Raw genomic sequence first — 72,089 nt, forward strand, 5'->3', positions numbered from 1 at the left:
TAGGTTTATATACTTATTATCATGTTTTATGATTGTCAAAACAGATTCCATAACATATACATTACAGATTATGCATAAATTGCTAAAATAGCTTTCTGTTGACTTTTTAACCGCACGTTTGACTCGACATTTGACATAGTTAGAGTGGTGATCAGTGGGAACCCTTTTAGAGGTTTATTACCCGCATAATTACCAACAAATAACCATTCTTGATTCGACAATTCACTGAATCATTTGTGAGTTATCGCTAAGTCGACCGTTAGTTACGACGGATCGACTTTTAAGCTAAAACTAAGTTAAAGCTCAAATGGGAAAGGAGTGGAACACTTACTGAGGTCCTATGCACCAAGTGTGACCACTTGAGAGGAAGTTGGAGCTCCAGAAATGACCAAATGATGCAGATGATGGGGTGTGAACTTATGGTTGCAACTTAGGCTTTATATAGTGGTTTCAAGCACCACAATTTATTGACAACAAAGTCTAGCACACACCACAACTGATCAACACTTGTCCTTAGTGTTAGGGGTCGTTTAGGGGTCATTTGGAGGTGTTTAAATGCAGATCATGGCTCTTGGAAGGCTGAACAGCCAAGTTAAGCATGTTTCTGCATCTGGGCGCCTGACGCGGCCCGCATGGGGGAACCAGGCACTTTGTACGCGGGTCGCCTGAAGTTTACTAACCAGACGCGTTTAAGAGGAGGCTCGCGGCCCGCCTCAACTTACCTTGAAACCTTACGCGGGTCGCGTTAGGTTATGTTTTCAGGATTTTTAAATCCTTTGTAATCATGATCAGAATCTTGCCAAATCTTTCGCAATGATTACCGAATCTTTGTAATTAATAACCTGACCTTTCGGAACCGAAGGGGTAACTTTGCGAATTGGCCCTCGGTTATTTACGATTAAGGGTCTCGCGTTATTTATGTGAATTATTAAGTCCCCGGTTTATTTATTAATTATATTGGAAAGCCTTAACTTTCACTGTTGACGCTTTTAACCCTTCTTCTACGAATTCGATCGTAACTTTCTCGTTTCATATCGAAACTTCACGAAATTCATATATATTATTTTAGTGAGGGTATAATACCGTTACAAAGTCTTTGGAATGTTAAAGGGTCACTCAGAGGTATTATTAAACATGTTGACACAGTTAACCCCTGTAGTTTGTAATCTCTCACTTTCTTCCGCGTTTTGTTTTTGTACGATCTATAGTTTATTCGTTTGAAGGTTTAAGCATTATTTAGGGATACTATACAGTATATTTACCCTTGTTGACATTTATAACCCTCGAATTTATATACTTTCAAGGTTTGTCAGAATTAGTCCTTTATTTATTATAGATGCCACGTGTAAACAAATGACACGTGTTAACACATCATTGGACACAAAAATTCGAGGTGTTACAATTGTGCACATTACTACTGTTTTTATCACATTAGGTGGGCAAACCTAAAATTAAGTGATATACGTCATTCATTGGGGCAGCCAATGGTGATATGACCACAGTCATAGATCCGGTCGAGTGACAAATACTGTGGGTAGTTGGTAGATAATAAACATATGTAAAAACTCTTAATACTGTGAATAATAACAAATGTGTCGTTTTTCAGTAAATAGAATGATTCACTCAGTATTTCCCGCTGACAAAACCTTTTTTAAACATGTTTCAGGTGATCTATTATAATTCAGGAAAAGTGCTGGGGAGCATTTCAAGCTTAAGATAGTGGCTCAATATAAAATATGTTTTGAAATAAAGATTTATCAGTAAAATCTTATGTATTGTAAATTATCGGGGTTTTATCCTGGATTGTGAAATAAAATAACCGGGAAAAGTTTTTAGCTTTAAAACGATCCTGACGATAAAATTCCGCTGCTAAAATCACATAAATAAATATCACGGGATTTCTGTCCCGCGGCTCCTGAAACGGGTCAAACCGGGTCGGGGGCCGTGACATCAATAGACACACCACATCAACTATTTATGCACTGACGAGTGTACGCCTACACTCCGCGCTTAGGTCGTGGCCATTTCATAAAATGCTGCCAGGGATATCTGGGACATGGTCATTAAACCCCCAAAGGCGTTTAAGTAAACAAAACTGTTTAAACGAGCCGATCAAATTATTCAATTAACCACCAAACGATGGAAGATTTGATGCCCGATCAAGCGGTATTTTATATACCGTAACCCAAGCCCGTATAACGGAAAATAAGTTAAAAGTATTTACCTGAGCAAGTATAAATCCTTAATCGAATAATGCAACTATCTTTTACTGGTCTCATATTCTGGAGCGAAGGTTTAAAATAACCTATTAGAATCCTAACGGGTCTTTAATTTAGCCGTAGCTTAGACCGGTCAGTTTCAAAGGATAATTACGGTTTAATCGCGTGAATGGCGAAAACCGGGAATGGAATGTGATTTGGACCCAACAAGTTTGAAGACTTGTTTTATATGGGTACAATAACCACACTCTGGATTTTGAGGTCAAAAAAGTAAGGTTTGACCCGTTTCGGCTAGTTTATGTAAACTAGTTACGTAAACCGAACCGTGCGCGCAAAAGGCGCAACGTTAACCGTAAGAGTCCTACACAGGTTTCCTAAGTTAATATGCTTTAAAGAGGTTGCGGTATCAGTAGGATACCTTCCATAATGCCCGTAACGAGTTTAAATCCATTTTATGCCCCGTAGGGGTATTTCGGTCATTTTAAAGATTATAAAAGAGGTTTCTGAGTTCTACAGGAAATCTGAATTTTCCGAACAGTTTATAAAGTTCAAAATACTCTATTTATTATTTAAAATCAGTAGCAATTGGAATCGGGTCAAAAGACCATGTAGAACTCAAGTTATGTCCGAAAAGGGTATATTCGGTAATTACCGAACCGATGCCATAACCGCAGGTTATGAGCAGGATAAAAATCTTTAAAAATCCCAAAATATTATTTTACATCAGTGTGTAAAAGGTTTGGTGTCAAAAACTGGGTTTAGATAGGCGTTATGCTAATTGCGCCATTTAATTACAAAAGTTTCCGTAATTGCGCTATTTAGCATAACTCCTATTCTGGACCTCGGATTGACGTGAAATTTTAGGGACATGCTTAGAAATCAGTAACTAAGGTTATGGTCCTTTCACATGTCCGAAATTCTCGTTTTAAATTAAAAGGGGCGTTACGGTCAACTTTCAAGCATTTAACGGAAAGGTGTAAAAGACTCGGACAAACAATGAACCGGTCACAGAGGGTTATACCATCATGTAACCTGGTCCTAAGAGAGTCCTAAGGCATATCTAAAACATACTTTAACGGGTCAGAACTGAAGTCAAAGCAAAAGTCAAAGTTTTGCGACTTTCGGCTCCGAACCGGGTCAAAATAGTACATGGTCGGATCAAACAAGTTTAGACTAGTTAATATACTTATTATCATGTTTTATGAGTGTTAAAACAGGTTACACACCATCTACATTACTGATTATGAATAAAATCATAAAATAGCATTCTGTTGACTTTTTCTAAGCAAGTTTGACTCGACGTTCGGACTAGTTAGAGTGGGAATCAGAGGGTGCCCTTTTAGGGGTTTAAAGCCCACATGATTACCAACATATAACTACCTTTGATTCGACAAACCACTGGACCATTTGTGATTTATCGTAAAGTCAATCGTTAATTACGACGGATTGACTTTTAAGCTAAAACTATGGAAAACTAAGCCACAAAGGGTTAGGCATACTTACAGAAGCTTGGTGCATGACCAGAGATGTTAGAAGAATGCTTTTGAGCTTCAGGAATGATCAAGAAAGTAGGTTTCAGGTGTGTTGAACAATGGTGCACTACATTGCCTTTTATAGTGAAAAATGGTGCACAAGATCATTACAACTCAACCTATAATTGCTTATGGATGATCAGCAGCTATCCCTGAGTGTTAGGGGACATGTAGGGGGCGCCCATGCTTCAATTAATGCATCCAAGGTCGGTCACAAGCTCAAACAATGAATCTGTGATTGTTTCTGCATCTGGCACCTTGACGCGGCCTGCATCAAGGATCAGGTTAGGCTCATGCGGGCCGCCTGAATCCATATGTCAGGAACCGGATCTTCATATGGCTCGCGGACCGCATTAGCTTCATGCTTTCTTTAACGTGGCCCGCCTGAGGTCTGTAAATCAAGATTTTCAAATCTTTTGCCATGATTAGCCTGACCTTTCGGTTTCGAAAGGGTAACATTGCGTTTTGGGCCTTGTTTATTTACGAATAAGGGTCTCGCGACTTTTACCCGCATTGTTAAGTCCCCGGTTAGTTTAATTACTATCCGAAAAGCCTTATCTTTCATTGTTGATGCCTTTAACCCCTCGCATACGAAATTGATCATAACTTTCTCGTTTTAAAACGGAACTTTGCGAAATTTATATCGTACATTCTAGTGAGCGTAATTTACTGTTACAAAGTCTCGGGTTCGTCAAAGGGTCACTCAGAGGTATAAATTAAACATGTTGACACCTTTAACCCCTGTAGTTGTAATTTCTCACCTTCTTCCGCACTTCGCCCCGTACGATCCATGATTCATTCGTTTGAAGGTACGAGCATCATTTAGGGTTACTGTACAGTATATTTATCCCTCGTTGACATTTTTAACCCTCGAATTTATATACTTTCAAGGTTTGTCAACTTTAGTCCTTTTTTAGTATTTAATACCACGTGTAAACTCATGACACGTGTCAACACATTATTGGACACAAAATTTCGAGGTGTTACATCCTCACCCCCTTAAAATAAATCTCGACCCGAGATTTACTGAAACAAATAAGGGTATTTTTCTTTCATCGTGGATTCAACCTCCCACGTGAATTCGGGACCTCTACGGGCATCCCATTTGACCTTTACAATAGGTACATGCTTCCTTCGAAGCTTCTTTACCTGTCGATCTTCAATCGACAAAGGTTTTTCCACAAATTTTAAGCTCTCATCTATGTGCACATCTGTATGTGGTATTACCAGTGATTCATCAGTGAAGCACTTCTTTAGATTGCAGATGTGGAACACATTGTGAATTCCACTGAGCTCCTCCGGTAAGTTTAACTTGTAGGCAACCGATCCGACACGTTCGATTACTTCGAATGGTCCAATATACCTCGGGCTCAATTTGCCTTTCTTACCGAATCGCATCACTCCCTTCCAGGGTGATACTTTTAGCAACACTTTATCACCTACTTCGAAGTGAAAATATTTACGCTTTGGATCTGCGTAACTTTTCTGCCTATCTCGGGCAGCCTTGAGACGGTCTCGAATCTGGACAATCTTGTCCGTCGTTTCGAAGACTATCTCTGGTCCTGTTAATTGGACATCTCCAACTTCCGCCCAACAAACGGGCGATCTACACTTTCTACCGTATAATGCCTCGAAGGGCGCAGCCTTAATGCTGGTATGGTAGCTATTGTTGTAGGAGAATTCGATTAATGGTAGGTTCTTATCCCAACTACCACCCAAATCGATCGCACATGCACGTAGCATGTCTTACAACGTCTGAATAGTACGCTCACTCTGACCGTCTGTCTGAGGATGGTAAGCCATACTGAAATTCAAACGTATGCCCAAAGATTGCTGGAAACTTTTCCAAAAATGTGATGTGTATCTAGTATCTCTGTCAGAGATAATAGACACAGGTATGCCATGTAAGGCTACAATCTTATCAACGTATAACTGGGCCAACATGTCGGAGCTATAAGTCTCCTTGATGGGTAAGAAATGTGCTGACTTAGTCAGTCTATCAACTATAACCCATATTGATCATTTCCTTTCCTCGTCTTGGGTAACTTGGTAATAAAATCCATAGTTACCATTTCCCACTTCCATTCGGGAAGTTCAGGCTGTTGTAGCAAACCTGACGGTTTCTGATGCTCGGCCTTAACTTGCGCACATGTCAAGCATTTAGCTACGTGAGTGGCTACAGACTTTTTCAAGCCTATCCACCAATAATTTTCCTTTAGATCCTGGTACATCTTATCAGCTCCAGGATGAACGGAATATTTGGAACTATGGGCTTCCTGGAGGATAACATCTCGTAGTCCTCCATAAATTGGAACCCATATTCATCCATTCAATCTTAGAATTCCATCCTTGCCAAGAGATAACTGCTCCTCAGTTACTCCTAGCTTTTCGTTAGGGTAGTTAGCTTCCAACACAGCTTCCCTCTGTGCAGCTAACAACCTTTCAATCAAACTGTTCTTCACTTCAATGCTCTTGGCATTGATTCGGATGGGTTTTACCCTTTCCTTTCTACTCAAGGCATCAGCGACTACATTCGCCTTGCCGGGATGGTATCTGATTTCACAATCATAATCATTTAAAGTATCCATCCAACGGCGCTGCCTCATGTTTAAATCCTTCTGATCAAAGAGATGTTGAAGGCTCTTATGATCAGAATAGATCACAAACTTGATACCATACAGATAATGCCTCCATAGTTTTAGTGCGAACACAACGGGACCCAACTCCAAGTCATGGGTGGTGTAATTCTTTTCATGCACCTTTAACTGTCTTGAAGCATAGGCAATAACCTTGCCTTTCTGCATAAGCACACATCCCATGCCAGTGTGTGATGCGTCGCATTAAACTACGAACTCTTCGGTACCTTCAGGCAATGTCAGTACAGGAGCGTTGCTCAACTTTTTCTTCAGAATATCAAAGGATTCTTGCTGCTTAGGTCCCCAGTCAAACTTTACTTTCTTCTTGGTCAAGGAAGTTAGGGGCGCAGCAATCCTTGAAAAATTTTCAATGAAGCGCCTGTAATATCCTGCTAACCCCAGGAAACTACGAATCTCTGTAGGCGTCTTCGGCTCTTGCCAATTCATGACAGCTTCCACTTTAGCGGGATCCACTTGGATACCACACTCGCTGACAATATGTCCAAGGAATTGGACTTCTCGAAGCCAGACTTCACACTTAGAGAATTTGGCATAGAGTTTCTTATGATGCAGGAGTTTGAGAATACAGCGAAGGTGTTTCTCATGGTCAGCTTGATTCTTTGAGTAGATAAGAATATCGTCGATGAAAACGATGACGAATTTGTCTAAGTGCGGCTTGCAAACGCGATTCATGAGATCCATGAATGCGGCCGGTGCATTAGTGAGCCCAAAAGGCATCACTAGGAACTCATAATGTCCATAACGAGTCCTAAATGCGGTTTTATGTACGTCTTCATCTCTAACCTTCAGTTGGTGGTAGTCTGACCTTAAGTCAATCTTCGAGAAATAACTTGCCCCTTGTAACTGATCGAACAAATCGTCGATCCTCGGCAAAGGATATTTATTCTTTATCGTGACTTTATTAAGCTCGCGATAATCGATGCACAGACGCATCGATCCATCCTTCTTTTTGACAAACAAAACAGGTGCTCCCAAGGAGACGAACTGGGTTTGATGAAACCTTTAGCTAGCAGTTCATCCAGTTGTGTCCTTAACTCCTTCATTTCGGTTGGTGCTAACCTGTAAGGTGCTCTAGCAACAGGTGCTGCTCCAGGGATGATATCAATCCTGAATTCCACTTGCCTATCTGGTGGCAAACCAGGTAGATCTTCAGGGAAAACTTCTGGGTATTCAGAAATGACGGGGATGTCTTCTATCTTCGGTTTAGGCTCATCAATAATCACTTGTGCCATGTAGATGACACAACCCTTCTTTAAACACTTTGAAGCCTTGAGCATAGTCACTTGCTCAGGCAATCCATACTGGGTATCTCCCTGAATGGTAAGCGATTCACCAGACGGAGTCTTTATCACCACTTGCTTTCTGTTGCAGACGATTTGGGCCTGGTTGTGAGATAACCAGTCCATACCCAATACTATGTCAAAACCGGCCAATTTAAAGGGAAGTAGAGACAGAGGAAAAGAGTGGTTCTTAATGGATATCACACATCCATCTAATACAGTGGAGACGGTTTCTATGGTGCCATCTGCTAACTCTACCTCATAGTTTATACTCAAGGTTTTGATAGGCATATTCAGCAATTTGCAAAATTTATGATCTACGAAAGACTTATCAGCGCCTGAATCAAAAAGTACTCTTGCAAAGATTTACAAGGAAAGTACCTGTGATCACGTTATCGTCTTGCACAGCTTCTTTCGCATCCATCCTGAAGACTCTTGCATTGGTCTTCTTGGCCTCTTCAGGCTTCTTGGCGTATTTAGGGCAGCTGGTTTTAATGTGCCCCTTCTCATTGCAACTGTAGCAGGTTGCATCCTTCAGCTTTTTGCAATCCAAGGTCTTGTGGTCCTTGGACTTGCATATCCCGCAAGCAAATGGTTTTGACTGAGTCTGCGAGTTCGATTCGAGTCTGCACTTTCCAAAGTGTTGTTTCTTGCAAATCTTGCACTTGGGCTTCTCACCAGACTGATGCCCATCCTTCCTTGACTCAGACCCTTTCTTGTTATCACCGTTTCCACGGTGCTTCTTGCTCGACCTTCGTGAATTATCATCTTCATGTTTTCTCTTCTCAGCTTCTTTGTTCCTCAGCGATCTTTTTCTGACCGCATCCAGAGTGAGGGACAAAGATATGTCAGCTACAGATCTAAAGGTAGCTGGCCGAGAGGCCTTTACGCTTGCCTTTATCTCGGGGGCTAAACCACCGATAAAACGAGCTATTCTCTTTGGTTCCGGGGTTACCAGATACGGAACCAACCGGGACATTGTGTTGAAGCTCGTGAGGTAAGCTTGACAGTCAAGGTTTGTCATAACCAACGATAGGAAGTCGGACTCGATCTTTTCAACCTCGTGTTGAGGGCAGTAATTTTCCTTGATGAGGGCAATAAATTCCTCCCACGTCATGTTATACAAAATAGCCTTCCCCGAGGCCTGAACCAAAGATCTCCACCAAGCTAGGGCCTCACCCTTGAATGATTGTGAAACAAACTTCACCACGTCTCTCTCTGCGCAACCACTAATGTCCACGACTTTGTCCATTTCGTCTAACCAAGTCATACAATCTACCGCGCCCTTCTCCCCAGTGAAATCTCGGGGTTTGCAAGATACGAAATACTTATAGGTGCAACCCCTGGCGCGAGATGCATCAGTAAACACTTTTTCCTTAGGACGGACACTATTTTCATTGGATGAGTGCTTATCATCGTCCTTCTTAGGCTTAGACGGAGTCGAGCGTGGTTTGCTGTGAGATTTTGAGTGGGTTTTTGGCTTTGAGTGTGGTGTAGATAAGGTTCTGCTCCGGGACTCGGTGTATTCTTCATACTGTCGATCCAAGGCTGCCTTAACAGCGCCGTCGACTAGAGCTTTCAATTCAGCGCCCGTTAAATGAATCTGGGCATTATCATTTTCATCTTCTTTCGAATGACTATTCACTTCATTTGGATCAGCCATTGTAACTTGAATCTGCTACAGAAGATAATGACAAAGTTTTATTTAGGAGTTTATTATGGAATTGTCTTTTATGGCAATTCATTAACCATGGTAAACATAGACCATATCTGGTTAATTTGTTACTCACTTTTATTTAGGATTTGAACATAATTTATCCTAATTACAAACAATATTGTTAGTGGCATAAAAGCCTAGTCACAAGGACGTTTTTATAATATAAGCCGGGATTACAGAGAATCAAGGCATGAAGGTTTGAACCGTAGTCCTTTTACTTCTTCTGACAGGGAGTCATAGACTACAACTGTCTTTTGTCTTATATGACAATAAATATGGCCCGTAGGCATTACATCCCTAATGGATGTTTAATAGGTTTGGCCTGTAGGCACTACATCGCTAATGGATGTTTAATAAATGATCATCTTCATTGACGGTTTAACCCATGATTTACAAATCATTAATTTGGGCTTTGGAATCCTTAGAAGGATTCTCATATAAGATTGACGCGTGTGATTTTAACGAATCACAGTTGCCAAGAACGTTAACATGTTTACAGAGGTTAACAGGGAATCTGAATCTTTTAATCAGGTCTTACCATCTCGGCCGGGTCTTATAATGACACCTGGCTAGGTTTCACCATTAAGATTCTTTATTTAGGTAGATTAATTTAAAAGGAATGATTTTTTATTTATTTCATATAATAATAATAGCAAAAATGATATTTATAACTTAACATTCCATTAATCGTAATAATGATTACACGCTGCCCTAAACGGGACTTTTTAAATACATAAATACCTACGCAGAGGTTTATAGAAAACAAGTCCACGCAGGGACCAAATACATACATAGATGTCCGCGCAGGGACTAAAAGATAAATGTCCACGCAGGGACTAGGCTGTAATAGTAAATACAACAGTACATAAGGAGACTAATGATCTCATTTCTTCCTTCCTTTTAGTAGGTTTGCTAGGCCTCTAAGGAATCCACAATTACTTTTACGTTCTTGCTCAAAGTCTCGTTCCACTCGGTTTAGACGGTGGAGGATTTCTTCTTGCTCCGGTGGAGAAAAACGTGGCTGCTGCGACGGTTGCTGAACCGGAGGTCTAGAAGGTGCTGGATACCCATGAGCTGAGTAATCTGGTCTCCAAGAGGTTCCATGGAGGGCATTATAATTAGCCGCTACCATGTATGGATCGGCATCATAGTTATAGTTGTAGTGCGTGTGAGTCGGCTGCTCAAACGGGTTGTACGCGGTGGAACCGCTGTACGCTGGTATCGGATTGTCATATCCGAATGGTGGTGGAGGTGGTGCAACTGGTGCAGAATTCACCTCTGCAGGGTGACCCGAAGGTTCCCCTAACTGTGGTTCTTCAGGCACTGGCGGAAAGTGACTTGCACTCGAGTGGCGAGGGGTGCTGAAATGGAATTCCCCTCCTCGGGTGGACATCCGCGCGCCTGATCTCCTATGCCTTGGCGGGTCTGGAGGTGCTTGCTGAACTGGTGGCGGAGGAGGAGGTGGCGTAACTGCCACGAAACGCGAATCCTCGGAAGGATCCTGTTGCTGTTGCTGCTCATGAGGCGAGAAGTGATGAGAAGGTGTGAAGTACCAATCACATTGGTCAAACCTCGCCTGATAACTGTCGGGACCTTGATAGGGTGTTCCATGAAAGGATGACCCATCAGAGATCTCGATAGGATGGTTGGGAGTACCTCTTGCAGGTTCTATGGGATCCGTGTCTTCATCCATATCTACCGCATTATCTTCGGAGAAATGGTCTTCAGGTCCTAATGGGTTATAACCTATTGGTTCTTGGACATAATCAGCCGGATTAAATCGGCCTTGAAAGAAAGGAGTAGGATCACCATAGGAACGGTGCGATGCAGATCGCTGGAGAGGTATAAACGAAGGTTGAGGGTTATTGGGTTCATTTTCTGAGTTTGGTCCAAAAGAGTGACGGTATGAAGGTGTTGAACTGTGCGAGGTAGAATGTCTTGCAGGTTCAAAGAGGTTTCTTCTACGTCTCTGAGGTTCTTCGCTCCTCGTGCTGGAAGGAGCTCGCATGTTTGAAGGTCCGGCCTCATGATCATTGTGAGTAGTGATCGGCCCTTTGCCTCTTCCTCCTCTTCCTCTTCTAATTGCTGGTGGCATATTTCCTGCTTAACAAATCTTTAAATCACAATAAACAATAAAAGACAAACTGGAATAACAATTCGAATTTGTCCTATGTTCTTGTCTAGACTCGAATATGTGCAATTGTGTCATTGAGATTAAACACAAAAGACTAGTGTTTAATTCACTCAACGTTGGCTCTGATACCAACCTGTCACACCCCGATTTCCACGTGTCTCACCGGTGGGCCCGGTGGGGGATTACCGTGACGTAGTTGGCAACAATATAGTCAAACCACACAATATATGAATGCACAAGGCACAAACTCTTTATAACTTGGGAGAATTATTTAAATTTATAATCTTGTGAACGAATTACATGTTCCTTATGCGTTCAGTAGCCCGGACGTACCGGGTTAATGATCAATAGACACACCACATCAACTATTTATGCACTGACAAGTGTACGCCTACACTCCGCACTTAGGTCGTGGCCATTTCGTAAAATGCTGCCAGGGATATCCGGGACATGGTCATTAACCCCACAAAGCGTTTAAGTAAACAAAACTGTTTAAACGAGCCGATCAAATTATTCAATTAACCACCAAACGATGGAAGATTTGATGCCCGATCAAGCGGTATTTTATATACCGTAACCCAAGCCCGTATAACGGAAAATAAGTTAAAAGTATTTACCTGAGCAAGTATAAATCCTTAATCGACTAATGCAACTATCTTTTACTGGTCTCCTATTCTGGAACGAAGGTTTAAAATAACCTATTAGAATCCTAACGGGTCTTTAATTTAGCCGTAGCTTAGACCGGTCAGTTTCAAAGGATAATTACGGTTTAATCGCGTGAAAGGCGAAAACCGGGAATGGAATGTGATTTGGACCCAACAAGTTTGAAGACTTGTTTTATATGGGTACAATAACCACACTCTGGATTTTGAGGTCAAAACAATAAGGTTTGACCCGTTTCGGCTAGTTTATGTAAACTAGTTACGTAAACCGAACCGTGCGCGCAAAAGGCGCAACGGTAACCGTAAGAGTCCTACACAGGTTTCCTAAGTCAATATGCTTTAAAGAGGTTGCGGTATCAGTAGGATGCCTTCCATAATGCCCGTAACGAGTTTAAATCCTTTTTATGCCCCGTAGGGGTATTTCGGTCATTTTAAAGATTATAAAAGAGGTTTCTGAGTTCTACAGGAAATCTGAGTTTTCTGAACAGTTTATAAAGTTCAAAATACTCTATTTATTATTTAAAATCAGTAGCAACTGGAATCGGGTCAAAAGACCTTGTAGAACTCAAGTTATGTCCGAAAAGGGTATATTCGGTAATTACCGAACCGATGCCATAACCGCAGGTTATGAGCAGGTTAAAAATAATTAAAAATCTTTTAAAATCCCAAAATATTATTTTACATCAGTGTGTAAAAGGTTTGGTGTCGAAATCTGGGTTTAGATAGGCGTTATGCTAATTGCGCCATTTAATTACAAAAGTTTCCGTAATTGCGCTATTTAGCATAACTCCTATTCTGGACCTCGGATTGACATGAAATTTTAGGGACATGCTTAGAAATTAGTAACTAAGGTTATGGTCCTTTCACATGTCTGAAATTCTCGTTTTAAATTAAAAAGGGCGTTACGGTCAACTTTCAAGCATTTAACGGAAAGGTGTAAAAGACTCGGACAAACAACGAACCGGTCACAGAGGGTTATACCATCATGTAACCTGGTCCTAAGAGAGTCCTAAGGCATATCTAAAACATACTTTAACGGGTCAGAACTGAAGTCAAAGCAAAAGTCAAAGTTTTGCGACTTTCGGCTCCGAACCGGGTCAAAATAGTACATGGTCGGATCAAACAAGTTTAGACTAGTTAATATACTTATTATCATGTTTTATGAGTGTTAAAACAAGTTACACACCATCTACATTACTGATTATGCATAAAATCGTAAAATAGCATTCTGTTGACTTTTTCTAAGCAAGTTTGACTCGACGTTCGGACTAGTTAGAGTGGGAATCAGAGGGTGCCCTTTTAGGGGTTTAAAGCCCACATGATTACCAACATATAACTACCTTTGATTCGACAAACCACTGGACCATTTGTGATTTATCGTAAAGTCAATCGTTAATTACGACGGATTGACTTTTAAGCTAAAACTATGGAAAACTAAGCCACAAAGGGTTAGGCATACTTACAGAAGCTTGGTGCACGACCAGAGATGTTAGAAGAATGCTTTTGAGCTTCAGGAATGATCAAGAAAGCAGGTTTGAGGTGTGTTGAACAATGGTGCACTACATTGCCTTTTATAGTGAAAAATGGTGCACAAGATCATTACAACTCAACCTATAATTGCTTATGGATGATCAGCAGCTGTCCCTGAGTGTTAGGGGACATGTAGGGGGCGCCCATGCTTCAATTAATGCATCCAAGGTCGGTCACAAGCTCAAACAGTGAATCTGTGATGTTTTCTGCATCTGGCACCTTGACGCGGCCCGCATCAAGGATCAGGTTAGGCTCATGCGGGCCGCCTGAATCCTTATGTCAGGAACCGGATCTTCATATGGCTCGCGGCCCGCATTAGCTTCATGCTTTCTTTAACGCGGCCCGCCTGAGGTCCGTAAATCAAGATTTTCAAATCTTTTGCCATGATTAGCCTGACCTTTCGGTTTCGAAGGGGTAACTTTGCGTTTTGGGCCTTGTTTATTTACGAATAAGGGTCTCGCGACTTTTACCCGCATTTAAGTCCCCGGTTAGTTTAATTACTATCCGAAAAGCCTTATCTTTCATTGTTGACGCCTTTAACCCCTCGCATACGAAATTGATCATAACTTTCTCGTTTTAAAACGGAACTTTGCGAAATTTATATCGTACATTCTAGTGAGCGTAATTTACTATTACAAAGTCTCGGGTTCGTCAAAGGGTCACTCAGAGGTATAAATTAAACATGTTGACACCTTTAACCCCTGTAGTTTGTAATTTCTCACCTTCTTCCGCATTTCGCCCCGTAGGATCCATGATTCATTCGTTTGAAGGTATGAGCATCATTTAGGGTTATTGTACAGTATATTTATCCCTCATCTTTCGTGTATAATCCTGCATAATCTCGAATGTTCTCAGTTCCGGTACGTAGACCAAATAAGACAATGCAAGCAAAAGTTCCTAGATTGACATTTTTAACCCTCGAATTTATATACTTTCAAGGTTTGTCAACTTTAGTCCTTTATTTAGTATTTAATACCACGTGTAAACTCATGACACGTGTCAACACATTATTGGACACAAAATTTCGAGGTGTTACATCCATGTTCACGTTTCGTCTTCCCAGGCCACCACTCCGGGTATCCAACAAGTTCAAAACATTCTCTTTTAATGTGTGCATTCTTTCCACAGTATGTGCATATATCGGTTCTAGTAATCACCATTGCAATTTATAGACTATATTTCTTTCCTTCTTTCTTAATTGTGCTTTTACCTTGGTCAAAGCCAAAAAAAAAAGGAAAATCCGCCTTTATCTCCTTCAAAAGGAAAAGGAAAAGGAACCTGCAACTTCGTAAATAACTTTGATCAAAAAATGAGATCTGCCTCTTATCTAAATCCAGCGACAACCGTCGCTTCCACCGGATCTTTCTTCGTCAACAAACGGATTCCACAAAACAGGATGATTCAACAGCGGCTAGGGTTTGTCTCGTTTCTTTGTAGAGATTTCAGAAGGTATGTTTGGTTTTTTTTTTGTGTTTTGGTAGATGATGAACCTTGCTCTGATACCATGAGAAAATTGGTATCAAGTTATTTGGGTTTTCATTTATTTGATGTCTGTCACGATAACAAGCAGGCTATGTTTATAGCCACAAAAGAAAAACAAAGGCAGCAATTAAGGAACAACTAATTAAAGGCAATGACAGCTAATTTCTTTACTTATTTATTTTATCCTTTGTATTTGATCCTAACCCAACTACTACTTTAATGAACTGCGATATTGGCACCCATGTGCGCGTGGTTGATCAGTGTCATTTGTCGGGTTTTGCCTTTTTAGTTTTCAGACGTTGTGTCGATATTAATTAATTAATTCATTGTTAGACTATACAGAATATGGAATAGGAGTTTGATAGAGTGATGTTATTCAACATCTGGCTGTCGTGTGGTGAAAAAAAAAGGAGTGTAAGTGGCGTGGTTAGTGGTGTTTATATAAAAAAAGTTAAAAAAAATAAACAATAACCAATTAAAACTAACCAAAATCTACAAACCAACGAAAACCCTCCACATCATCAAACCCAAAGTGCCTCACGCTGGTGGAGAAGCTAGGGATGTTCATCGAATCGAATAACGAATTTTTGAATTATTTGAATCGAATTTTTTGAATATTTATTTTTTTTACCTAAATTCGTATTCGATTCGATTAGTATATAAAACTCGAATTCGTATCAAATTCGAACCAAATTCGAATAAATTCGATTTAATTCAGATTCACCCTAAACAATATATTATTTTACTTTCATTTTCTAAAACTACTACAAACTAATATAATTTCCCTTTAATATAATAATCTGCAAAATTAATTAACTATCAAGATGTCAAAACACCCAAATTTAGAAAATGTGTTGTTATAAGTTAGGTAAAAATTTAGAAATAAGGACTTGCGTAGTGGGGCGGTATGCCCGGTCATGGCGCCGGCAAAACGCCCGGCACACCAAAATGTGGGGCGCTATCAAAGGAAAAAGGGGGTGTGGCGCGATTAATTTAGCGGCGTGATGAATTGGAATTTTTAATTTTTGACCGTTAATCAACGGTCATATTCTTTAAAAAAATTCAATTTTTTTATTTTCACACTATAAATAACTCCCAACTCTTCCATTTTTTTAACAAATCATACTCAAATATTCTCTCCTTCTCTATATATTTTTTAAAAAGTTTTGAAGCTACTCCCACCCTATTAAAAAAATGGGTTCCCCATCGGAAGACTCGTTCACCGATATTTACCGAAGATTTTTTTTCACTCGAAGAAGACGCAGATGAGGAAGAAGCGGTTACGAGTGCATGTACTTTTGTGATACAAGCATTTGAGCACGTTCGGCCTACTCCCCCTCCACGACCCATCTTGCGGCGCACCTATATCTTGCGAGATCGTGAAGCCGCGAACGAGCGTTTGATGAAAGACTATTTTGATGCGACACCGGTTCACGGACCCAATGTTTTTAGACGATGTTTTCGGATGAGCCAAAGGTTATTTTTGCGCATTAATAATGATTTGGAAAATAAGTATGATTTCTTTAAGCAAAGAATGGACACGCTAGGATATTTAGGCTTCACCTCAATTCAAAAGGTCACATCCGCGTTACGCATATTATCATACGGAAACACGTACGACATCAACGACGAGTACTTGAAGATGGCGGAGAAAACAACCCGAGATTGCTTGGAACATTTTTGCTATGGTATTTTTTATTGACTTTTATTTATTTACTTACTTTTATATATTTATTTTTTAGTAGCTTACTAGTAAAACTTTTATATATTAAATTATATTTTAGGTATATGCCAGTTATATGGAAAACGTTATTTGAGAAATCCCACTTGGAACGAATTTCAACAAATATATGAGGTGCATCTAGAAAAGCATGGAATACCCGACATGATTGGTAGCTTGGATTGTCGTCAATGGCGTTGGTATAATTGTCCAACCGCATGGCGAGGTCAACATACACAAGGTGATCAAAAAGGGCCAACTTTGGTATTACAAGCTGTTGCGTCATACGACCTTTGGGTTTGGTCGGCCTTCTTTGGTGTAGCCGGGTGTTTTAACGATATTAATACGTTAGAGGCTTCACCATTATAAGAGAGCTACATTTCTGGAACTATACCAAAGGCCGGTTTTCATGCGAACAGGAACGACTACGAGCATGGCTACTATTTGGGCGATGGTATATACCCGGAGTATTCGATTATTGTTAAAACATTTTCTGAAACGTTCGATGAGAAAAGAAAGTATTTTAAAAAATTACAAGAGTCTTCAAGAAAGGATATCGAGAGGTGTTTTGGGGTTCTACAGCAACGATGGCATTTTATCAGAAATCCTTGTCGCATGTGGCATAAGGATAGAATACGAATGACCATGTATGCTTGCATCATTTTGCATAATATGATCACTGAGGATGATGGAAGAGCGATATGCCGAAACTATATTCCGGAAGATTTAGTCGAAGGAACCCAAGCAACAATGGAATAGAGACTCGCAAATGCTCAAGTATTGCGATCTAAGGAAATACATAACACGTTGAAGGCGGATTTGGTTGAGCATGCTTGGGCGATTCGCCCAATTCGATACAACAGTGACGACGAAGAAGATTCCGAGGAAGAAGAGGTTGAGGAATTCGAAGACGGGAACTTTGAAGACGTAGGTTTGGATGCTGGAGAAAACGAAGAGGAAGAAGGAGAGAACGAAAATGAAGCCGAAGAATAAATATATTTTTTTAGGTGTAATGTTTTTTTTCTTTAACGTTTTATTTTATTTTAATGTATTGTTTTTTATTTAATGCAATGATTTTTAATTTTATAAAACTTAGAAATTAATTAAAAAAAGAAAATTAAATTAATTGAGTAATGATGACAAAGGGGCTTTATGACTACGACCTCAACTTGCATAACGCCCCATAAAGTCCCTTGGTGATGTGGCATGCCACATGTCGCATAACGCCCCCAAAAGGGCCTTATGACTACGGATGGCCTAAGTACTATGAGCTATTTATCAGTAGGTTTAGGTTTGGTAATGTTATGAATAATAAACTTATCACTTATGGGTGTAGTTCATACTTGCCCAAGTTTAGAAGTTATATGTGCGTATATATATATACATATTAGCCAAACGCTCGCGCGATGCGGCGGAAGTGACACATTGCATTGCGATACTCGTTTTTTTGTAGTTTTCTTATTCATATAATATTTAATGTAGCACCATTATGGTAGATATACATCAAAAGCGAAGTTATCGGGTAATCTATTTCATTGTGTTGTGCATGGTTCAGTTGGTTCGGTTATTATCCTTAATCGAAACCAAAGTCATTGGTTAGTCTATTTTATTAACAATCGGTTTTCAGTTAATCATTTCAGTTTATTAGGTTAGATTGACGGTTTTTTGTTTGGTTTGTTTAATTTCAGGTAATTGCAAAAACCAAATTTAGGCTAAAACTTTTGCTTAGAAATATATCAAATTGGGGTATAAATACATGAAATGAAAGTATAAATATACGAAATATATGAACCGAATGTATAAAAGCTAAAAATATATGAAAATATGAATGATTCGGTTCGCTTCAGCTAATTTTGGTTAAACAAGAGTACAGAAAAATTGATAATCGGTTTTTGGTTATTTCGGTTTTAGTTAATTCCGTTTTTGGTTGATTTCGGGTCGGTTTCGTATGTTTTCGACTTGGTTTAGGTTAACGATTTAGTTATTACTCACTGATAACTGGTTTTGGTTAATAACCGATAGGTGCGCACGTTATGTGGCCGGAAACACATACATTGCCAAGGTGTCCATTCGGTTAGTTAGATTATTATCCTCAACCGAAATCGAGGTCATCGATTAGTCTATTTTATTAACCAGTCCGTTTTCAGTTAATCGGTTTGTTTATTCAGTTAGATTGATGGTTTTTTATTTAATCTATTTAATTTCAGTTCATAACCAAAACCAAACTTGGGATAAAACTTTTGATTAGATCTACATGAAATTTAAGTATAAATAAATGAAATGGATGTAGAGGTACATGAAATGGATGTATAAATACATAAAATGGGGGGTATAAATTTGAAATACATGAACTGAAGGTATAAAAGTTAGAAATATATGAATGGTTCGGTTCCGTTAATTTTGATTAATTGAGGGTACAAAAATCGATAACCGTTTTTGGTTAATGCGGGTTTCGGTTAATGTGTTTCCAGTTAATTCAGTTTTTGGTTGATTTCAGTTCGGTTCAGTTATTACTCACCCTTAGACACTGTTAATCACGTAACATATCAATTTTTTAATTTAAAAAATTATACCAATACTATACTCAAATTAAAGAGAATAAAATACTCATTTATATGGTGTAATTTGAAATATATATATATATATATATATATATATATATATATATATATATATATATATTAATGTACCAAAAAGTTACGACCATCTAAAAACCGTAGGGTGGGGGGGTTAGTTTTTTATAAGGGGATAATGTGTAACTAGTAACTAATTATCTATAATTTTGTTAAAGATGGGGGGTTAAAGTGTAATCTAGATGAGAGAATTAAATTGATAGTATTTCTGGGATAATAAATAAGTACGTTAGCCTTTAATCACTTGTACACTAAGACATCTTCTACTTATATCTTTTAATCCACACGTCAATGCTGACAAAGACAACTATAGAAACGCACACGTCAGTGCTGACAAAGTCAACTATAAAAACGTCGACAAAAATGAGTAGGTCATCACATTACTTTTGGATTTTTAAAAAATATTATAGTTTATAATATGATAAGAATACGTAAAAAAAATTATATGTTTATTGTGGAGGGGGAAAGTGTAACTAATTGCCCATAATTATGTTAAAACTCAGTAATTTAAGTGTAATAAGACGAGGGGCTAAAATATAATTATTGTTTAAAAGAACAATTTACCCTCATTTTAGAGGTGTATTTATAAATTAAGAGAGAAAAAATTCTTATTTTTTAGGTATTTTAAAATGTCACTCACACATGTATTATAATATAGTATAGATATTAAAAAGTATATATAAATTGAATTCGAATTATATTAAAAAATTATACATAACCGAATTGAAATTCATAAATTCGTATTCGATTACTGGATTCGAATACAAATCAACTCGAATTCGGATCTTATTAATCGAATTCGAATCGAGTCGCATTTTGAATTTTTCGAATTCAAATCGAATCCTGAATACCCCTAGGAGAAGCTCTCGTCCTCATGACCATGCCGCCCTCCACGTCATGTCCGGGATTGTGTTCCCGACGTGGAGGAGCTCCACACCATTTTTTACACCCACTCCGTGTGATCTTTAAGGGTATTTTTGAGTAAATTTATTTGATAAACTTAATGTTTGTTTAGTTTTGGAGAAGTCTGTTTGCTTTTCAATATTCAATGGAGAAGTTTGTTTGCATTTCTATCTTTAGTGTTATCTTAACTAAAAATATAATTTAGATAGTCAAAATCCTTTATTTCTTCTCCTTTGGTACATAAAACTCATAGTTGTATAATTGTGTTATTGACAGGGGCGGACCCATTTGGATCTGTGGGTGGGCGGGCGCACCCCATAAACTTTCAGTTTTATAAGTATATTAATGTATTGCAAAATACATCTTTATATCATGTATAGTTTGTATAATTTATCGTTATTTATAGCTTAGTTTTATTTAGAATTACGTGATATTGATTAGTTTTGCGTTTTCCAGGTTTCGATACATGAAGTTGCTGAAAAAGGAGCAAAAACGAGCTGAAATGCTGAAACATTGCATCCTGGAACAAGTCAAAAAGAGTTAGAATAGTTCTTGGAAGTTTTTGGGATGTAAAGCTTAATTTTGGGCGAGACATTCTGTGAAAATATGCTCGTGGAATCGCGCCACGGGTAGGGGAACATATCAGTCGCGTAGCGCCAATGATTATGAGGAAATCCTGAATTTTGACTTGCTCGTGTCGCGCCACCGAGAAGACTGGACCCCGTCGCGCCGCGCGACGGGGTTAACTGGCGAAATTTAATTGTTAAATGTTAGGGTTTGGTATAAAAGCTAAAGTTAATCATCATTATTAAGTTAGTTACGAATCAAGAAAACCCTAGGTGACTTTTGGAGCAGATGTCGTGTATTTCGGAGTGCTTTAGCTTGCGGGAATCATACGGTTGAAGCTTGGAGCGTGGAAACGAAGATTGTTCGGATTTTATCTCCCAGTTTTCTTTAATTTCATGTTTTCAATACTTTTCCAATGAATTCTTGTTTTGAACTGGATTTGTTTATTTTAGACAACATGTTTCTTGGCTAAAAACTTTGTTACTACCTAGGCAAGATGATAGTTTGATAAAAGTTTGGATTTTTAACGGTTATTATTTGTTTGTTATGGATTGATTTTTTAAAGTAAAGTGTTCTAGAATTTCTGATTTCGTGCGTATGCGTATTTACTTTTGATTGTTGATTACTTGCTGTTTCACATAGATTTTGGTGAATGTATTTCACATAATAAATTTGTGTTGATTATTTGCATCCTTGCGGGTTCGGGTGATCTTTGGGTAAATTGGCCAATAGCCTTAGAAACAGTAATTAAAATACAGTTAGAATTAAATATTCTACTTAACTTGTCGCTAAGAGGCTCGAGTTAGTTATTAGGTCTCAGTGCAATATATAGCTAAGATAGATTTTGAGAGAAGTCGGTTTTAGTTCCCTAATTGCATTTGTGTCTAGTAAACCAAGTTAGAACCTAGAATTGCCTTAGATTATCGCGCTGAGAGGTAGATAGCCAAATTAGGGCACTTTTAGAGTCGTTAGAGGACTGAGAGGAAGTCTAACAGTCGGTGTTCATAACAGCCTTGTAGGGTTTCCTAGGTTTCTTCCTGAGAAGGGTCGGGAAGTCTTAGCTTGAAATACCTTAGGGTTTAGTATTTTACAATCCCGACTCCATACAACAATAATACCGTTGGAAATTCATTCATAGTTAAACTGGATTCAAGCCTAGGTAGTCGTTAATCTCATCTGAATCAAACCTTAGTTCTTATTCGTGTCTTAGTCTAGTTTTATTTCAATTTCAATTTTAGGATTTTAGTAAAACCCCCCTTAAAACACAACAATTGTTAAGTCGTATCAGCGTCTAGTCTAAATAAAGTCGTTAACGTGATTAATTAGAGTCCTTGTGGGTTCGACATCCGGATTTACTTTTCTTTGCTAGAGTCGACCGGTTCACTTGCCGGTGAGTAGTTTAGTCAAGTTAGAGAGTCTAAATTTTTATTACTTGAGTCTTAATTTAGGGTTATTTTAGTTTATTTAGTTGAACTACTTTTTCCACATCAAGTTTTTGGCGCCGTTGCCGGGGACGCTTGGCAATTGCGTTAACCACTTTGTTTGGATTTCAACTGATATCGTTACATGATTTTTGTGTGTTTGTGAGTCCTAAGAGTCCAAGTAATTTTAGTGTCGTTTTCATATTTTTCGAGTCTTTTGTTGGAGTCGTCTTACTTGTTTGTCCTTGGTTTTGCAGTTCATGCCCCACACGCGTTCGTAGGGACCAGTGAAGCCGCCAATCGACAAGTCTTCCTGCTCCACACCAAATTTTCAGGTTCGAAAATCTTCAACTTCATCTTCAGCCCCTTCTGACTCTACACTACAATCTAAACCACCGAACTACGACTTCACCCCTAAGTCATCACCCCACAACTCCCCACCTCCCTCCCAACATCCTAGTCCACCACCAGTTCACCAAATGGCCAAAAACCAAACTGTCCACCAGCGTTCCACCGCGGGTTTTAACGCAAATTCACCCATCACCATCCCTGAGATCACCAATGACAAGTCTTGGCAAATTCCTTCATACATCATGACCGCCATTAACAACTCTTGTCAGTTCCATGGTCGTGATGATGAGGATGCGCCTGCACATATCAACCGCCTTACCCGTCTGTGTAGCACCTTCAGCATCGAAGGTGTTAATCTTGATGCCCGCTATCTCCAAGTCTTCCTTTTTTCGCTTGCTGGCCGCGCAACCACATGGCTCGATTCGCAGCCAGCAGGCACTTATACTACTTGGGCTGGACTTAGATATGCCTTCCTTGCTAAGTATTTCCCACCTGTAGAGGCTTCTCGCCTTCGAGATCAGATCCATTCCTTTAGAATGGAGCCTGACGAACCATATCACTTAGCATGGGAGAGGTTTCAAACTTTACTTTCACGTTGTTCCCAACATGGGCTGTCGGATTGGGCTTTAGTAGAAAAGTTTTACGATGGTCTCACACCTGAGTGCAAGGCCCGATTCGACACATCTGCAGGAGGCCATCTAATGGGAAAGAAAACTGTGGCTGACTGCAATGATCTCTTTGAGAGCTTCGCTCATGCTGATATAGATCATAGTGCTACCAGCAGGAATTCCAATCCTGTGATTACTTCCTCATCTTTTCGAGGATTAAACCAAGTCGTTTCAAACTCAAAGGTAGTATCTCAACTCGACTATATCACCAAGGAGTTGCTAGAAATTAAGAAGAAGGTCGATAGGTGTGAAGTTTGTAGAGGTGGTCAAGACACTGTAGATTGCCCAACACTCACCCTAGAACAGGTAGAGTACATAGCAGGTCAAAATAGGGGTCCAACTAACCCGTTCAACAATAGTAACTCTAATTGGCGTGCTAACAATTATCGCTCTTCAGGTAACCCCCTGGTTTTCCATCAGGTCAATATCAAAGCAGGGGGCCAGGTTTCTATTCTATTGGGGGGTCGGGTCAAACAGGTCAATTTGCTAGTTCAGGTTCAGGTGCACAGTTCAGAGGTGAGGGGTCAAACCAAGAGGTTTAACCTAGGAATGAGGGGTCAAATAGTAGTCTATCTAGGATAGAGGACCTTCTTACCCAGCTAGTGGTCAAGGATCAGGCTACCCAACGTACCTTAGAAGAACATGCTACTTTCCTAAAGAATAACCATTCAAATTTCCTAGATCTTCAAAGGCAAGTTGGGGATATCGCACGCCAGTTGCAAGAACGACCTCCCGGTCAATTTTCGGGAAACCCAAAGCCCAATCCATCTGGAACTTTGAAGGCAATTTCGACCCGTAGTGGACGGGTTTTAGGAGAGGTAGTGAGACCCGAGAATGTTGAGATAGAAGATGAGGAACCCGTAGATGAAGAGGTTCAAATGGAGGCACTCGGTAAAGTGCAATCTAGGTTCATCCCAGCAAGTACCACACACATCGGGGGTACTTCAAGTGAGAAGAGTGTAGAAAAAAGGCCCATTCAAGTTGTTCCATCACCCAATGTTGATATTTCCCGTGCTCCATTTCCTTCCCGTCTCAAAAACCAAACCTATTCCAAGGAGTACGGGAAATTCTTAGAGATCTTTAAACAACTTAGGATCAACCTTCCTTTCATAGAAGCCCTTCAATCAATGCCTAAATATGCAAAATTCTTAAAGGATCTTCTAAAATGCAATGATAGGTTAGGAGAGGTTTCTAACATTCCCCTTAGTGGGGGATGTTCCGCTGTAGTCTTGAACAAGGTCCCGGAAAAATTCACGGATCTGGGCCTTTTTACCATCCCGTGCTTGTTTGGGAGTGATACCGAGTGTAGGGCCCTAGCCGATCTAGGAGCGGGTATAAACCTAATGCCATATTCCATGTATGAGAGGTTAGGTCTAGGAGAGTTGTCCCCTACATGCATGTCTTTATCTCTAGCCGATAGATCCGTAAAGTATCCACGTGGTATAATTGAAAACCTTCTAGTCAAAGTGGATAAATTCGTCTTTCCCGTAGACTTTGTCGTTCTCGATATGGAAGCCTACGAGAAGGTTCCTATCATTCTAGGACGCCCATTCTTGTGTACCGCCAAGGCTATCATCGATGTCTTTGACGGGAAAATTACACTTCAAGTCGGTGAGGAGAGAGTTACTTTCGAGATATCACGCTCCATGGAACACCCTAGTGGTTCCGATGACCTTAGTAGTCCTTGTAATTCGGTCTATTTCATAGAGTCTTTCTTATCTTGTGTCGACCATTGCTTTGACTATATTAGTGGAGCCGATCTAGTTGAGAGTAAGATAGATGAGGTAGTTGAGAAGGTAGAGGAGGTTGTGAGTGAGAGTGAGGAAGTAGAAGAGAACGAGTGGGTCCCCGAAGTGCTAGAATTGAGTGAGGTCAAAAGTGAGTCCGAGAGTACACCATTAGAGAACCCCCCCCCCATTAGAACTCAAAGTTCTCCCGTCCCACTTAGAGTACGCTTTCTTAGGTGAGGGTTCCGAATTTCCCGTCATTATTTCGTCTAAGTTAGAGGAGGGAGAAAAGGGTAGGTTGTTAGAGGTGTTGAGAGAAAATAGGGAAGCCATTGCATGGCGTCTTTCGGATATCAAGGGCATAAGCCCCGCCTATTGTACCCGCCGGATACTCATGGAAGATGAATATAAGCCGGTGGTGCAACCTCAACGGCGCCTAAATCCGAACATGCAAGAGGTTGTTAAGAAGGAAGTGCTTAAGTTGTTAGATGCCGGGGTGATATACCCTATTTCCGATTCACCATGCGTTAGCCCGACCCAAGTCGTCCCAAAGAAGGGTGGGATGACGGTGATCATGAATGAAAAGAACGAATTAATCCCTTCTCGTACCGTTACCAGTTGGCGTGTATGCATAGACTACCGAAAGTTAAATGACGCACTCGGAAAGACCATTTCCCCTTGCCATTCATTGACCAAATGTTGGAGCGTCTAGCGGGTCAACAATTCTATTGTTTTCTCGATGGATTTTCGGGTTATTTTCAGATCCCCATCGCCCCGGAGGATCAAGATAAAACGACGTTCACATGCCCTTACGGCACTTATGCGTATCGCCGCATGCCTTTCGGGTTATGCAATGCTCCGGCTACATTTCAAAGATGCATGGTTGCTATATTCCAAGACATGCTTGAGACTTCTATGGAGGTTTTCATGGATGACTTCTCGGTTTATGGCACCACTTTCGACCAATGTCTTCTAAATCTCGATAGGATGTTTAAGAGGTGCATAGAAACAAATCTTATGTTGAATTGGGAGAAGTGTCACTTTATGGTGACGGAGGGGATTGTCCTAGGTCATAAGGTATCTAGAGAGGGAATAGACGTGGATAGGGCCAAGATAGATACCATAAGTAGATTGCCTCCACCTACTAGTGTCAAGTCCGTTAGAAGCTTCTTAGGTCATGCGGGCTTTTATAGGCGTTTCATAAAGGATTTTTCCAAAATTACACGCCCCATGACCCGACTTTTAGAGAAGGATGTACCTTTCGTCTTCGACGAAGAGTGCATCAAGGCGTTTGATTTCTTGAAGAAGAAACTCGTTAATGCCCCTATACTTGTCTCACCCAATTGGAGCTTGCCTTTCGAGCTCATGTGCGATGCAAGTGATTATGCCGTAGGTGCGGTCTTAGGTCAAAGAGTCGATAAACACTTTCATCCAATCTACTACGCGAGCAAAACTTTAAATGATGCTCAAGAGAACTATACCACCACAGAAAAGAGCTCTTAGCTGTAGTGTTTGCGTTTGATAAGTTTCGCTCATACCTTGTGCTTTCCAAAACCACCGTGTTCACCGACCACGCCGCTTTGCGATTTCTATTCCAAAAGAAAGACGCGAAGCCGCGTCTCATTAGATGGATTCTTTTGCTCTCCGAGTTCGATATAGAAATTAAGGATAAAAAAGGAGCGAAAAACGTGGCCGCCGACCATTTATCACGTTTAGAGGATCCTAAGAGAGAGGAAGTTCGTGAGGATTCCATAGGAGATACTTTTCCTCATGAAACCATAGACTTTGTTAGTGCCGAGGTAGAGGGTTTGCCATGGTTCACGGATTTGGCAAATTTTTTAGCGACCGGAGATCTTGTGAGGGGTATGTCATATCAACAAAAGAAAAAGCTTCTTAGGGATGCTAGGAAGTATATTTGGGATGGCCCGTACCTATTTAGGATAGGTGGAGATAGAGTGCTTAGAAGGTGTGTTTCAAAAGAGGATGGGTTAAACATCCTTAGTCATGTGCACGAAGGTTTAACGGGAGGCCATCACGGGCCAAATGTGACGGCACAAAAGGTTTTCGATAGTGGCTTCTATTGGCCAACGGTAGTAAAGGATGCCTTAGAGTTTGTTAGGACATGTGACCGTTGCCAACGCACCGGCAACATCTCATCCAAGGATGAAATGCCCCAAAATCCCATCCAAGTTCTTGAAATCTTTGACGTTTGGGGCATTGATTTCATGGGACCTTTCCCCTCATCGAGTGGGAATAGGTACATCCTCGTGGCCATTGACTACGTCTCAAAGTGGGTGGAAGCTCAAGCTTTACCTACTAATGATGCCCGAGTGGTGGTGAGATTCCTTAAAAAGTTATTCACACGTTTTTGAGTTCCTAAAGCTATAATAAGTGACCGTGGTACGCATTTTTGCAACTCCGCCATGGAAAAGGCACTTGCACGCTACGGTGTCACTCATCGTCTTTCCACCGCATACCACCCACAAACTAGTAGTCAAGTAGAGAATGCTAACCGAGGGGTGAAGAGAATCTTAGAGAAAACGGTAGGGAAAAGTAGAAAGGATTGGTCGGAAAAGCTCGACGATGCTTTGTGGGCGTTCCGCACCGCCTACAAAACACCGTTAGGAACGACACCCTTCATGATTGTGTATGGAAAAGCTTGCCATCTTCCCGTAGAGTTAGAGCATAGAGCTTTGTGGGCTTTGAAAACCGTTAACCTCGACCTTACCAAAGCCGCAAGAAGGAGGTTCTTCCAAATTCATGAGTTGGAAGCTTTGAGGGATGCCGCCTATGAACGATCTTGGAGTATCAAGGAAAAAACTAAGGCGTTGCATGATAGGAGGTTGCGAGGATTGAAGGAGTTTAAGGTAGGTGATAAAGTGCTCCTATTCAATTCAAGGTTGAAATTGATAGCGGGGAAGTTAAAATCAAGATGGAGTGGACCATATGTGGTAAAGGAGGTGTTTCCATACGGTACCGTTGAGTTATTTGATGAAGTTGATAAAGGAGTGTGGAAGGTAAACGGTCATCGCTTGAAACATTACTTGGGAGGTCCCATTGATACTACCGATGAGGAAGAAATTCCTCTAGAGGACCCACCCACCTTCACCGAGCAGTGAGTTGCAAAAGCCTCGTTTGTAGAGTATGTACCGGTTGTAAATTTCTTTATTTGTCGTTTTTCTCGTAGTTTTTCGTATTTGTGTCTTGTGTGTTTGAGAAAATTTGCAGGAAACGTACCTTTGAAGAGCTGAAAATGCGAAGAAAAAGTCATTCCAGGTAAATCCCATACTTAGAAAAAATTTGAGATTGTTTGGGGAAGGTTTGGTAAAAGTTAGAAAATTTTCTAAGTCCCAAAACTCTTAATTTTACGAAACCTTCTGTTGAAATTAGTCCGTCGCGTCGCGCCACCACCAAGACATCACTTGGTGGCGCAGCGCCACCATGGGGGTCACTAAAAACTTCTTTTTGAACCTTTTAAACCTTGTAAACCCCCAGAAAGTTGAACTCTTTGCAATAAACCTAGCCGTGGCGCTACGCCACGGCTCACCTTGCTTATTGTCGCGCGACGCGACCTACTTAAAATTAAATTAAATTGTTTTCTCCTCACCAGTTACCCCAAACACCCAAAACTCTTTTCTCTTACAACCCCACCGCCGACACCTACCCCCACCATATCCCCTCCGATTTCCTCCATTACACCACTAAATCACCACCACTTTCTGCCATCCGACCACCCACGTCATCGGATTCACCCACCCAACACCCCTATAACTTCACCGCAGATACCACCATCCACCATTAAATCTCCATTCCATCCACCCTCCAACCTCCATTACACCACCAATTCCGCCGCCATTTGCTATCATCCGACCACACCTCTACTCAGTTTTCTTCCCGAACAAAACCCCTAAACAAATATCATCATTAACCCGCTGCAAACAGCCGATTTGGGGCTTACCTACTACCAAAATTTCATCATTTTTCTTGCAAATTCATTGACTCAGGTATGTTCTTGCTCATTCTTTTATTTCTTTGTCAGTCGAGTCGAGTATGTCTTCAGCGAGTCATTAGTTAGTGGTGGTTGTCAGGTTGGTCGAGTCATTGTTTATGCTAGTTTAGGTCAGTTCGTTGGGTTCATGTTGAGTCTGTTAGGTTGAATTGCTGTGAGTCAGTTAATTGTGTCGGATCATTTGAGTTGGGTTATTCAAGTGTCTTGTAATAGGTCCATCCGTTCAGTCAAAACTGTGTGGTGTGAATTAAATGTGTCATGTCTGGTTGGGTCATTGTTGGGCATGTGTTGAGTAGTTGTCGAGTCAAAACTTGGAGTCGTTTTCGAGTCACTAATTTCATGTTTCGCGTCGCCTGTTTGTGTGAGTCAAATGCTTTGTCAAGTCAGTGTTTCATGGTCAGTTTCGAGTCATTGTTGAGTGTTTTGTGGTGGGTTAGTCTTGTCGTTGGTTCATCTGGGATTGCGGATGGCTCGGGTTGGGATATGATTGTTATGTGTGACAGATTATAGTGAATGGATAGAAAAATTTCAGTTTGGGGATTCATTGGTTTACACTTAGATATGGAATTGGTTATACTACTCGGGTTGGTGTTTAATGACGGTTTGCTTGATTTTTGATTGGTTGGATATGATACATTGATAAGTGAAGTTCCGATTTTGCGCATTGAAAGTACATTTTTGCATGCGAAAGAAACTTCCTTTCACTAGGCGGAATCTTTCGACACTAAAATTTATTTTCAAAACAACTAAAAGGTAACTACATTTCAAGCGCGTATTGGACTTCAATGTCATTGTTCGGCACTTTGGCTCTTAATTGGGACAATTAAAAGTGCCGAGGGGGGTAGTGTACATTGAGTCTAGTTTAGTGTTTTCGCATCATCATTGAGTCGTTTTAGCATAGTTTTGAGTAGTAGTTAGTATTGTTTGGGTTTACTTGCACGTACAAGTGGTTTAAGCCCGCCCGTACTCAATCTCCATTCGGGCGAGTTTAACTACCACTTAGCAATTGTAAAAAGTAACCCGCTTGTGTTAGAATTAGCCGCGAATGAAATGCTATACGGCTATTCTTTATTTTTTTGAAAAATTATAAAAAAAAATCCAAAAATGTAACAAAATTAAAAAATTTGAAAAATCCAAAAAATAATTGAAAAATCAGAAAAATGTCCTTCGATATGAGAAGTTTGCATATTTAAAACGGAAAATGATAGAAAAGGTGAATTTTTTCTTGGGTTAAATAATAATAATATGAGACTATAGTAAATCGACCTTGCGTCTAGTTAGGGATATGTGGATAGGCCTGGGTTTGGTTTTAAGTCCCTTTGAGCTAATATACTTTAATTGTCGGTCTGCTAGTGAGTTTTTGCCTAGGAGATATGGGAAATCAAAACTGCCGATAATAGTATAAGGGGGACCGTTATAAGTTAAAAACTATTAGAGTTTGTGATCATGCGGAAAGTAAAAAAAATATAGAATAAAAAGTGAGCTAGAAACTAAATGAAAGTAATGCATTCCTATGTAATCTGGGTTGGGGATAGTTACTTTACAACCGGATTACCGCTAGGGTGTGTGAAATCAACCGTGCAAAGAAAAGAAAAAAAAGTATCGAAACTTAAGTAATCCGAGTCAGGGATAGCGACTCTACAGCCGGATTGCCTCTTGGTTAGGGAAAGCATCGTCTAAGCTCATAAAAAGGAAAAAAAAAGCGAAAAAAATGGAAAAAGAAAAAAATTTGATTGTTAACTCTCTTGGTTTTGATATAAGGCGGTTGGGAATGGGTCAGGTGATGGTTCTTTTAGTCCTATAAGCTTGAGGTGGGAGTAGGTGGACCGTAAATTCTAGTGTGAGACCCTAGGTAGACTGACCGCACTTAAATTAAAATCACATGATAAAGGCTTAGGATTGGATTCGGGTTTAAATGGACAAGTATATTCGCAATTGCGGCTAACGCAAGCCTTGGTTTTAATAAGATATAAATAATTTTTGACCCAAGTGATTGTTCGTCTCTGATTCCGTTGCACAATTCTTTTCGAGGACGAAAAAAGAGCAAGTGAGGGGATATTTGATGTATTGCAAAATACATCTTTATATCGTGTGTAGTTTGTATAATTTATCGTTATTTATAGCTTAGTTTTATTTAGAATTACGTGCTATTGATTAGTTTTGCGTTTTCCAGGTTTCGATACATGAAGTTGCTGAAAAAGGAGCAAAAACGAGCTGAAATGCTGAAACATTACGTCCTCGAACAAGTCAAAAAGAGTTAGAATAGTTCTTAGAAGTTTTTGGGATGTAAAGCTTAATTTTGGATGAGACATTCTGTGAAAATTTGCCCGTCGCGTCGCGCCATGGGTAGGGGAACATATCAGTCGCGTAGCGCCAATGATTAGTGAGGAAATCCTGAATTTTGACTTGCTCGCGTCGCGCCACCGAGAAGACTGGACCCCGTCGCACGGTGCGACGGGGTTAACTGGCGAAATTTAATTGTTAAATGTTAGGGTTTGGTATAAAAGCTAAAGTTAATCATCATTATTAAGTTAGTTACTGTGACAACCCTCACATTTACAGGTATCCGTACAATTAATTAATATTTAATTTGTGCTTAATGACTGTGCTTAAATTTCAACTGTGATTAAACTGCTTTATGTTTTCTGTTACATACATACATATGCATCACATTTTACACTGTCACCCCATTTAATGCACACAAACATTAGTGACAAACTTGATGCACCAAGCACAGTGAACGGATAACCTAGAGACATGCTGACAATGCCAGCACCTAGACAGACAATGTTTTGAGGCCAGTATGAGCCAGGGATAGAATACTACACTGGTAGGGAGTGTAGGGAAGTGAGGACCATAAAACTGCGTCACTAGGTGATAGTTATAGTGCCCGGAAGTGCCTAAAAATAATTTAAGTGCAGAATTCTGCACTAAATACCAAAATTCAGCATTTAACAATGCTAGTAAAGTGCAAAAACTTGGCAAAATAGTCCTAGACACTTTCCAAAGTGTTGGAAATTTAATGTGTTACTAAAAGTAATATAAAAGACACTTTAACGACTAATTTAGCACTTTAACGGATTAACATCCAACTGAACAACCGGACTATACCCGGAACATAAAAATATTACCAAACACATTGTTTTTACTTTTCCGAGCTAGTTAGGGTCCCCGAACACCCTAACACACCTTATATTACATAACATACAATGATGCACTAACTAAACACTTTAAAAGCAACTAGATAAGTAACTAGATCATTACAACCCAACCCCCTACCCCCCCCCCATGCGACGGTCACCAAGGGGTGACCCACTCTTGTTTTCTTTTGATTATTTTATTGGCACATGTTGGAAGATTAGGAACACTTTACATGTTGGTTAATATTGAAATTGGATTATAAATTAACACAAGAGGTTTAACCATTTCATTTTAACACCCATCAAACAACAAACACTCTCTCTTCTCTCCTCCTTGAGTCACGGCTGCCACCCATCACCACCATACACCCACCATCAACTTTCATTCAAGCCATTTCCATACACTCAAAGGTGTTAGAGGTCCAACAAGCAAGCTTGGTGCACTCGGAAGCTCAAGGATCACTCTAGTTTTCTTTTATCCACCACTTTTACGCTTTGTTTCTCCCCTAGCCTTGTGCTAGTAGTAAGTGCTTCAAATCTTCATCTTGTTCTTATTTTTAGTGGTTAATAGTTGATTGAATGGTAAAATGTTAAGAAACACTAATGAACATAATCCAAGTCTTGGACATAAAGGATAAAGAGTGGATAAAGAGAAGATGTATGGTTAAATGATGTGGAAATCATGTTGATCTTGTGTTATTATGCTTAATACATGTTGTTTGTTAGTAAAAGTAAGATGGTTCATCACCTAGACTTGCTAGATCATGTTTAAGAACATGAACTAGTAAGATGTAAAGGTTAAAGATATGAAGGATGATGAAACCATCCACACATGAACTTGAACTTGAATAAATATAAGTTTTCTTGAAAAATCAAGTTATAAACTTGTAGATCTAAAGATCTATAAGTGGTTTTTCGAAAGAACCAAGTGAAAAATATTAGTTTTGTTAAAACTTGGATCTTGTATGAACTAAAAACATTTTTAGTAAGTAAACAAGTGTATGAACACTTGTGTAACAAGAAAATTGCACAAAGAAATATTTTTGGAAATCATGACTAGAAGTTGTGAAAATACATATTCTTTAAAAATAAAGTTTTTAAGAAACTAATCACACTTTTAAAGGTAAAAAGAGTTACTAATTATGCTAGTAAGTTACTACTTGTTTTTATAAACTTTCAAGTTCACAAGTTTATGATTTATGTTTATTTTTGTCAAGTTGGTGATCAAAAATTGTATATTGTTGATTGATGATTGTTTGATTGAATTTACAAAAGAAAATGATATGCTAAAAAGCATGGACACCTCCATTTACAGAGGAATCTCTGGCGAAATTTTTCTAGAATTTCAACACTTAGAAATATTTTTCTAACAAATGGTTACAAATATATTTTTAACATTTCGCCATGATTTATTACAAAAATACCAAGTACCGGAGGTGGATTTTCGTAAATAAAATTTGATAAATATATATTTAGAATATATATTTTATAATAAAACGCTTGTGTGTTTGTTTGTTTATTGTGTGCATTAGATATATTATTTTTAGGGTAAAAATAATATAACTTGAAAATATCATAAAATTACGACTCCAAAATAATACCAACGCTCTCACAAAATAAATATTTAAGTTACACAAGTATTGTTACAACGCGAAAACGCTGAAGCGTAACTTATGTAGTATTTCTGAAAAATACTCTTGTACGTGTATTTTGATAAAGTATTATTTTGGAAAATGTATGAAGTAAAATATAATATTTTTGGGAAAAATATATATATTTTGGAATTTAAAACATTTTAGACTAGTGATTAAAATATATTTTTCAAGTGAGACTTAAAATATATTTTCGGAATTATAAAGCGTACATGTATTATTACCCCCATCCTTGGGAAGGAGATATACTTATAAAATAAATAAGAAGTGTGAATACGAAATAGTTGCCTAACTATATCCCAAGAACGTTAAATACTACGACAAGGCACGACTCGTTCGTCTAATAGACGTTAGTACACTGTAGGTAGTCGTGTTGGCTGAAGAGACTTGGGTTACACATACTGAAGACACAATACTGTGAGTTCATGTCCCCCTTTTCTCTTTACTGTTTTCAGTTTTATACTTCGGGGGTGACATACATGTTACAATTTTTACAGACATTACTTACTGTAAATATGCATGCTGTGACTATTATGTACCGGCACACACGTCACTTTCCTTAGTGATGGGGTACGGTATTAAACCCGACCCGAGCGGTCAGACTTCTCGTTACGTATTGCTTTTATATTAATTATTTATTATTGTTGCTACTAACCCAACCGCGAGGCCCAACGCGATGTAGTTTACACTACTTTGGGTCGGGGCTTGTAGAGATAACCCCTAACTAGGCCTGGCCCATTGAGGTTAGGGGAGGCCCATATCCCCCTATATAAAGAGGTCTTCACCTCTTGAATAGGGGGGGCATATGGGGCCGCCACACTTTTTGTAGCTGGAAACAGGAGAATCTTCTCCTACCGGCAATCTCTACAGCTCCACTTTCTTCTCTTCTCCATTGCAGATCTAGGTTCAAGAAGAAGAACAAGGTGTGATTCTTCACCCTTATGTAGAACGCGGTCCAGTCATCCCGGGAGCGATTCCGTGTTTCTTCATTGGCGCCCACCGGTTCAAAATCTAAATCAAAGAATCAAAACTCGTTGTTCTCTTCTCCCCATCTCAGATCTGCTGTTTTAAGATTTCTAGATCCAGGTCTATTTTCTTCAGATCTGCGTTTTTTTTAACCAGGTCCAAAAGTTTTTGACCAAGAAATCATGCTCCATTGAGCTCCAAAAACAATCTCTCGTTCTCTCCTACAAATTTGAATCTGTACCACATCTTGCTGTGATTGTATTTCCAAATCTTCTAGATCTAAATTTTTTGCAAGATCCCACAAGATTCTCGGCTTTAAAGCCGAACAAATCAGTCACAGCCCCAAAGGGGGCCCTATGCCTCCATCAACAAGTTTCGCCATCATTTATGCATAAAACAAGTAAGTCAACTACTCTACTGTTTCGGGTGCAAACCTTTTTCAAAGTAAGGTTATGACAAAAACCATGTGAAACAAATGTTTACAACAAAAAAAGAAACGAATTGCAGAATTCTTTTACATCACCTTTTAAAAACCCCATGTGCTCCATTAATTTAATATTCAGTGACTATGGGAGAGCTCATGAAATATGTGATTAATAGCTTTGAGTTTGGTGCTTGGAACCGAGAGTTGTTTCAGCTTTTGTTATTTTAAATTATTTTTAAATAATAGATAAAAAAGGTTAGCTGTCATCCATAATTTTTAAAGGAAATACAGCTGTCTTCCATCCTTCCTAAAGGTGAGCTGTGTTATTTTAAACGACTATTTAATAAAAAAAAAAAGAAAAGAAAGCCATCATGGTAAATACGACAATTCCAAAAGCCTTTACAGCTGTAAAGGGCAAACAAACAGCTAATGAGCTGTCAGAACGTACACTGGCACATGCTCATATATACCGAAAATAAGTTATAAGAATAACAATTCTTGTTTTACAAAACGATGTCACCGCGCATGGCAAGCATACTCCCCGTTACCCGCGCACATGTAGACATGTTCTTCATCTCGCGCGGTTAACAAGTTCCGCTTACTCGCGCGTCGGGTCGCTCATGTTCTACGCTTACTCGTTTTACAACCATGTCACCGCGCGCAAGTACGCGCGAGCCTTGCTGCACAAACACCACCTCGCGTCGAAACCACTGTTGGACGCACTCCGCCGTGCAGGCATGCGCGCCTCTTGCCGGTTATACTTCACCCCGCGCATCTTGCTGGACAAGCACCATCCCGCGCCGGCATGCTTCCCTACTTCATGCACTGCAAACATGCTCTACCGGAGGATGACCTCCACTCCGCGCAGCGTGAAATGGTACAACTAGGGGGATTTCCTACACAGTGGTTCACAGGCGAGATCCCCTAACACAAGCTCTGCCACATCGCGCATGTTTGGTGGTGGAGTAATTTGGATACAACGATTGTCTTACTTTTTTTCTAATGGCGACTGTCTTACTTACCTTTGCAAGTTATTATTCTTTCCAAAAAAAAGGAAAAAACCACAAACAAAGCTGGAAGCTGCGCTTGCTTCTAGCACTCAATTTTATACATATTTCGTTGGAAATGTGTAACCTCGACTTTGTTTTTGAGGTAGTCAAAATATTTTTGTGAATTACTGGTCCTGCGCGCCATATATAGGTTGAAGCCTCCACAAATGAAAGCATGAACATAAGGCTCCATTGATGTAATACTTGCACAGTTCCTTTGCATTTAAACCAACACGGGATATATACCAAAGATAAGTGCAAAGGTGAAACCTCCACATCAAACTTTCTTGTGAAGAACGCTAACAGGCTTCCTAGTCTTGAATATAGGTGGAGAGGTTAACATGCACGTGAGGGAGTTTTATATCATTTGGTTTATATCTCCATTTTTCACACTTGGTCCATACGTAACAACATTTTGCATTAGTGCCCCTTTCCATATCATAAGCTAATGCTTTATGACACCTTCTTGCACGCTACATGAGTTAGTGTATGGCTTTTTAAACTACATCATAAACTAGTATATGGGCAGGCATTTATATTGACCAGCACGATCGTATTGTCTATATCTATCTTTACAGCCAGTACTTGAAATTCGATGACACAAACAAATCTTTTTTACCAGTAGAAAGGGCAAATGCAAATTGTTAATTCTTCAAAATGATTGAAACAATATTACTACTATCGTCGCGGTGTGATACCGTCGTCCGCAAACCACATCAAGTTTTGGGTAAGATTTACTCCTTAAATAAGGACTCGGTTTCGTGAAACTCATGTGTACATGTCAGTCCCTTACAATGACTCGACTATTTACATTGTTATTTCAATTCTACTAACAATTTTAACAGCAATAAACTGAGAGACTAGCATGGTGCAACACCATTTGGAGGGCCAAAATTGTTCACATATTGCGAAATATGGATGCACGGAACAAACACCTCCTAAGGATGAAGTTTCGGTATTAACACTTTCCACATATCACCCTTTATTACGACTTACCTTGTCAACTTATTTGCAGGACTAGCAATACATTCAATCGGTAAAACGCAACGGGTGATTCTCACGCACGCCGATGAAAGCCTAAAAAGCGCCCTTTACTTATGAGCACGCCGGTCTCCATAGGAGTCTGCTGCTCTACATACGAGCATCTCAGCCTCCATGCGAGCCTGCTGCTCCGCATACGAGCACGTAAGTCGCCATCCGCGCAAGCTCCTTGACATTTGAGCACGTAAGTCGCCAACCGCGCATGCTCCTTTACAAACGAGCACGTAAGCCGCCACGCGCGCATGCTCCTTGACATTTGAGCACGTAAGTCGCCAACCGCGCATGCTGCTTTACATCTGAGCACGTAAGTCGCCAACCACGCATGTTCCTTTACATCTGAGCACGTAAGTCGCCACGCGCGCATGCTCCGTTACTTTTGAGCACGCAAGTCGCCAAGCGCGCACGCTCCTCTACATACGAGCCCATTAGTCGCCTCGCGCGCATACTTCATTACTTACGAGCAAGTAAGTTGCCATGCGTGCAAGCTCTTTTACATACCAACACGTTGATCCCCATACGAGTCTGTTGTTCTACATACGATCATCTCAGCCTCCATGCGAGTCTTGCTGCTACATATGTAAGCACGCTAATCTCCACGCGACCCTGCTGCTTTACATACGAGCGTGTGTGTCACCGCGTGCGCATGCTTTGCCATATATGAAAACGCTTACAAAACTTAAACTGTGCTACAAATGCACGCACCACTTTGGGTATACGCAAAAACACATTGGCTGAAATAAAGTTTTGCTTACACCTACAATCTTCAAGACAAGCCACATCTCCTTTGCTTCATGCCACATTGTTGTTGTGTCACACCAGAGGATTAGCATAGGCTCGGGTCTCCACTTCATTATTCCTGACGCAACTTTATGCCAATTCTCATTCGCGATAACCTGTTCAAAGTGGATTAACACGTGCAACTATTGTAGACAGCAGTTTACAAAGATTCAAACACTATAAATACATACGCTTCATGGCTTAAGACACGCGCGCACCTTGCGCTAACCAACAGAAGTCACACCATAGGGTGAATATTTTACAATAGCCACACGACTGTGTGCGCACCGCTAAAGCTGGGCCACACTCACCTGACAGGCGAAGCGTCAATGACAACATAATGATCGTCATGTCAGCAGCCAACTCAAGGGTCACCAACAACGACATTTGCACCCTGTCAGAATTTAAATTTCGAGAAATTTCTCGCCTAAAATTACAACGAAACTGCAAGTTGAAGTTAGCAAGGGTTGCGCCGCATGCTTCATCAACCAATGATCATGCGCGCCAGCTCTCAAAAGCAACAGGTATCAATTAACAAGCCTGGTAGCTGCGCCGTAGTAATTGACAAACACTTACACACGCGCCAGCTACCAAGACCTAGCAAATTCTTTAAAGACCAGCACGCCTTTCCTTTCTCTTTTTCCTGAGTCCAGAGCTCCAACCATTCACTTCGCGCATGGAAGCAGCACTGGACTGGGGGGACTTAAAGGGGTATGGTCCCAAAAAGCCGCGCAGACCATACTCCTTATGCGTTAATCAAACTAATCTACAGACCACGCGCGGGCTGCTTGGACAAAACCTAAGCCGAGCGCGAGGTTCAAACAGGATTGAAGATCAGATTTAGCACTTAGCATCCTGAATGAAGGCCCTCAATCCCTAAGCCTTGCGCCAGCTGGTCGGACACACACCAAAGGCCGGGCAAGGGTGGTGGCGCAGGTTCATTTCAGGAAGCATGAAAGGTACGAGTGGCAGAAGAGCAAGCCAATCAGCGTCCAATAGGTTGTATTCTATCGCGCTCCATGATTAACAATCGGGCGTGAAGCTGAAGGAACGCAAGGACGCCTACGTGGTTCCAATCAGGGTGCGCCAGCACCAAAGATCTTCTAGAAGACACAAACGGTTGGCCCCAAAGGGACAGAGCGGATATTCCTTGTCGTTGTCTTCAGGCCCAAGGCCCATCAGCCCATCTCCTTCTAAAACTACTCCGATTAAAGATAAGGTCCTTCATACACAGGAAGGATCGTAGCTAAGCTCAGGAAGGAATAAGAAGATTAACCCTTATGGTCGAAACATAAACCCAACTAATAAACCTAAAACTAGTTACGTACGCGCAACCTCGACAAGCTCATGGCAACGCGCCAATAGCAACTACCCGCAATCAAACAGCGTGCGCCAGGTTTGCCCAATCAATTTCCACGATGAACAACCAGGGGATATTCATTATTCCATTTATCTCTACTCACAGTGAAAGACAGACGCAACAAGCATGGACAACAACTTTCCCGCATCTGGGCGACTGGTAAGCCTAAAACTCAATCTTTACTTTCGAGCACTCCTAACAAGTCTAGTACTCCTACCACGCTTGCACGTGGAGCAGCACTAGACTGGGGGACTTGATGGGGTACGGTATTAAACCCGACCTGAGCGGTCAGACTTCCCGTTACGTATTGCTTTTATATTAATTATTTATTATTGTTGCTACTAACCCAACCGCGAGGCCCGACGCGATGTAGTTTACACTACTTTGGGCCGGGGCTTGTAGAGATAACCCCTAACTGGGCCTGGCCCATTGAGGTTAGGGGAGGCCCATATCCCCCTATATAAAGAGGTCTTCACCTCTTGAATAGGGGGGAATATGGGGCCGCCACACTTTTTGTAGCTGGAAACAGGAGAATCTTCTCCTACCGGCAATCTCTACAGCTCCACTTTCTTCTCTTCTCCATTGCAGATCTAGGTTCAAGAAGAAGAACAAGGTGTGATTCTTCACCCTTATATAGAACGCGGTCCAGTCATCCCGGGAGCGATTCCGTGTTTCACTTAGGGAACGAGTAGTCAGATGATGATGACCCTACGGCCACCGCCACAGATGATCAGACTATACCTGTGCCAGAGATATCTACGACAGACAGTGAGAGTGACCCTGACATGTTGACCAAGGACGAGGACAATTTCCAACCGTCCGCGCTGCCAGACTTTGGTGATGAATTACCCTTGCTGATAGTTTCCTTGACGAAAGTCTTCCTGTCATTCTTGATTCGGTCCACGACCGCCTCACAATTTGGACACTTCGGTGGAGAGCACCTCTTGACTCCAAACCTCGATAATGCGCCTTCTGTGGACATTCCTTCCGAAGGTTGGCTGCTCAACGGATAATTGATGATAACGTTGGCATGTTATTGATGGCCCTTCTGAAAACACCTATGATGATGGAAAGTCTGACGAGCACGTTGCTACTAATTTCACTTTTGAGACCCCTGTCAACGAGCTATCCTCTGATTCTAGCATACATTCGATTTCAGACTCCTTTGAGTCTGTGACATCTGCAGCCTTACAGACAGCCGGATTACAGCTTTCTACTACTCACACAGACAACGATGACATGATTGCTGCACTATCACCTGCCCAAAGCACTACACCGTTACACGACCCAGAACCTGCTTCTGAGCTAGCTTCTGCACCTTTTGGGTCAGCTTGGTGTTGCACCTACTGATCCTACACCCTTACTTGATCATGACCCTGTTTCATTTTGGCTTACCAGACATTGCACCCCTTATACCTGACACAGTACCTGCACCTAGTGATTCTTCTTTCGATAAGATATTTACTGCTGCACCTTCAACCGCTGATGTTGCTCTTATGAAGACCGACGTCCAGTGCGTCAAAGTGCCTATCGCTTTCCTTCAAGGCATACCCGCACCCCGTGAAGGTACTCCAGGTCAGCACTCGCGTAACAATCCCTTTTGCTACAGCAGCATTTTCTACGACCTCGCACGCCGCACCTTTTACTACATTCACCTCCACGTCGTTGGACGAACCGTTCCGATGGTCCCTATAATAAACTATGTTGATTTTAGACCCTTACCATCCCTCACTTTGTGGAGACTACACACGGGAAAAGTACACCTGTAAAGGTAGCTACAGCTTGAGGATATAGTTCGCGGAATTTTGGAGCTTGTGCTACACCACGTCCTCCACCGTGTCTATGCCAGTATACTTCCATCAAGATTCCTTTGCACTCTCGCCTGCTGCTATTACACCTTTCCCAGGTTTTGATGCTCGCACCTTTACTGCCAAGCAGCAGAGCGGTTACCATTTTGACGTACATACGAGCTCGAGGAGGAATTCAAGCATGTTAACAGTTTACTTTTCTTTCCTCCTTCACCTCAGTCACCAGTATAGTTGGTTTCTGGATTACGCGGATTTCATTACATTTTGGTAGGACATTAATGACAAGCAGAGACTATGGAGACTTTTGAAGACCTCATCTGACTGCGTAATTTTGATACACTAACATATTTAATGGACAAGGTTAGGGCGACCCTGTGTCCCTGTTGGTGTGATACATTTTGGAAGACGATACAATTGTGGCCAGGGAATAATGAGAAGTCAATCATCATTAAGCATGCGACAATACTTTGTGACCAATGTCCAACGAAAGCTCAGTCGCTATGTCTTCGTTAAGCGTGCTATTGACCTATATGTGTGTGCTATAATTATAATGCTACGTGCTTACTTGCTATAAATATAATTACCAAGTTGCTTGGTTATACTATGATTATACTATTGCTTGATTGGTTGGTAACCTATTATGTGTATGTGCATATGATCTCTAAACAACTGTATGCACTCCCCGAACGAATAAGACCTGACCTAACCGATCTTCTTCTCAGAAGATGTCGACACAAAGGAACGTCGATACCAACAACCCTCTGCCGACAACAGCAAAGTCGGGACTGCAAGGACACATCTCGCAAGCCATCGCACAACTCGAGGCCCTCCGCTCTGAGCACGACGGAGGTACCTTAGGAAATAACCCACCCAGCGGCTGCACCTACGAGCAGTTCTTGAACCACAAACCTCGCGAATTCGACGGCACTGGAGGTGCCTTAGCTTTTGTGCGTTGGGTGGAGAAGACGAATTCTGTCTTACGGTTGAGCAAATATGCCCCGGAACATCAGGTCACGTACGTAGCTGGACTATTTGTAGATGGGGCTCTGTCCTGGTGGAACCTTCAGGTTCGAACAATGGGTGAGACTACTGCGTATGCTTTGACGTGGGACGAATTGAAGGAGCTAATGCGCAAAAGATATTGCTCAAGGGCGGAAGTCCAGAAGTTGGAAACCGAATTGTGGAACTTGAAAATGGAAGGTCCAAAGATAGCCGAATATGTGCAAAGATTTGGCGAACTATCACAAGTTGCATCGCGTTTGGTGGGACCAGAATCTAGGAAGATCGAACGTTTCATCGGGGGATTGGAACCTCAGATTCTAAGCATGTTAACAACATCTAAACCTTCAACGTTCACCGAGGCTATCAGCATAAGCGTGACACTCACTGAAGAAGCAATTAGACAAGGAAAATTTTCCAGTGTGGAAGAGAAAGAGGAGACTCCTGTAGAGTCATCTGGAGATAACAAGAGAAAGCTCGCAAATTTCAAAATGATTACTCGGGCGAGTAACAAGAAGAAGGCCAAAAAGGGAAAAGACTACATGGGTATCCTACCTAAGTGCGACAATTGTCTACGTTATCATGTCGGGCGATGTAAATATTGAAAATGTGATAACTATGGTAAGAGGGGGCATCCCAAGGAGACTTGTAGATAAGGTGTTGAAAGTGGAAATAAAGGTCAAGATGTTAGCGAGAATCACGGAGGAAGCAACGACAACGAGGAAGGCAGGACGAGTGACAAACAAAAACGTGCTGAAGGTTGTCTTAACTGTGGGAGCAAGAAGCACTTCAGAAAATACTGCCCTAAGGAGAACCAGGCACAAGGATAAAAGCTCAGTAGCAGAGTTAGGGGAGCACGCCAGGAATCCAAGCGTGGATATCAGTACGTCCCATATTACTCAACGTTATGCATCCGCGCTACTAGATACTGTTGCAAATTTTAGCTTCGCATCTCTAGGGTTTGAGAGAATACTCGGTTTAGTAGTAAGTAAGATAACTCGCACTTGATAGAACTAGCTAATGGGAAGCTAGTAGAAGCGAACGAAGTAAATGGGACATGGCAAGATAGGACCCGGAGAATGTAAGTTCACGCTTGATCTACTGCCAGTGAATTGGGAGACTTCGACAAGGTAATTGGATGGATGGGTTGTCAAATGATCAATAGGAGATTGATATCCGCGCTGCGATGGCGAACGAAGAAGCAATCTTGACTCATGAAGCGGGATACGTCTCTGCAAGTTACTAATTGCTTGAAGGCATAAAGGATGTGGCATGAAGAATGTGTTGTTTTCTTGACTCATGTCGTATACGAGGGAGTCGAAGAACCAAAACTCGGAGATATTCCTGTGATAAGGAAATATCCTCAAATCTTCCTCGAAGATTTGCCAGAAATACCTCCTCAACGACAGGTCGAATTTCGCATCGATTCGATTCCAGGCACCGCGTCTGTGGTAAAGGCACTCTAGAGACTTGCACCTTCGGAAATGCAAGGATTGACAGTGTAGTTTCAGTAGTGGATAGAGAAGGAAGATAACAGACCAAAAATTGCTGTTTTGGGTTACCCTAATTCTGCTCGTCAAAAGAGAGGACGATGACTTTCAAATGAACATCAAACTACCAGGAGTCGGACGAACTAGTCGACAAGAGTTAGTGACTCTTGCTAAGGATTGACGAACTACTTATTGGACCAACTGCGAGGATCCAACCCGTATTTCCCGACCGATCGATGATCGAGTAGCTGTAAAATTCAGGAAGAAAGCATACCAGAGGAAAATTGTGGGACAATAACTTGTTTTAAGCGTACACAAGAATGGCGTTTCCTACACGATGCACAGAACGATTTTACACCAAATACGAAACTCTGAGAATTTAGGAAACCTGTACTTAGCACCATAGGGGTCCAGGTCCAAACTCACAAAGGTTGTTACTTAGGAACTACATCCGTTAACTCAAAGCAGACACCATTAACCTGACATATATGCCAGTTCCGTTGACCAACCCGAAAGTACTTGAAATTCTTTTACTTCTAGCGAGTAGACGTTTGCATCTCGACTCCCCTTTAATGGTAGTTGCATCACGTTAATTTTCTTCGCTAAGAGCGAACACACATTTGCTTCGATATCTAGTCATTTCCTCATTTTAGCAGATACTCATTTTTCCTTTTCTTGAAAACTTATTTGTCACATGCACCATTTGCTACGCGTGCGACTTCACTTCGTTTCAAACGCTTCATTTGAGTTCAAATATTAGAACGCTAAATTTAATTACCGAATTGTGAATTCGAATGACCTACATTATTGTGATTGTTGACTCTTTTGCTATCAAGTCAACACACCCTCTTGAAACTTCATTTATTTTAAGTTACATTCATGGTTTGTCTTTGCGACCATGCCGAGATTTCCTTTGTTGATACATACGTTTATTGCCGAGTTACGCTAAAACCAAGTTCAATTGCTTGAACTTATCCATTTCGTATATTCAGTTTAAGACGCCATATGATGTATTGAGGGCATCATATTCAAATCATTGGCAAAGATCCTTTTGTTTCGGGTCGTAGTAGACTTGTTTGGTCTACGACTTCATTAAATCATTTGTTGGTTACGACACTTTGTGGGGATACTTTCACAAAATTGAAGCTTGCGCTTATTTGATCACTCACTTCATACACGAATTTAATTGATTATTCGATAATTTGCCCTAAATCCGTCTTGTTTATCACGATGAAATCGGTCTCAACACAGTTGTGTGTTGAGGCAAAGGTGCATAGATTCATTTCATATCACAGTGTACCTCCTAACGATTCTTTTGATCGGTCGAATGCCTTGCGGTACTTATTACTTTCTCACCTTCGATCAAAAATAACGACTCTTTGATGTTCCATATTCAACTGAAAACCCCATGACATTGTAAAAATCAAATCTTCTGGCCTGTTTTAGTGCACTTTCATTTGATTTCCAAAACAGTGAACTTGTTCGGTCACCACTATACTTGAATTATGTCAGTACGACACTCGTGGTGTCATTACAAACTTATAACTTGTGCTAATCATGGTCAACCGTTTCACACAAAACTGCATATACTTTCGTTCGGCTCGTCATTTAAACATTTCCGATGCAACTACAATGAGACACCACATTCACTTGAATTTCATTTGGTGTACTTTCGCAATTCAAGAATGTCAACTCACTAAACCTTACCATTCATTTATTCGGGAGTTGACAGATCATTTTACTATTACTTTTGAATTGTCGATTTCAAATCCATATAGCGAATGCTATGGTTTGTGAAAACTCGTTTGCATATTGCGATCGATCGTTTGAGAATCATATTAGTCAAAACTCCTCTTTTATGAAACCCCCTGCTAGCTGGATTACACTAGACTATACGTCGATTACGTCTTGTACCTTTGACACCTAAGGTCAGAAGTACATACCTTTTAACCATAGGATTCGGATTGTTATATATTCTTGGACTCACCTGAGGTGAGTTGTAACACCTCGAAAAAATTTCGTCCAATAATGTCTTGACACGTGTCATAAGGTTCCGGTATGTGAAAACATACTTTAGAGGGACTAAAAGTGACAAACAGTGAAAACTATGGAACGTAAGGGTCCAAGGTGTCAACAATGGATAGATAGACTCTATGATAACCCTACATAATGTTCATAACCTTAAACGGGTGGTTCATGGATCATACGACGCGGAAATTGCACAAAAGTGAGGAATTGCAAACTATAGGGGCCAAAAGTGTCAACATGTTAATTTATACCTCTGAGTGAACTTTTGGCAGACCCGAAGCTTTGAGATGCTAAAATATACTCACTAGAATATGTGGTAAAAATTTCGTGAAGTTTCGATAACGTATGAGAAAGTTATGGCCAAAACCGTACTTGAGGGGCTAAAAGCGTCAACGTCGAATTTCATGGCTTTTCGGGTTGAGCGCAAAGTTATCCAAGGACATTACCATGTAGGTAAATGTCCCAAGGTTCTTAAAAACCAAGTTTGGGGGTTTACGGGTCAAGATAAGAGGCCGAAACATCGCGTGCAAGTTCAGGGACCAAAGCTGTCAATGTTTGAAAGTTGTTGGCTGATCAGCAGGTCAGGCGACCCGCCTGGACAGACCCAAGCGGGCCGCGTGAACCCCCCAGCATCAGGAATTCGCGAAAATTGCAATTCTGGTCCGAATTTGAAGTGTTAAACAGCTGTATGCACCTCCAAATGCTCCAATGAAAACCCTTGCATGCCTAAGGCAACAGTAAGCTATCCACAAACCTCTAAATTCACCTTTAAAGCAGATCATTCACCACTTTTGTTGAGCACTTGTGATAGTAACAAGAACATTCAACTTGCAAAGATTCTCAGAGCATTCCAGGAGCATTTCTGAACGACAAGGCCACCTCCTAGAGTTAGATAAGCTTCAATAGGACCTTTGTAAGCTTCTAATTCAGTCTCAAATTCGTTCTTGCTTTGATTATCGCTAAAAGTCAAACTGTTGTTCTTATACTTTGACTTTCTGATTAAACGAGTTTTACTCAGTCATTTCTCAAATTGAAACCAGATATATGTTGGTATTTATGTGGGAAACAAACCCTCAAAAGGGTATTCTCTGATTCCCACTTATTGCATGCTAATTGTCGAGTCAAAGGCATTCTTAAAAAGTCAACAGAAATGGTTTTTGCAAAAATAAGCTTAAATGGTAATGTAAAGGACATGCAATCTGTTGATCATCATAAACAACTTAAAATACATGTAAGAATATGTTTTATCATAATAAACTCGACAAATATTTAGTATAAACACGAATCGGAACCGAAAGTCTTGTAAAACGACTATTTCGTAGGCTATCGATTCGGATTCATACATGCATGTTTGAGATCTGTATTGGAGAGTATTTTTGACCATTTTTATTTTGGTAAAACTTTCTGGAATTTTGTTGTTTGTGTCTATGCTTAGCCGATTCATTTGCATGTTTCCGATTATGCTTAAAAGTTGACTATTTTGCCCTTTTCGAGATAAAACGTGATTTTTGGAAAAGTGAAAGAGTAGAAATCTTTATTTCTAATATATAAACTTGCACCGAAAATTTCGGATCAGTTGGTGGTCCAGATTTTGAGTTATGGCCATTAGCGTAAAACTATGTTCTTAAGTTACATAAACGACCCTTTTCGCGTATAACCCATTTCAGGCCACGTTTTGATATAAAACTTTTTACCCACTGATGTTATATAATATTTTGGGATTTTAGATGATTTTTATTTAATTTTTGGCTGGTCGTATCTTAGATCGCTTAGTTATTTCGGTTTATGTCGGTTTTGACCGTTTAGGCCATAAAATGAGTTTTATGCACTCTTTTGACCCGAAACCTTTTCCTACTGATTTTATATGTTGAATAAATTATTTTAAGTATTCTGGAAATATAAAAATCCCAGATTTCTTTTGAAAACCCGGAAACGGCTCTAAATCGTATTTTAAGCGTTTTTAACGCATAGTAAGCGTTATACTCATTTTAAACATATAAGACTTATACCTACAGATGTAATTAGCATATTTTCATATAATAACAGTAAGTATAAGTATATGAACTCAGATTTCCAGTTTTGGCGTTTTTAGCCCTTGTGAATTTACTAAAATACCCCTATGGTGCATAGTTTGATTTTAAATGTTAAGTTTGGTATATGGGTCATACCCTACTGTTATAATATGTTAAATGGAGTATATTTTCTGTATAAACCAGACCCGAAACTCAGACTTCTAATTTGACTCTTTTATAATCTTTTAAATGACCAAAATGCCCTTATAAGGCATAAATTGAGTTTAAAATTATTCAGGGCAATATAGAACATAACTTACTGATGTTATATCATATTTAAAGCATATTATCTCAGGGAACTTGCATTTGACTCTCTTGGCTACCCGTAACGCCCTTTCAGCGTTCGGTTCGGTTTACGTAACTAGTTTGCGTAAATTGACCGAAACGGGTCAAACGTTATCATTTTTATCTCAAAATCCAGAATGTATTTAGTATACCCATATTATACAAGTATTCAAACTTGTCGGGTCTAAATCACATTCTATCCGGTCTTTCGCTTAATCGTGCGCTTGTACCGTATCGTCCTTAAACTAACCAGTCAAGCTTGGGCTTAAATAAAAGACCCGTTAGAAATCTAATAGGTTATTATAAACCTTTGTTCCAGATTAGGAGGCCCAGTAAAAGCTACCACACTTACCGTTTGTGTTACATACTTGCTCAGGTAAATACATTTTGACTTATTTTCCCTATACGAGCTTGGGGTACGGTATTTAAAATACCGCTTGATCGGGCGCACAAGTCCTGCACCTTATGGGTGTACAGTCTTGAATAGCTTGTGCGACTCGTTTAAACAGTCTTGTCTTACTTTAGGCTTTGGGGGGTTATTGACCGTGTCCCGGATATCCTTGGCATTATCTTACGAGATGGCCACGACCAGAGCACGGGGTGTAGGCGTACACCCGGCGTGTATAACTCTTTAATGTGGTGTGTCATTTAATCTTTAGCCCGGACAGCAGATCCCGGGCCACTAAAGATACGAGTGCATGTAATTCGTTCACAAGTTTATATTGCATAAATATCCCAAGTTAATAAAAATATTTATGCCTTGTGCATTTAAATCAATTTTCAATCATTTTCAAAATGAGTCAGTCGATTTGTATTTACCAGTGTAAACTGACGTATTTTTCCCAAAAGGTTAAGTGCAGGTACTATACGAAATAGGCTGGCTGTTTCCTAAGAGCGTCCACTATAGTCTCGCAAGCTCGGACGACAAATAACTGTTGAACAATTTATTCTTATTTTATTTGATCCGCCTGTGGATCCGTTTCAACTACTTATGATGTTTATTATGTCATTTTAATTAAAGTTGAAATGTATCTATTCTGCTTCCGCTGTGCATTATTATATTGTGTTGATTGTCTATGACGATGCCAACTACGTCACTGTACCCCACACCGGGCCCACCGGTGACACGTGGAAATCGGGGTGTGACAGGTTGGTATCAGAGCCAACGCTGAGTGAATTAAACACTAGTCCTTTGTGTTTAATCTCAGTCACACAATTGCACAATCCTCGATTTTCGAGTCTAGACAAAGAACTTAGGAAATGTTCGACATTTCGTTTATTTTATCTTTATTTTTATTATTAGCCTTGTCTTATATATTTTGTTGTGCAACTTGTTTAATTTTGACAGGTTCATCATGCCGCCACGTATGCGAGGACGAGGAGGATTTGCCACATCACATGACCACGAGGCAGGACCCTCACACAGGCGAGCCCCATCAGCATCGCACAACACTGCAGCCCATGATCTTTGGAGATCATTTGCCGAGCCAGCCAGGCACTCGGTATCTGTGAGCACCTCGCCATCCCTACCCCACTCATTTGGGCCCCACTCTGAAAATGGGCCCCACGATTCCCATGGATCTTTCATACCCTTGCACCAGTCACCTCACCACTACCCAGCACCAGCTTATCAGGGCCTGTATAACCCTGATGCTTTCTTGGATGAGCCAGTGGGTCATAACCCACTAGGACCTGAAGACCACTTCTCTGGTGGTAACGAGATGGAGGTCGACGAGGACACTGACCCTTCACTGCCACCGTCCGGCACGCCTAACCATCCCATTGAGATATCGGATGGGTCACCATACAGGGGATCACCATTCAATGGTGTTGATAGCTATGAGGAGAGGTTCAGGCAGCACGATTGGTATTACACCCCCAGCCACCACAACTCTCCGATGCTCCAGTCTCACCATGGTTCTCCGGTGCACTCGCAGCACCACTCTCAGCAGCAGCAGCTTCAGCAGCCGCCTTTGCAGCAGGACCCATCTGAGGCCTTTTGGCGCGACGTGATTACTCTGTCGCCACCACCACCACCGGTTTTGCCTCCTCCGCCTCAGAGGCCAAGGAGGAACGCGCGTATGTCTACGCGAGGAGGGATTCGCATTGCCACCCCTCGACATTCTGGTAGCGGCCGCTACTCGCCGCTCCACGAGGAGTCCGAGACGGGAGAGTCTCAGCATCCCGTCTCAGAGGTTACTTTTGCGACTATTGCGCCACTACCGCCGCAGAACTTTGGAGAGCCCATTCCTGCGTATGCTAGCGCAGCGCAGTTCAACCCGTTCGAGCCGACTTTTCCTCCCGGTTATGATTATACGGGAGATCCCTACTGGTTAGCTTCAGGCTACAACCCTCTTAACCAGGAGAGTGCTTTTGGAGGTCCCTGGGGTACGGGACAACCAGCTTTTGGGTTCCCACCGCAGGGATACCAGCAGCCGCAGCCTCCACAGCCACAGCAGTATCAGCCATCGCCGCCGGCGCCAATGATGTCGCCACCGCAAGTCCAAGAAATCCTGCAAGGGATACACGACGTGCGACGGGAGTTGCAAAATGATCTCCGACACAACCGCGGTATGTTCAAGAAGATGGTTGACTTGATTAAGGGTAAGAGTAAGAAGGATTATTAAATCCTTTATTGTTAGCTCTTTTACTCATGTCCCTGCGTGGACATTTATTCCTGTATTCTACCCCTGCGTGGGTATATTTCTCTTATTCTACCCCTGCGCGGGTATGTTGTTCTGTTAACCCCTGCGTGGGTTTGTTTTGTTTTATTTGTTGTTGTTGTTATTGGTTTAGCCCCTGCGCGGGCATGTTATTCATGTTATTTGAATTAAAGTCCCGTTTAGGGCAAAAGATGTACTAGTTACTTTATTAAAAATTTGAAATGGTTAATTTGAATTTCTCATTTTATTTATGTGCATGAATATAATAATTAAAATAAATGGAAAATATCAATTTTTATTTGATTTGCCATTTTAATAAGAATCTTAGTAAGGTAGAACCTAGCTTGAATGCCTTATTTACAGGCCTAGCCAATATGGTAAAACCTGGTTGAAAAGATTCAAATCCCTGTTAACATCTGAAAACATGTTAACATTCCTGGCCAAGCGTGATCTGTAAAATCACACAAGCCATGATTTTTAATAAATTACCTACAGATTATATCTGTATACAAGTCTGGTAATGACTTGATACCTACGGGTTATGACTATGTCATATAGTGGCAGTTGTGGTTTATGACTCCCTGCCTAGTAAAGGATTATTTGTTTAATTATACAATTTCTAATCCTATAAAAATCTAAATTTATAATTTAGTAATTGTCCGAAGTGACTAGGCCTATTGTGCCAATATATATATTTCATTCCATAATAAAGTTGCTAATAAAAGCCTTGAATGAGATTAAATAAATTAACTATTATGATTCTTAATATCATGGTTAATAAATCGTCTAGAACGATAATACTGTTAGGTTTCTAAATAAGACCTTGTCCTTTTATGTAGCTTAAAGCTACAATGGCCAAATCGGAGGAGACCAACAGTCATTCTGGAGAACACCCAGATAATACCAGGATTCACGTCACTGGTGAAGAATTGCAAGCACTGATAGATAACGCTGTTGCCAAAGCTATGGATAGGCAATTCAGGGAATCTAGCGGTACTCGGAGTAGGACCCGAACAGTATCGCACGTAAAGCCCAAGACTCATTCTGAGGCTCATAGTAAGCCACCTTCTAAAAAGAGTGAGCCGAAGAAAGATGAGGATGATAATCACTCCTCCAACCACAGCAATATTCCTAAGCAAGAAGTCAAGCTGAAGCATGATACGCACAGCAAGTCCTGTACGTACAAATATTTCGTATCTTGCAAACCCAGAGATTTTACTGGGGAAAAAGGAGCAGTTGACTGCATGACATGGCTGGATGAGATGGATACTGTGGTTGATATCAGCGGATGTGCTGATAGGGACGTCGTGAAGTACGTGTCCCAGTCGTTCAAGGGAGATGCGTTAGCATGGTGGAAGTCACTCCTACAAGCTGCCGGTAAGGCCACACTGTACGGATTGTCATGGGAACAGTTTGTGGCCCTGATCAAGGAGAATTTCTGCCCGCAGCATGAGGTCGAAAGAATTGAATCGGATTTCGTATCTCTGGTTATGAAGAACCTCGATTGTCAAGCGTATCTTACTACGTTCAACACTTTATCTCGGTTAGTGCCTTATCTGGTGACCCCGGAGCCGCGAAGGATTGCTCGATTTATTGGGGGTCTGGCACCGGAGATAAAGGCAAGCGTCAAGGCTTCAAGGCCTACGACATTTAGATCCGTAGCTGATCTATCCCTCTCCCTCACTCAAGATGTAGTCAGACTGAGAGCTATGAAGAGCTCAGAGGAAAACAAGAGAAAGCGTGAGGATGACACCTCACGAAGATCTGAGAAACGACACAGAGGGAACAGCGACCACCGGAAAGGGTCGGGATCTAAGAAAGGTGATCATCAGTCGGGTGAGAAACCCAGATGCAAGGTTTGTAGGAGGCATCATTTTGGGAGATGCAGGCAGGAGTCTAAATCCCAGTCTCAAGAAAAACGATGTGGAATCTGCAAGTCCACAGACCATAAAGCTGTGGATTGCAAGAAAATGAAGGATGCAACTTGTTTTGGTTGCAACGAGAATGGGCACATTCGGCCAAACTGCCCAAAGAATGCAAAGAAAGCTGACGACGGGAAGAAGACTAATGCGAGAGTCTTCAGAATGGACGCCAAGGAGGCAGTTCTTGACGACAACGTCATTACAGGTACGTTTCTTGTAAATGATGTTTTTGCTAGAGTCTTGTTTGATTCAGGAGCTGATAAGTCGTTTGTAGATGATAAGTTTTGTAAATTGTTGAACCTTCCTGTTAAAACCTTAAGCGTGAAATATAAGGTGGAATTAGCCGACGGAACCATAGAAACCGCCTCGACTGTTCTAGATGGATGTGTTATATCCATTAGGAATCATTCTTTCCCGTTATCCTTGCTTCCCTTTAAGCTAGCTGGATTCGATATAGTGATAGGCATGGATTGGTTAGCGCAAAACCAAGCCCAGATTCTGTGCAGCAGAAAGCAAGTAGTAGTGAAGACTCCGTCTGGTGAGTCACTCACTATTCAAGGAGATACCCAGCATGGATTGCCTGAGCAAGTGTCCATGCTCAAGGCATCCAGATGCATGCAGAAAGGATGTGTCATTTATATGGCACAAGTTACCATTGATAAGCCGAAGCCGAAGATTGAGGATATCCCTGTTATTTCGGAATATCCTGAGGTATTCCCTGAAGAACTACCCGGGTTGCCACCAGATAGGCAGGTGGAGTTTCGGATAGACATCATTCCAGGCGCTGCGCCTGTAGCAAGAGCACCATATAGATTGGCACCAACGGAGATGAAGGAGTTGAGGACGCAGTTGGATGATTTGTTAGCTAAAGGTTTTATTAGACCTAGCTCGTCCCCTTGGGGAGCGCCAATCTTGTTCGTTAAGAAGAAGGATGGATCGATGCGTTTGTGCATCGATTACCGTGAGCTTAACAAGGTCACTATCAAGAATAGATATCCGTTACCCAGGATCGACGATCTGTTCGATCAGCTGCAAGGAGCAAGCTATTTCTCTAAGATTGACCTGAGGTCAGGTTATCATCAGTTAAGGGTCAAAGACGAAGATGTGCACAAGACAGCGTTTAGGACTCGTTATGGACATTACGAGTTCCTAGTGATGCCTTTTGGGCTCACAAACGCACCAGCCACGTTCATGGATCTCATGAATCGCGTCTGCAAGCCTTATCTAGATAAATTCGTCATCGTCTTTATTGACGACATCCTTATCTACTCGAAGAGCCAAGCTGACCATGAGAAACACCTTCGTTGTATTCTCAAACTTCTGCATCAAGAGAAGCTTTATGCCAAATTTTCGAAGTGTGAATTTTGGCTTCGAGAAGTCCAATTCCTTGGACATGTAGTAAGCGAGCGTGGTATCCAAGTAGATCCCGCTAAGGTAGAAGCAGTCATGAACTGGCAGGAGCCGAAGACTCCTACCGAGATTCGCAGTTTCCTCGGATTGGCAGGATATTATAGGCGATTTATTAAGAACTTTTCAAGAATTGCTGCGCCCCTAACTTCGTTGACTCGTAAGAAGATTAAGTTTGATTGGGGCCCTAAGCAGCAGGAATCCTTCGACATCCTGAAGAAGAAGTTGAGCAACGCACCAGTGTTGACACTGCCCGATGGCATAGAAGATTTCATAGTGTATTGCGATGCATCGCACACTGGTATGGGCTGTGTGCTCATGCAAAGAGGCAAAGTCATTGCCTACGCTTCTCGCCAGCTCAAGGTGCATGAAAAGAACTACACCACCCACGATTTGGAATTGGGTGCTGTTGTGTTTGCTTTAAAGTTATGGAGACATTACTTGTACGGAACCAAGTGTATAATTTATTCAGATCACAAGAGTCTTCAACACTTGTTCAATCAGAAGGAATTGAACATGCGTCAAAGGCGATGGATGGAAACTCTCAATGATTATGACTGCGAGATAAGATACCATCCAGGCAAGGCAAATGTAGTTGCCGACGCCTTAAGCAGAAAGGAAAGGGTGAAACCAATCAGAATCAATGCCAAGCGCATTGAAATAAGAAATAATTTGAATGAAAGGGTGTTAGCTGCACAGAAGGAAGCTGTGTTGGAAGCTAACTATCCTGCAGAGAAGTTAGGAGTAACTGAGGAGCAGTTATCCTACGACAAAGATGGAATGCTACGACTAAACGGACGAATATGGGTTCCAGTTTATGGAGGACTTCGGGATGTTATCCTCCAGGAAGCCCACAGCTCTAAATATTTCGTTCATCCTGGAGCTGATAAGATGTACCAGGATTTGAAAGCAAACTACAGGTGGATTGGTTTGAAAAAGTCAGTAGCTGAGCATGTAGCTAAATGTTTGACTTGTGCGCAAGTCAAGGCTGAGCATCAGAAGCCGTCAGGTTTGCTTCAACAACCTGAAATTCCCAAATGGAAATGGGAAATGGTGACAATGGATTTCATCACCAAGTTGCCGAAGACGAAAAAGGGAAATGATACCATATGGGTCATAGTAGATAGACTGACTAAGTCAGCTCATTTTCTACCCATCAAGGAGACGTATAGCTCCGATATGTTAGCTCAATTATACGTCGATAAGATTGTAGCGCTACATGGTATACCTATATCTATTATCTCCGATAGAGATACTAGATATACGTCGCATTTTTGGAAGAGTTTCCAACAATCGTTGGGCACTCGTTTGAATTTTAGTACGGCTTATCATCCTCAGACCGATGGTCAGAGTGAGCGTACTATTCAAACTTTGGAAGACATGCTTCGTGCATGTGCGATCGACTTGGGTGGTAGTTGGGATAAGAACCTACCACTGATTGAATTTTCCTACAACAATAGCTACCATTCCAGCATAAAGGTTGCGCCTTTTGAGGCCCTATACGGTAGAAAGTGTAGATCGCCCATTTGTTGGGCAGAAGTTGGAGAAGTCCAACTGTCAGGACCCGATATCGTCTTTGAGACGACAGACAAGATCGTTCAGATTCGCGATCGTTTGAAAGCTGCCAGGGACAGGCAGAAAAGTTATGCGGATCCTAAGCGCAAGGATTTTCACTTCGATGTGGGTGATAAGGTATTGCTTAAGGTATCGCCCTGGAAAGGGGTGATGCGATTTGGTAAGAAAGGCAAGCTAAGCCCGAGATACATAGGACCTTTCGAGATTATCGAACGTGTCGGGACAGTCGCTTACAAGTTAAACTTGCCTGAAGAGCTTAGTGCTATTCATAATGTGTTCCACATCTGTAATTTGAAGAGGTGTTTCGCTGACGATTCACTGGTTATACCGCATACAGATATACACATAGACGAGAGTCTGAAATTTGTGGAAAAACCTTTGTCGATTGAGGATCGACAGGTAAAGAAGCTTCGAAGGAAGCACGTGCCTATTGTTAAGGTCAAATGGGATGCCCGTAGAGGTCCCGAATACACGTGGGAAGTGGAATCCACGACGCAAGAGAAATATCCTCATTTGTTTCAGTAAATCTCGAGGTCGAGATTTCTTTTAAGGGGGTGAGGATGTAACACCTCGAAAAAATTTCGTCCAATAATGTCTTGACACGTGTCATAAGGTTCTGGTATGTGAAAACATACTTTAGAGGGACTAAAAGTGACAAACAGTGAAAACTATGGAACGTAAGGGTCCAAGGTGTCAACAATGGATAGATAGACTCTATGATAACCCTACATAATGTTCATAACCTTAAACGGGTGGTTCATGGATCATACGACGCGGAAATTGCACAAAAGTGAGGAATTGCAAACTATAGGGGCCAAAGTGTCAACATGTTAATTTATACCTCTGAGTGAACTTTTGGCAGACCCGAAGCTTTGAGATGCTAAAATATACTCACTAGAATATGTGGTAAAAATTTCGTGAAGTTTCGATAACGTATGAGAAAGTTATGGCCAAAACCGTACTTGAGGGGCTAAAAGCGTCAACGTCGAATTTCATCGCTTTTCGGTTGAGCGCAAAGTTATCCGAGGACATTACCATGTAGGTAAATGTCCCAAGGTTCTTAAAAACCAAGTTTGGGGGTTTACGGGTCAAGATAAGAGGCCGAAACATCGCGTGCAAGTTCAGGGACCAAAGCTGTCAATGTTTGAAAGTTGTTGGCTGATTAGCAGGTCAGGCGACCCGCCTGGACAGACCCAAGCGGGCCGCGTGAACCCCCCAGCATCAGGAATTCGCGAAAATTGCAATTCTGGTCCGAATTTGAAGTGTTAAACAGCTGTATGCACCTCCAAATGCTCCAATGAAAACCCTTGCATGCCTAAGGCAACAGTAAGCTATCCACAAACCTCTAAATTCACCTTTAAAGCAGATCATTCACCACTTTTGTTGAGCACTTGTGATAGTAACAAGAACATTCAACTTGCAAAGATTCTCAGAGCATTCCAGGAGCATTTCTGAACGACAAGGCCACCTCCTAGAGTTAGATAAGCTTCAATAGGACCTTTGTAAGCTTCTAATTCAGTCTCAAATTCGTTCTTGCTTTGATTATTGCTAAAAGTCAAATTGTTGTTCTTATACTTTGACTTTCTGATTAAACGAGTTTTACTCAGTCATCTCAAATTGAAACCAGATATATGTTGGTATTTATGTGGGAAACAAACCCTCAAAAGGGTATTCTCTGATTCCCACTTATTGCATGCTAATTGTCGAGTCAAAGGCATTCTTAAAAAGTCAACAGAAATGGTTTTTGCAAAAATAAGCTTAAATGGTAATGTAAAGGACATGCAATCTGTTGATCATCATAAACAACTTAAAATACATGTAAGAATATGTTTTATCATAATAAACTCGACAAATCTTTAGTATAAACACGAATCGGAACCGAAAGTCTTGTAAAACGACTATTTCGTAGGCTATCGATTCGGATTCGTACATGCATGTTTGAGATCTGTATTGGAGAGTATTTTTGACCATTTTTATTTTGGTAAAACTTTCTGGAATTTTGTTGTTTGTGTCTATGCTTAGCCGATTCATTTGCATGTTTCCGATTATGCTTAAAAGTTGACTATTTTGCCCTTTTCGAGATAAAACGTGATTTTTGGAAAAGTGAAAGAGTAGAAATCTTTATTTCTAATATATAAACTTGCACCGAAAATTTCGGATCAGTTGGTGGTCCAGATTTTGAGTTATGGCCATTAGCTTAAAACTATGTTCTTAAGTTACATAAACGGCCCTTTTCGCGTATAACCCATTTCAGGCCACGTTTTGATATAAAACTTTTTACCCACTGATGTTATATAATATTTTGGGATTTTAGATGATTTTTATTTAATTTTTGGCTGGTCGTATCTTAGATCGCTTAGTTATTTCGGTTTATGTCGGTTTTGACCGTTTAGGCCATAAAATGAGTTTTATGCACTCTTTTGACCCGAAACCTTTTCCTACTGATTTTATATGTTGAATAAATTATTTTAAGTATTCTGGAAATATAAAAATCCCAGATTTCTTTTGAAAACCCGGAAACGGCTCTAAATCGTATTTTAAGCGTTTTTAACGCATAGTAAGCGTTATACTCATTTTAAACATATAAGACTTATACCTACTGATGTAATTAGCATATTTTCATATAATAACAGTAAGTATAAGTATATGAACTCAGATTTCCAGTTTTGGCGTTTTTAGCCCTTGTGAATTTACTAAAATACCCCTATGGTGCATAGTTTGATTTTAAATGTTAAGTTTGGTATATGGGTCATACCCTACTGTTATAATATGTTAAATGGAGTATATTTTCTGTATAAACCAGACCCGAAACTCAGACTTCTAATTTGACTCTTTTATAATCTTTTAAATGACCAAAATGCCCTTATAAGGCATAAATTGAGTTTAAAATTATTCCGGGCAATATAGAACATAACTTACTGATGTTATATCATATTTAAAGCATATTATCTCAGGGAACTTGCATTTGACTCTCTTGGCTACCCGTAACGCCCTTTCAGCATTCGGTTCGGTTTACGTAACTAGTTTGCGTAAATTGACCGAAACGGGTCAAACGTTATCATTTTTATCTCAAAATCCAGAATGTATTTAGTATACCCATATTATACAAGTATTCAAACTTGTCGGGTCTAAATCACATTCTATCCGGTCTTTCGCTTAATCGTGCGCTTGTACCGTATCGTCCTTAAACTAACCAGTCAAGCTTGGGCTTAAATAAAAGACCCGTTAGAAATCTAATAGGTTATTATAAACCTTTGTTCCAGATTAGGAGGCCCAGTAAAAGCTACCACACTTACCGTTTGTGTTACATACTTGCTCAGGTAAATACATTTTGACTTATTTTCCCTATACGGGCTTGGGGTACGGTATTTAAAATACCGCTTGATCGGGCGCACAAGTCCTGCACCTTATGGGTGTACAGTCTTGAATAGCTTGTGCGACTCGTTTAAACAGTCTTGTCTTACTTTAGGCTTTGGGGGGTTATTGACCGTGTCCCGGATATCCTTGGCATTATCTTACGAGATGGCCACGACCAGAGCACGGGGTGTAGGCGTACACCCGGCGTGTATAACTCTTTAATGTGGTGTGTCATTTAATCTTTAGCCCGGACAGCAGATCCCGGGCCACTAAAGATACGAGTGCATGTAATTCGTTCACAAGTTTATATTGCATAAATATCCCAAGTTAATAAAAATATTTATGCCTTGTGCATTTAAATCAATTTTCAATCATTTTCAAAATGAGTCAGTCGATTTGTATTTACCAGTGTAAACTGACGTATTTTTCCCAAAAGGTTAAGTGCAGGTACTATACGAAATAGGCTGGCTGTTTCCTAAGAGCGTCCACTATAGTCTCGCAAGCTCGGACGACAAATAACTGTTGAACAATTTATTCTTATTTTATTTGATCCGCCTGTGGATCCGTTTCAACTACTTATGATGTTTATTATGTCATTTTAATTAAAGTTGAAATGTATCTATTCTGCTTCCGCTGTGCATTATTATATTGTGTTGATTGTCTATGACGATGCCAACTACGTCACTGTACCCCACACCGGGCCCACCGGTGACACGTGGAAATCGGGGTGTGACATGAGTAGGGTCTAATGCGATTTAGTGATTATCTGCCTCGGTATTAGTCATATACATACACGTGTGACGTAACCATAAAGAGTTAAGGTAGTACAAATTTCGAGGACGAAATTTTCTTAACATGGGGAGAACGTGACAACCCTCACATTTACAAGTATCCGTACAATTAATTAATATTTAATTTGTGCTTAATGACTGTGCTTAAATTTCAACTGTGATTAAACTGCTTTCTGTTTTCTGATACATACATACATATACATCACATTTTACACTGTCACCCCATTTAATGCACATAAACATTAGTGACAAACTAGATGCACCAAGCATAGTTAGCACAGTGAACGGATAACCCAGAGACATGCTGACAATGCCAGCACCTAGACAGACAATGTTTTGAGGCCAGTATGAGCCAGAGATAGAATACTACACTGGTAGGGAGTGTAGGGAAGTGAGGACCATAAAACTGCGTCACTAGGTGATAGTTGTAGTGCCCGGAAGTGCCTAAAACATACTTTAAGTGCAGAATTCTGCACTTAATACCAAAATTCAGCATTTAACAATGCTAGTAAAGTGCAAAAACTTGGCAAAATAGTCCTAGACACTTTCCAAAGTGTTGGGAATTTAATGTGTTACTAAAAGTAATATAAAAGACACTTTAACGACTAATTTAGCACTTTAACGGATCAACATCCAACCGAACAACCGGACTATACCCGGAACATAAAAATATTACCAAACACATTGTTTTTACTTTTCCGAGTTAGTTAGGGTCCCCGAACACCCTAACACACCTTATATTACATAACATACAATGATGCACTAACTAAACACTTTAAAACCAACTAGATAAGTAACTAGATCATTACAACCCAACCCCCCTACCCCCCCCCCCATGCGACGGTCACCAAGGGGTGACCCACTCTTGTTTTCTTTTGATTATTTTATTGGCACATGTTGGAAGATTAGGAACACTTTACATGTTGGTTAATATTGAAATTGGATTATAAATTAACACAAGAGGTTTAACCATTTAATTTTAACACCCATCAAACAACAAACACTCTCTCTTCTCTCCTCCTTGAGTCACGGCCGCCACCCATCACCACCATACACCCACCATCAACTTTCATTCAAGCCATTTCCATACACTCAAAGGTGTTAGAGGTCTAACAAGCAAGCTTGGTGCACTCGGAAGCTCAAGGACCACTCTAGTTTTCTTTTATCCACCACTTTTCCACAAAGAAATATTTTTGGAAATCATGACTAGAGGTTGTGAAAATACATATTCTTTAAAAATAATTTTTTTAAGAAACTAATCACACTTTTAAAGGTAAAAAGACTTACTAATTATGCTAGTAAGTTACTACTTGTTTTTATAAACTTTCAAGTTCATAAGTTTATGATTTATGTTTATTTTTGTCAAGTTGGTGATCAAAAATTGTATATTGTTGATTGATGATTGTTTGATTGAATTTACAAAAGATAATGATATGCTAAAAAGCATGGACACCTCCATTTACAGAGGAAACTCTGGCGAAATTTTTCTAGAATTTCAACACTTAGAAATATTTTTCTAACAAATGGTTACAAATATATTTTTAACATTTCGCCATGATTTATTACAAAAATACCAAGTACCGGAGGTGGATTTTCGTAAATAAATTTGATAAATATATATTTAGAATATATATTTTATAATAGAACGCTTGTGTGATTGTTTGTTTATTGTGTGCATTAGATATATTATTTTTAGGGTAAAAATAATATAACTTGAAAATATCATAAAATTACGACTCCAAAATAATACCAACGCTCTCACAAAATGTTGGTGCACATTTGTGACAACAGCTTAGATTTGGTCTTTGGATATCTTGTAATTAGTTAAACGATAAACGGTTAGCGGGTTTAGCTTTGTAATAGTTAGTTGTAATGTTTGGGCTAACTAAACCCAAAGAATTGGGTGATGGGGGGCGAATTGGGTCTGTCCAATTCGCAGCCCATGATGTTTGACCTAGCCCAGTTGTAAACCTTGTGTTATATAAACAAGGTTAGACATTAGGGTTTAGGTTAATCAGCCAGAACAGAATTTTGAGAGACAGAATTTCGTGAGAGTGAGAGCTTGGACGAAATTGAGTGTGTGGTTAGGGTTTGATTGATTGTAATCAGTCTTGATAGATAATTAATAAAACCCGGTTTGATTGAATTGCTGTTTCTGTTCTTCTACTTGTTTTATGCTTATTCTGATCAAGAGGATTCCGCACTCTTGATTGGAAAGACGATTCTGTGAAGATCCATACACATCAAGGGGACCTACAATTGGTATCAGAGCGTTAGGCTCTTGAAGGCTCGGTTCAGAATTGTTTGCTGCAGAAACAGGGAGTGATTTCGATTGTTTTTGTTAAACCTGAAAATTAGGGTTTATAAAATTTTCGAAATTTTTGTGCTGGTTTGATAAAATTTTCGAAAATTTTTGGCAGTTTTGATCTTCTGTTTTGTTTGTTTGGTGTTTTGCAGGATTTCTGGAAAGACTCGGTTGATTGTTTGAAGGATTTTGGCTGGAAACACTTGAAGATTCGAAGACTGTTCTTCGTGTTCTTCATTAATTTCATCAAAATTTTCATCAAAAGTTGACTGATTTGCTTGTTTGATTTTGCAGAATTGTGTTGGAGAATCATCAGAATTTTCGAAAAGATCAAGTTTCCATACTTGCAGGCCAGCGAAATTACAAGACCTGCGAAATTACTCTGACCAGCATATTTACCGGCGAAATTAAAATCCAAAGGCGACTTTGGTAACCGAATAACTTTCCACAGCGAAGTTATCTCGGTTTAGGCGACTTTATCAGTCGTCGTTATAGCGAACTGGTTACCCGGCGAAATTACCTACTCAGCGAAATTAACAGACTTGTCAGCGAACTTGACCTGCGAACTAATCCTGTGAACTAAACTAGCGAAATTAACCTTCAAAACCAGCGAATTTAGCCTAGCGAAATTAATAACAGTGGTGGAATTTCAGTTGGCAAGCATCGGAAAATTTTCAATGTTTTGCAAATAGAATTTGATCCGTAGCTCGTTTGACAGAACCGTTTGCGCCGTTAGATTCCTTGGATTTTTAGGACAAAAAAAAACACTGAAAAGATGGTAACCACTGTTTTTGATGATTCTAACGGTGTAATTTGGTAACCACTGTTTTCGGATAAACTTTGTACGGTTTTCTCAGTCTGTTACGTTTAAAATGTCGAACATGTCTACTTTGAACGAGTTGTTGAAGATGGAACATGAGGTTGGTACTACAAACAAACCACCTAAGATGATGAAGGTGGAAAACTATTTGACATGGAAGGATCGTTTTCAGTCCTTCATTGAATATCAGGATACGCGCATGTGGATATGCATCGAAGATGGGTACGTGAATCCTACACACGACTTTGAGGGCAGACCACGTAGAACAGAATATGTGAACATGCAAGATAATGATAAAAAGATGTATGAGGCTGAAAAGAGAGCCTTGGCTGCAATCAAAATGTCGTTACCTGATAGCATCAAACACACCTTCAAGAAGTACACTAACTCAAAGGATATGTGGGATGCTTTGGAGAAAAGATACGCTGGAAATGCTGATGTCAAGAAGAACAAGATTGATCTACTGAAGAAGCAGTTTGCTGTTTTCAAGTACATGAAGCATGAGTCACTTGAAGACGTCATCACTCGTTACTACCATCTGATGTCAGAAATGGACAATTATGAGATCGATTGCTATTCTGACGTAGAGAAGAATGACAAGCTGCTTGATGCTTTGCCTACTAAGTGGGATATCTACACTCTTATGATCAAGGGTGAAGCAGATTATGAAACAAAAGAGCTTGAAGAGGTGGTAGGAAAGTTGAGAGCTTATGAGCTCAGCATGAAGAAGAAAGATACTGGATATGATCAGGTTCAAGATCCGGCGGTTTACAATGGGCTTACATCTTCTTCATCTCATAACGCTTCTAGCGACTCTGCTACTGCGTTTTTATCATGTGAAAATGAGCAGGTTATGGTGAATCAGGATGGTGATGTGTGTTTTGTTGCTGCTTCAGGAGGATCATCAGGAGTAAAGAAATCGTCAGCTTCTAAGCAGAGTAGTAGTGCTAAGTCAATGCCAATGAGTGTGAAGTCTGCTGAAGAGCATCTGGCTCTACTTGCTTCGTTTGTGGCTTCTTATGAAAACTACATTCAGGGAAAAATATCTGATCCTGCTACTTTAGATGAAGACTATGATCAGATTGACCCTGATGATCTTGAGGAGATGGATTTGCAATGGCAGATGGCCATGATTTCTAGGCGTGTGAAAAGGTTCATGAACAGAACAGGAAGGAAATTTGTGGGAAGAAGTGGTGGTTTTGACAAGACCAAAGTAAGGTGCTTTAATTGTCAAAGTTATGGGCATTTTGCTAGGGAATATCAGAAACAAAAGCAAGAAAATTCGAGTCAGAGTTCAAACAACAGGAATGCATCAAACAACTCTAGCTCAAAGGCATTGATCTCTACTGCAAGAGAGGGTTCATATGATTGGAGCATTCATTTAGAAAATGATGGGAATGTCACTCAAGCATTCATGGCAGAGATTACTCCAATCGATGATGGTGAAGCTAAAGTAGATGATGCTGAAGTGAAAGTGGATGCTGAGGTGAAGGTAGAGAATAAAGCTGAAGAAAAGAAGGTTGATCAGACAACAGGTGCTGAAGATGAAAAACAAAAGTCTGAACATGAAAGAGTAGCTGAGGAAAAGGATGCTAAGTATAAACAATTGGAAGCTCAGCTTGCAGCTCTAATGGCCAACCTTGACAAACAAACAGGAGAGGTAAAATCTAATTCTGTGTGTTTAAAATGTCGTGAATTACAGGGTGAGGTTGACAGGTTGTCTGCACAAAACAAAAGTTTGGTAAGCGAGATGTCTAACATTAAAGAATCAAACTTTTTTGCTAAAAGAAATGAAACGTCATACTTGAAGAAAATAAAAGGTTATGAAAGTGAAATTGAAGCCGTAACCTGCAAATTAAATGAAAAACTTCAAGTCATAGACTTAGCTCATGACATGATGGCTGAGAAAACAAAAGAGATTTCTGATAAAAACAAAGAGTTGTCAGATGCTCAACTCAGAATTGTTGAACTTGAAAAGAAATTGGGTCAATTCAGGGATTCTACTTTTGTTATGAAACATATGATGGGTGGGTTAAAGAAGAGTAATGACAAGACTAGTGCGGGATTCCAAGGCTTTCATGAAGTCCCACCTCCTCTAAGTCATGATTATTCATTCCTACCTGATGAAGATGAGCTAACAAAGTTTATGTCAACAGCACCAAGTAGTTCCACAGCAAGTCGAGGTGATGAGTCGTGTGATGATGCTAAGAAGAATGATAACAGCAAATGATGTGTGTAAAATGCAACATCCCTTGGCACACCACCTCTCTCACACTTCATCCACCACCCACCACCACCATAATACCATCATCCACCACCATCATCCATTGTCCATCGTAGAGTGTGTGAGTCGTCTCGGGATCCAAGATTGATAGTAAGAGTTCTTGACAATCAAGGCCATGTTTGCCTAAGTCTCTTACATCACTTGGTGAAGACAAGTGTTTAGTATAATACTTTTTATTTTTAATCTTTTGCACTTTTTATTTGGTTTTGTATTAATGACTTTAATAACTAGTTACTTATGTTGAAGGTGATCTTTCCTTATCGTTTGTCCGTGGTGTCTTGGCGTTATTTTACTGTCTATATAAAATAAAAGATTTTCACCATTCATATCTCCATGGTCTATATGGAGGTATGTTGGCTACCTGGTCGGGGGTTAAGGGAACGGTTTGGTAAGGGTCTTGCCCTTGTTCAGCGTTTAGAGGTCCTGCTTGGGACCTGGGTCAAATTTAGTAGGATCTCCTTCAATGCCCATAGGTATTGGATGGCGGGGATCCAAACTCTTTGACCCCCTCATAAGTTAACTACTATTAATACTATAACCCGGCTATTTAGGACTGTATCCCTGCTGACTCAGACTACTTAGCCGAGGGTAACGTCACCGCCGAAAGCGGGGCCTACCATAATTTGCATTAATAACTTAATTCATTATCTTTCAATAATCCGACCCTTTAGGATTGTATCCTTGCTGACTCAAACTACTGGGTTGAGGGTAACGTCGCCTTCAAAAGAGGGGCCTACTACAATAACTAAGATAATCTCTTAAACAAGTGCAAAAGTGCGAAAATAATCAAAGGTTATACTAATACACGTGTCGGATCCAAGTGATTCATCTTGTCTATCTGTTTTTATTTTATTTTATTTTTCAGCATTTAGTTAGTTTTTATTTTTCTTAGTTTAAAACATTTTTCTCACTTTTTGATTTGATTAGACGTTGAGGATAAACCGGTATTAAAAGCTCTTGTGTCCTTGGACGACCTCGGTATCTTACCAACACTATACTACGTCCACGATGGGTGCACTTGCCCATATGTGTGTTTAGTGTTAGTAAATATCGTGTTTTATAAATTTAAAACTTGGCTAAAAGTGTAAAAAGGGGCTTAAATATATATATCAAAATTATAACACACTTCACGCACATCAAGTTTTTGGCGCCGTTGCCGGGGACACAAGGATTTTAAGAAAGTTAGGAATCAACGGCCTAATCATATTTTTATTTTTCTTTAATTTTTTAGGATTTTTTCTTAGATTTTCAGCTTCTGCAGAGCTCAACACGGGGCCGTGCCTGCTGAACACGCCCCCGTGCTCAATCATTGGAACTGGCAATCCTGTTTTAAGTCAGACAGTAAGCTGAACACGGGGCCGTGTCCACTCAACACGCCCCCGTGCCCAAGATTCAGTTACTGAAAACAGAACCGTTAGATCCCGGCGGTTGGTAATTTCTGACACAAACATGAGTGATAGTAATTCTTTTTACTTTCGGCACTCTTATGGTTTGTGGTGTCGATTATGTGGAGGCGAACATGAGGAATTAAAATGTTATTTTCTCAATTATAGGCCCCACTATATAGACCCACCGATTCCTTGTAACCTTAAGAGGGGCGAAAGTAAAACTAAGCACTATCTCTCCCTCGAATGCGCCCAGCCAGATATTCTAGGAGAAATGCTCCTTGACGAGTTATTTCAACTAGAAGAACTAATTCTCAATTGGTCAAAAGAACTTAGGAAGGATTTTATAGATCCATCCCAAGATGATGACCATGAGGAAATGTTGGAACCGCATTCCGACAACCTCGTTGCTCCCGAAAATACCTTCATACCTAGAAAAGACGTGGACGATAGTCGTCCCTGTGCCGATTGTGCCGTGAAGGACTCCCCATCGACTTCGTTCGGTGCATACATAGACCTGAGCGATTCGGCATACACCTTCTTTAACGAGATCCCGGAAAAGGGTTGGACTTGTCCACCTAGAATGAAAATAGGAATTACCCTCACCGATAACCTCTTGCGTTCTCGCCTTAGTATAGGACAATTAAGGTATCTTAGGCACTTTGGGGTTGTTCCAACAAATCAAGAACCACCCGATATAAATAAACTCCTTAGTAGCAACAAAACTCCATGAAACAGCCTGCCGACACGGGGCCGTACCCGGTCAACACGCCCCCGTGTTCACTCAGAAGATTCTCTGCTGATTCTGTCAGAATACGGACAAAATGTGTCAGGATTTTCTCTGCACACGGGGCCGTGTCCAGTGTGCTGTCGTTTTCTTTAAATGCAGCCTGAATCCTGCTCATTTTTGACCACTTCACCAAGCAGAGATTCCTGGGATCTTCACATATACCATCCTAGGTAAGTGCTAAAAGAAGGTTCCTAAGGACCATCTTGTCTTTTCCACTTTTGTTCATTTCTCCTTCTTCCAAAAATTTTTCAAACATCCCCTCCATGGAAGCTTGGAAACCCATGATTCCAATCTTCTATGTAAGGTTTGTAGGATTTTTGGCTGCAGATTCTTGTCTAAAGTTAGTTCTATAACTTTGTTTTAAATTATCTGAGCTTAGAACACGATAAAAGTGTATTAAAATAATTTAAAAACCTAGAATCGTTAGACAAAAATCCTGCAGACAGCTGAACACGGGGCCGTGCTCACTGAGCACGGGGCCGTGTTCGAGGTACTGTTCTGCAAAAGTTTAGTTATCTTCGGCTTCTTTCGCAGAAAATGGCCAGCAGAAATAGCGGAACATCTTCGAGAAATAACCGAAATGGAAGGAGGTCGTCCACGGCGGAGGATTCCCTAGTAAACTACGTTTACGCTTTGAGGGAAGCCATAGACGAGATGACGGGAGTGGAAGAAGCATTGGTGGACCGTATTAATCATCTGACGGTAGGTTTGGAGGGCTGCCTGCGAGAAGTAAACCTCCTGCACCAGAGGTTAAACCTTCTCGCTTCCCCGCCTTTGGTTCCGGTGATAACCCAAAGGGCGTGGAATGTAGTACCCGAGGTCATCATTCCAGCCGAATGGCACGCCATGCACCAAGTGCCTCAACCAAGGGTGGTGCAAGGAGTCCCGGTGAGCGTTCCTCCTCAAGACACCGAAGAGAATGAAGCCACCTTCTACCTCCCAAGGGAGATAGAAGAATGGCTTTTAATGACAACCGAGGAGCCATCGGCTAGAGAGTGTTACTACATCGGGAAGCTATTCCCGAAATTTTCCTAAAATAAGTAGAACCCTTATGATAACCTCATGTATCCCCTAGTTATTTAGCTAACTTAATGTAATATCTCTCTATGTTCGCAATGTTATGATGGTTTTTAAGATTGATGGTTGTTTTGAGAATAAAACACACTCATGGTGGTAATGGATGAAAAAGGGAACGAGAAAAATGGAACCATGCACGAAGAACAGAGCAACCCGACACAAATCTCCATCACAGAAGGCTCAACACGGGCCGTGCCCAACCAACATGGCCCCGTGCTGAGCCACCTGCAGGAAAACACCCAGTTCAGGTAACTGGACACGGGCCGTGTTCAGCGGACACACCCCCGTGTCCAGGCTTCTGTTTCAATTCTCTAATTTTTGTTACTGGCACTTGACCACGGGGCCGTGCCCGGTCACCACGGGGCCGTGTCCAGGATGCCAGTAACATAAATCTTTGCTTTTTAACCCACTTTTACACATTCTAATCAACCAAAAAACATTGTTTTTGGACACATTGAGGACAATGTGTAATTTAAGTGTGGGGGGGATGCTAAAACCTTGAATTTTGCAAATCCTAAATACAAGCCTTACACAAAACTCTATTGGAACCGCTAAACACCCCAAATTTTTTCAAAAAACTTTTTCATTTTTTCATTTACTTGTCTTAGTTTAAGTTGGGAATAACAAGTTCTAAAAAGGTTATATTTTTATAAGTTTACAACCGATAGCGTCGTGATAACAAAGAACCAACATAAGAAAATATGAAACGGCATAACAAGTCTAGTTAAAAATTCGATTATATATACTTGATCACATTAAAAACCCATTCCCACAAAAGTGAGTCTTGAGCCTTTATTGAGCATAAAAATATACATATTTAGACTAAATGCTCATTTTTCGTTTCTTGTGTGAATAGCCGCTTGGTTCTTACAAATCTAGAACTTGCCACAACAATACATTCCCGGTCCTTACCAACTTAAACCCAAGTAAGTAAATGATGGAGGCATTAGGACTAACCATTTTTTCTTTCTAAACCATTATTTTTCATTTTTTTTCACCTACCCAAAATCCCCCTAGATAGCCCCTTTGAGCCTAAACCTTTTCATTTCATTACCCCAAAACCCTTTTCACCCACCAAAAACCTTTTTTATTTTTCACCCTTTATTTTAGTAACAAGCTCGGTTTTCGTAAACTCGCCTTTTTATGTGATGAAAAAAAAAAAAAAACAACAACAACAATGATGAAGTCAAAAACAAACAAAAGCTATATAAAAGCTTGTTTGGAGAAATACTTCAAAATAAAAAGTCGCTAAAGACAAGGTATTTTACGAAAACCGACGCTTTTACGATTTTTCGCCCTTTCTACTAACCACTAACCCAACCACCCACCTTTAACCCAAGCCTAACCCTTCACCCAAAAGTCCTCTTGATATTTACAAAGGTAAAAAGTTAAAAAGGAGGAGGATTGATTGCTTGGCAAGCCTATGGAAGGCGTAAGTTCCATGCCGCTCTCGAGTGATTCACTAAAAATATACACCTTCGGCCGAGTGTTGAGTGATCCCCCGTGAGGTATGTGAACTTGTATATAAATGGAATTTTAATAAGGCATGCTATGCCCAAATAAGTAATTTATCTTATGAAACGTTCAAAATAAATCATAACGAATAGGATTGTAAATAAATAAAAATAAAACTTACAAAGACCTTGGATTCCCGACACTCTAGGACAAGCTAAAAACCTTCTCTTCTACCTATTCCATTTGGGAGTGTAAGCCACATTTAAAGAGTTTTGCTTGAGGACAAGCAAAAGTTCAAGTGTGGGGGTATTTGATGTGTGTAAAATGCAACATATAAATCACATCAATTAAGGCATAAAACTAACCCTTTTAAGTACTAATGTTGGAAAAAGAGTGTTTTTGTCTTCCTTTTGTATTTTCAGGATGAAATGAGCTCAAAATCACAAAAGAAGCAAAAAGACAACTAATTCTAGCATAAATACAAGAAAAGGAACAAAAGTAGACTGCCCGGACCCTCAACGGCACCTCCCAAGGCAAAGAAGAGAAAACAGAGACTGAACACGCCCTGTGTCCAGCGAACACGGGGGCGTGCCCAGGAAGCAGCAGAAAAGACAAACCAGTAGAAGCTTCCATTGCCCACCACGGGGCCGTGTCCAGCGGGCACGGGGGCGTGGTGAAAGTACAGCAGGCGCATTAATTGTAATTGCGAATTACAATTAATGAAGAGAGAGAATGTCAGACGGGCACGGGGGCGTGTCCAGCGGACATGGGGCCGTGCCCAGCCTTCTGTTCAGCCTATAAATAGGGGTGCTTGGTTTCATTCCATCTCATCCCTTGGCACACCACCTCTCTCACACTTCATCCACCACCCACCACCACCATAATACCATCATCCACCACCATCATCCATTGTCCATCGTAGAGTGTGTGAGTCGTCTCGGGATCCAAGATTGATAGTAAGAGTTCTTGACAATCAAGGCCATGTTTGCCTAAGTCTCTTACATCACTTGGTGAAGACAAGTGTTTAGTATAATACTTTTTATTTTTAATCTTTTGCACTTTTTATTTGGTTTTGTATCAATGACTTTAATAACTAGTTACTTATATTGAAGGTGATCTTTCCTTATCGTTTGTCCGTGGTGTCTTGGCGTTATTTTACTGTCTATATAAAATAAAAGATTTTCACCATTCATATCTCCACGGTCTATATGGAGGTATGTTGGCTACCTGGTCGGGGGTTAAGGGAACGGTTTGGTAAGGGTCTTGCCCTTGTTCAGCGTTTAGAGGTCCTGCTTGGGACCTGGGTCAAATTTAGTAGGATCTCCTTCAATGCCCATAGGTATTGGATGGCGGGGATCCAAACTCTTTGACCCCCTCATAAGTTAACTACTATTAATACTATAACCCGGCTATTTAGGACTGTATCCCTGCTGACTCAGACTACTTAGCCGAGGGTAACGTCACCGCCGAAAGCGGGGCCTACCACAATTTGCATTAATAACTTAATTCATTATCTTTCAATAATCCGACCCTTTAGGATTGTATCCTTGCTGACTCAAACTACTGGGTTGAGGGTAACGTCGCCTTCAAAAGAGGGGCCTACTACAATAACTAAGATAATCTCTTAAACAAGTGCAAAAGTGCGAAAATAATCAAAGGTTATACTAATACACGTGTCGGATCCAAGTGATTCATCTTGTCTATCTGTTTTTATTTTATTTTATTTTTCAGCATTTAGTTAGTTTTTATTTTTCTTAGTTTAAAACATTTTTCTCACTTTTTGATTTGATTAGACGTTGAGGATAAACCGGTATTAAAAGCTCTTGTGTCCTTGGACGACCTCGGTATCTTACCAACACTATACTACGTCCACGATGGGTGCACTTGCCCATATGTGTGTTTAGTGTTAGTAAATATCGTGTTTTATAAATTTAAAACTTGGCTAAAAGTGTAAA

The 72,089-nt window shown here is 40.5% G+C and overlaps 1 long non-coding RNA gene across 1 annotated transcript; it reads left to right on the top strand.

Annotated features, from left to right (window-relative positions):
* Positions 1–28,826: 28,826 nt before the first annotated feature.
* On the top strand, positions 28,827–31,460 carry LOC118484712. The gene is made up of 2 exons (XR_004874124.1): positions 28,827–29,207; positions 31,386–31,460. It is a non-coding gene; the product is annotated as an uncharacterized LOC118484712 (long non-coding RNA).
* Positions 31,461–72,089: the final 40,629 nt, after the last annotated feature.

Source organism: Helianthus annuus, chromosome 12 (genome assembly GCF_002127325.2).
Source record: "Helianthus annuus cultivar XRQ/B chromosome 12, HanXRQr2.0-SUNRISE, whole genome shotgun sequence".
Taxonomy (NCBI): Eukaryota; Viridiplantae; Streptophyta; class Magnoliopsida; order Asterales; family Asteraceae; genus Helianthus; species Helianthus annuus.